The sequence below is a fragment of the Amphiura filiformis genome, chromosome 6 (assembly GCF_039555335.1).
Source record: "Amphiura filiformis chromosome 6, Afil_fr2py, whole genome shotgun sequence".
Lineage (NCBI taxonomy): Eukaryota > Metazoa > Echinodermata > Ophiuroidea > Amphilepidida > Amphiuridae > Amphiura > Amphiura filiformis.
Genome location: NC_092633.1, coordinates 31,500,001 through 31,572,089, shown reverse-complemented (window position 1 = coordinate 31,572,089; position 72,089 = coordinate 31,500,001). Strand labels below are relative to the sequence as shown.

The following is a 72,089-nucleotide window of genomic DNA, read 5'->3' as shown; positions in this document are numbered from 1 at the left end:
ACTGCATCTTGTACGTGAATGAAAAATTGTATGAATGAAAATGTCAATTGCTAAAAATAGACACTGGCAAGCATGTGATATGCGTGACTTGCGTGACATGTTATGAGATAGAAACATTTTGTAAACATTGAAATTTCCTATAATAACCTTTAAATATTATTTGTCATGAGTTATCATATTATTCTACACACGAGTTTTTTATTTGATATTCCCTTTATGTATACTGTATGTAAATTTATGTAATAAGCATATCCAAAATGATCCTAACTGTGTATATTTTAGGATTTTTTTGTTCAAAACAAAACACTAGTTCATTGGCACGTGCTTGCATAATTTTACGATATCATCACTACCAGAGTGCAAATTTACACAATATAAGCGTTGTAAGAGCATTGTATTCTCCAATTACAATCCAACTTTGTAGTAACTATGATATAGTCGTGCTACCGCTTCATAAAATATCAGTCCGTCTAATGTAAAATAGACCCAGAAAATAGATTTTGATTTGTAAACATTTTTGCATTTTTAGCGAGAATTTGTATCGTAAAGCTTTCTATTTTTAATTTCACATTTACATTGCAATAATGCACGACCTTTTAGTTTATTAATATTGAGATTTTTTTCGGCGCGTAGTACCGTTATATGATAATAAGATAAAGATTGCATCAGCCCGTTATAGTCCAGACAATTCTATCCGGTTCAAGTATCGTGTCGCGTTTGCGAGCCCATTCCACATGTTCAAGGAAAGGCGCGCTATTTAGAATTCAAAAAGGAGTGGTTATGTAGTTTCCGGGTGTTTTTCCCGGTGTTTTTTTGTTGTTTTTTTTAACAATTTTTTTTTCACATCATTTGAGCAGGAAAGTGCCACTTGTAGCACTTCCCTGATCTGAGTGTAAAAAAATGACCCGCCAAATCGATGGTAAAAACTACTAGCCTAGGCCCTAGCGCCTAGGCCTATTAGGCCTATTAAGAACCAGTAGGCCTGTATTGGACACGTTTGTCCTTGGGGTGCACCCCGGGGTGCACAAGCAAATTTCGTAAAGTGCGGTGAGGTTTGAAACAAGAGGAAAAACCGTGTTTCTTGAAAACCCTGGACACGCGCTCTGACAGTTCTTTTCTTTGCTGTCATTTGTCGGCTTTTTCTTTGGTTTTGGATTCTCTTTCTCTTCCTTCACCTTATTGATGGTCCATTCCGGATAACCACACTGTTTGAGGGCTTGTTTGATGTGCAACTCCTCTTTGTGCTGAAATTTGCTTGTGCACCCCAAGGACAAACGTGACCCTTTGCAGAATGCTGAGGCAATCAAGTTATGAGATCCCATGCAGGGGCGTAAATCCATTTTTGAAAGTGGGGGGGGGGACACACTGACAGTGGGGGAAATCAATAAATACATTAAAAACTGGGCGCAAAGCGGCCATCGCGTTGCGCTTGCATGATACAGGGGGGTGTCTGAGGGGGGATGTGCCCCCTCAGAAGTAAGAAACTTTTGCAAAATGAATACCTAATTGAATCGATTTGCCCATTTTGGCACTATTAGTGTGTAAAATTTGACTTTAAAAAAGCCCAAAATTTGTGAAATGACAGTCCACAAAGCCTTTCGTGGAAAAGTTTTCCATAGGCCTATAAATGACATAAATTGGCAAATGTGGAAAGCAGAAGTGAAAATGGCTACTTGTTTAGCCACTACACAGGGGGTGTCTGCGGCCATCGCGTTGCGCTTGCATGTGTCTGAGGGGGGATGTGCCCCCCTCAGAAGTAAGAAACTTTTGCAAAATGAATACCTAATTGAAGCGATTTGGTGGCCTATTTTGGCACTATTAGTGTGTAAAATTTTAGTTTAAAAAAGCCAAATATTTGTGAAATGACGGTCCATGAAGCCTTTTGTGGAAAAGTTTTCCCTATTATTGTAGGCCTATTAAATTACATAAATTGGCAAATGTGGAAAGCAGAACCGAAAATGGCTATTTGTTTACCCACTATGCAGGGGTGTCTGAGGGGGATGTTCCACCCTGAGAAGTTGAAGCCATTTGGTGCATCATATTTACACTATTTAAATCATTGCTTAAACAGAAAAAAGGGTCCGAACTCAATTAGCAAAATGTTACACAGGTCCACTGATATCTTAGGCCTATAAGACCTGCCCCCTGAATCTGCGCCTGCGGGTTTAGAAGCGAACGCGACCACTTGTTTATAGCGCCTATACACAAGGGGTAGGGGTGTCTGAGGGGGATGTTCCCCTTCAGACGTTGGAAAATTTTACAAAATGAATGTCCAATATTGAAGTCATTTTGTCAAAATTTTACTTGAGATTCACAATTACTAAAGCATGCATGGATTGATGTTGAAATCATTTTTTGGTGATAAAATGTGACAGGCCCTGCATATAGGCGGGCCCGCAGGAATTTTCACACGCTTATGGGCCGTGGACCCACCTTCACGCAACGCCTAAAATAACCACAGGCCTATATATAACTGACTGTGCGGTTTTTGTAGGCATGGGCATACTCAATTACATGCAATTTAATCTTTCTCTTCTTTTTTTCTCCCTTTTCTCTTCTCTTTTTCTCCCTTTCTCTTCTCTCTTTTCCTTTTTTTTAGTTTTATTGACCAAAAAGTGGGGGGGGACATTTGATATTGTGTCCCCCCACTTTAAAAAGTGAGGGGGACGTGTCCCCCTGTCCCCCACCCGATTTACGCCCTTGCAAAACTGTCCCAAAACATACGGGTGAAACAGGTCGTTTCAAGTGTCATGAGTGTTCGGCACAAGACTTTCAGAACACAAATCAGAAACTGAGAAAATAAGTGCAAAAAGCTTTACCAGGGCTCAAAGAAAAGTCTCAACATCAGAAATCCACAAATCAGCAATAGCAGAACACGTAGCAGCCGAGAATCACGTAATTGGGTGGGAGGAGGCACAGATCATTGACCAGGAAACAGACAACACGCTGGCTGAAGGAGGCAATCTGGATAAGAAGTAGGGGGCAGAACACCATGAACAAAGACGAGAGGGCTTACAAACTCGATAAGATCTACGATCAACTCATTAAAAAACAGCAACCAGGAAGTTTGGTTACGTCATAATCAAGACCAAACAATGTTGCCGTTTCATCAAACATCTAGAAACACCACAACAGAGTGATCAAGATTCCTGATAGGAATTGAAATATTTCTGAGTATAAAGTACCAGCATAATTGGATCTGAAAAAGAACCTTTTCTACTCAGTGTATTGAACTATGAACGATCCTGATGAATCTGTTTCAAGAACTATACGAACTGCTGTTTCAAAGGTCTCATACCTATCAGAGACGGGTGAGGCGTCATCCATGCTCAAAACCTGGAATCTGTTTGATAGCTCCAGCTGAAATTCCTCCTTTGTATCAGGATCTTGCAACTTCTTCCAGTTGAATTTTGGTCTCTTGCAAGGTTTTTCTTTGCTTGTTCGCAGACTGGCAGCTCACTGACGCTCACAATACGATGATCGGAGTCCACTTCTACTGAGTTGTATGCTCGACAGTTGCAGAGAGAATTTACCCACTTGTTGTTTATTAGAATGTGATCTGCATGGGTTGATCCAGCTGGATGGGTCCAAGTCCAGAGACGGTTCTTGGGTTGGGGGAATCTCATCTGAGCCGGTCTGAGATTGTACTCCTGGCAAGTATTGACTAAACGCTCACCATTGTCATTGGTTGAACATGTTGAATCATATGGTAGCAGTATGGACCAATGACCCAAGGATGGGAAAGATCTTTTTCTATTCTGGCAATAAGGGCTGGGGTATGAACGTTTGGACAGTATTTATTTTGGGACATTAGAGCACATCAGACATATCGAATTGCATTCTGAATACGAAGAATGTCATTCTGATACATTACTCGTTGACTGCCGATAAAACGCCCAATAAAGACTTAGTCACCGGACCGCGCCGGCCAGTTAAAGTACATGCCCTATCACACCACTCCACACCATACATAAATTCTCCCAGTCACATTTCCCAAATATGAAATTAAAAAAAGTCAAATTTTAATTTACTTCTTTTAAAGTTTGGCAGAGGCGGGGTTCGAACTCACGGCGCAACGCTTAGTACTCTATGAGGCTAGCGCCTTAGACCACTCGGCCGCTTGTCTTGTTGTTATTCATTTGAAACTTATTTAAAAATATAATCGCAACTTCAACATAGGCCTACCACGTGACAAGCAAAGACAGAAAACGTATTATATTTTGGAATTTTATCATTAATGTGTATTATAATAGAGCTACCATTATTTATATTGTTGAATTCTCAAGCGCATCATTTCGAATTGGGTTTTATTCTTAAAGCCCGATGCTGACTCCACCTGTACATTTTAATTTCATCGCGGGATGCTGAGATGTTTGAAAAGCATCGCAGCATCGCATACCGCTGCGAAGTGGAGTCAGGATCGGTCTTAATTCGAACCACCAGCATCCATGGTTCGATGTAGAGATTCTTTCCTATTCAGAGGAAATATTGCAATTACACACCTTATTGCCTTTTAACAATAACCAATGACACTAGCACGTAATTCCAGTCAAGCACCAATCTTTAATCCTATTGTTGAAGAGGATAATAAGCTTATGTACTTATGTATAGCATTCGTAAAAAAGCTTAAGTCTTTGTTTGCTTTGGTTAAATCCTGTTCAAGTGGTGGGTTAACCAACAATTAACAATGAGAGGACATAAAGCGCACTTTTAACGTTCATTTAGACTGGATTTTATAAACATTTGCAACAAGTTTCTGCATTTTCAGATGCAGAGAAGTCAAAACAATACAAATATTGGGAAATTTAATCAAAATACGTTGTATTTTCGACTAAAGGCACTTTTTAAAAAGTTTTACATTTTGTTAGGATAATCGTATTTTCGCTGACCCCAAATTTAATTAAAATGTAAAGGTATAAAACAAGTTGTTCCGATTGTTTCCGAAAAATGGGAACAGATTCTATCATAAGACAAACGGAAAATCAACTCTATCCAATTGCCTTCATATGATCCCAAGACCTCCCACATAGGTAAATTTGTCCCTAAATGTTTCAAATATATGACTTTCTACTTCCGATTTTGGTAATAAATCCTTCCCACAAGGCATTATTTTTGGCTATATTATCCCATCTGTCCCATAATGCATTCATATTTCCCGCCCTTTCCTGCTCACAAGGCCGCATTTAGACCATAAGCAATGGTCGCTTGACTGCAGCCTTAGAATTGAAAATGTCATGTCATAGAAATGTTACGTCACCGATGACCATCGTGTTGGGATATAATCCCGAGGATTATGATTTAACAATAGCGGTTGACGTGTATAGAAACGTGTCGGCAATGTGTTTGGAACTTTGATGAAGTGACCGCCAATTATGACCATTTGATATTTAATACCAGCAATGTGGAAAAAAAAAATAATGTAATGCTAAAATAATGTACCCTTTTACGGAAGGAGCAAAGTTTAACAAGTTACAACTCCGCTTCTGCAGTACGAATGTCAGCGGCGAATGTCAGGTTATTATTTCCTAGTCTTGAAAAAAAATTGCAGGCAGAGGTGGGAATCGATCTCGGTACCTCCCGGTTAAAAAGCACTGTGCAAAACCACTAAGCCAACTAAATATCTGTCGTGAGATGCTTGACATTAATCTTTGATATTGCTGAATGGAACGTCGAACACATCACGGAATTAAATCAGTAATTAAAGAAGTAGATTCTTATTTAGCGGCCAAATTGGATAAAAGGGGAAATATTTGTCCCTGCTCTAAAGAAAATATAGGTTAGAAAATTATCAAATACATTTAAATTAAAAATTGAGACTTTATATTTATTTATTTCACAAGGCGGCATTACACAGACAAACACTGTATACGCTAAAAACTCGACCCTAATTACTAGATGATGGCTGGCCCTAACCCCTCCCAATCCGACTACTTAACCCATCCGAACAATTCCTAACCAATTCCGAACATTTGTTCGGAATTGGCTAGGATTTGTTCGGAATTGGCTAGGATTTGTTCGGAATTGGTTAGGATTTGTTCGGAATTGGTTCGGAATTGTTCAGAATTCCCAACCAAATCCGAACGTTTCCAAAGGGGCAAAAACTACGCATGCGTAATATCAACCTCTTCCACAGGCATACACAGCACACATACGGTCTAATACCGCAGTTTGAGTTACGCCGACAAACATTGACGGTTTGCGGTAGAGGCGGATGGTAAGCTGCTCGTGATAAACAAAATGCGGGCCGGAGATTGCATGCGGTTTAGCGAGAGAATTTGGGTCAAAATCACCTTTTTACAGGGTTCCAAGGTGCTTTCAACGTGGAAGTTTTTGAAGATTGTACGATCTTGCATCAGTGTGTAGGATTCGGTGAAGGAGCCCGTGTCACTGGAGCATATTCAGATTAGCCGGGCCGATCGACCGGGCCGATCGGATCATGAAAAAACAAATCCCTATAAAAAGGAAAGGTCCATTTTCAATTTATATATGCCAATAGAGATGTCTTTTTCAATTTCTCAGAAAAAGAGGGGGGACAGGTAGTCAGGTTTACTGTGGTATTAACACACCTTTATATCCATCTCTTGGATAGATATAAAAAGAATAAACCTTTTGGAAAAATTTAAATAAATTTTTTGAAAAGTCCATCTTTTTCAATTTCACAGAAAAAAAAGGGGGGGACAGGAAGTCAGGTTTATTTTGGTATTTACATACATTTATATCCATCTTTTGGAAAGATACAAATAAAATCAACCCTTTGGAAAAATAGAAAAATTCGAATTTAGACAATATGAAGGGTAGGCCTATTGGGATTTCTTTTTCAATTTCTCAGAAAAAGATGGGGGGTAGGCGTGGAGGTTAATTATTGTATTTATATATCTTTGTATTCACCTTTTGGAAAGGTTAAAAGATAAAATTAACCTTTTGAATAAATGAAAAGATCCCTGTGAAAGGGAAGGTCCCTTTTCGATTTCTCGAATTTGGGTAAAAGTATGGGTAGGCCTATCAAATTGTCTTTTTCAATTTCTCAGAAAAAGAGGGAGATAGGCGTAGAGGTTAATTGTGGTATATGAATACCTTTATGTCTACCTTTTGAGAGGTAAAAAATAAAAATAAACCTTTTGGAAAAATAAGAAATTCCTATAAAAGGGAAAGGTCCATTTTCGATATCTCAAATTTGGACAAGATATAGGATATGTAAAGACGGTTCCCTCCAATTTCTTAAAATAAAAACGTTAACAAAGTCTTTATGTCCAGCAAGGCCGCAGTGCCGGCAGGCCTGAGGCCGGAGACTCCCATACGACGACTAAACACTCCAAGTGAGTTGGAGCCTCGCAGGGTAAGAACTTGGCAAAGGTTACAACTCCCAAGAGAGAGGAGAGGTAGACAGGTTGATTGTGGTATTTTCACACCTTAAATCCAGCCTTATGAATAATGAATAAAATCCCTATCAAAGGAGAGGTCTATTTTCGATTTCTCGAATATGGACTGAATACAGAGCATGCTTAAGTGGAGCTGTCTTTTTCAGTTTCAGTGTCTCATAAAAAGAGGGGTTTGCATGGAGAATTATTTTGGTTTTCACTCACCTATAATTCAATCTTTGAAAAACCCTACGGTAATCCATTGTATTACGGTATAATATCACGTGCGCCCTTTGAGAAAATTTGCCAAATTTATCACTTTTTTTGGCTTAAAACTTAATATATAGATATAGGCCTATTTTAGTAAAAAATACACAAATTGCTTGAAAATCATGTGCATTGTGATTTTTGTACGAAAAACATGAAAAAGGGGGCAAAATTTGATTTTCCCTTCTTTTTCTCTCTCTCTCTCTCTCTCTCTCTCTCTCTCTCTCCCCCTTCCCCTTCCCTCTTTCCTTTTCTTTCTTTCCCCCAAGAGGTAGTCCTTTATGCCCCTTTTTTGGCCCCAGTGTTAGAGCATCAGACTGGTAATGTCAATGTCGTTGGTTCGAATCCGCCTGCCAGCAATGGTTATTATGATTTTAATGCTACGCTACAATTTGTTCAAATTTTTTTCATTCATTTATTTATTTATTTATTTATTTATTTATTTATTTATTTATTTATTTAAATAATTTGATATATTTGAAAGGGGTATTTGAGCAATTTGAAATTTTTACCCCGTATAATCCTATGGGGTCATTTTGAACCCACCCTCCCAAATTGCCAAAACCTATGAGTTTAAATCATACATAATGATCAGTACGTCAATCATGAGTGAACACCGGTTGGTCACTGCATTTATTTGGGAATGGGTAGGCACTGCAGCTTGATTCACCATCCACAACATGATAATGTGTGCACATGCTACATTATATACACTTGTAGGCATATGTTGTTGTTGGTGTATAAGTAATGGGCCTTGCAATTGAAATGCCTCAAGCTTTTAATCCGATATGCAGATTATCTATTTGTTTTCATGAATTGGAAGACATTCTTTGATGTGTTACTGAGCTCAATGATCTGAAATTACTGGAGTGTGAGGTCAGAATAGTATTTTATTAACAGAAAGTATAGAGGCCCTGCATGAAATTATCGATTGGCTCCAAACAAAGGATTTGAGCCGGTGTCCTTCACCGTAGTTATGGCGGAGTGCAGTCCATTCAATCAAATGTTGTCATCAACCTATTTGATTGCAATCATGCTTTTGTTGAATGCATTTGAGTAGTCCGCCATATTTACGGGATGATATGTCACATGCAAGGCCTCTATTCTCCAAATTCATTTCCTAATGTATGTGAGAATGATACAATAATGACATGATGAACATAGTCATTGATGCATCAGTTTTAAAATAGACTAGGCGGTTACCATATTTGGCGGTTCTCGCCTGGGCGCGATTACCAGGCTGATGGTGACATGCCCATATGACAGTTTTACTAATTTGACCTCAGATGACCCTGGCGACCCCAAAATGACCTTCCAAAATTTGGCTCTAAATGATAACTGTACCCACCAAGTTTCATGCCCATACGACAGTTTTAGTAATTTGACCTCAGATGACCCCTGGGTGACCTTGGATGACCCCAAAATGATCTAAACTTATAACTCTAAATGTTGACTGTACCCACCAAGTTTCATGCCCATATATGAGTTTTTACTAATTTGACCTCAGATGACCCGTGGTGACCTTGGATGACCCCAAAATTACCTTCAAAAATGTTGTTTTAAATGTTGACTGTGTTACGAGTCGTACTTGACTCAAGGCCAAAATCACCTTTTACCCGAACTCACACGAATGCACAACACAAATACACTGTTTGATTAAGCTAACATAATCTAAGTCTTTAATTGAAAATAGAGTATGCTTGGTACATATAACAACAATTACAATAAAATCACACAATCAGTTTTATTATATCGGTACTTAACCAGCGGTCTTCTTGTTGGTGATTCTAGAGTTCTTGCAGTGTTCTGGACGACTGATGTAATATATCCTTATTCACTTGTTCTGCGAAAATCAGCGAAGTCCATCGTACTCTTGCATTTATAAATCCTTGCACATAAAATCCTCATACGAAAATGATGATGCTTCCTCCAATCTCCTTTGCGCTGCTATCTCCACAATATCTCCTTGCGCTGCTTCCTCCACAAATATATCTCCTTGCGCTGCTTTCTCCAAAAATGGTGTTTCTTTCACCAACCACTCTTTTCCAGGGAACAGGTTTCTCTAACACAGCTCCACTGTTTTTTGACAGATGCGTGGCCTTCACAAACCCAGCAAACTCCAGCAATTTGACAGAAGAACTTTTAATCCTTTGATGAGGAAGAGCACTTTTGTGTGCTCGCTGTCTTCTTCGTTGCTGCATTAAAATTAGCTCAATTATTATTGGCTATATAAACTGGTTAAAATGTACTTCTTTTTTGAAGCACGAAGACCATCACACACATGTGGAGTTTCTCAATCTCCCACGGCATTCTGTAAAGTCCCAACAAAAGCCTCCAGCTTTTTATAGCAGTACTCATGCAAAAAACCCATCATCTATTAATAAACCATTACTTCAATCACATTTTCACAACATTGCTGCAATCTTGGGATTTCCCAAGATTAATTATACACATTCACATTACATCACTTCCTGGGGGTTTTCCTGATGGTGCAACAATGAACTGGGGCTTTCCAAGTTCCAAACATAGATCTGACTTTGTTTACAATAATTTGGGGAATTCCAAAATACAAGGGGTTTCCCATCTCATGAAATACTTTCAGCTTGTAAACAAAGTTAAATAATTAAATTAAATCAAATTACTCAGGGCACATCACACCTCCCCTTAAAAGAAGAAAGTTCGAATGTAATGAAAACTTTCTTAAATGTTTTCTTCTTTTACATCAACTTCAACATATTATCAACTTTGAGTATTTAACTCATCATACACAGTGACTACTTGTCACACATGTTCCCTTTTAAAAGGAATTTTTGTTTTTCAGGTTTTTCTATGCAATTCTGGACAGGGCATCAGCCATTACATTGTCTTTTCCCTTAATATGTTTGATGTCCAGATTGTACTCTTGCAAGGTCAAACTCCACCTCACCAGTCTTTGGTTTTTGTTCTTCATCCTGTTGATGAAGGTGAGGGGATTGTGATCTGTGAAAACAAGCACAGGGTATACTGTGGTACCCAAATACACATCAAAATGTAGCAATGCTAATAGCATTGCTAGACACTCCTTCTCAATTGTGGAGTAATTTCTCTGGTGCTTGTTGAATTTCCTTGAAAAGTAACAAATGGGGTGATCTATTTGATCTTCACCCTCTTGCATCACAACACCTCCACAGCCTATGTCACTGGCATCAACAGTCAACTTGAACTGCTTCTGAAAATCAGGTGCAGTAAGCACTGGTGAACTCATGAGTATTGATTTGACTTTGTGAAAAGCATTTTCACACTGTTCTGACCACATGAATTTTGCATCTTTCTTCAACAAATCAGTCAAAGGACTTGCTATCTCTGAAAAGTTTGGACAGAACTTTCTATAATAGCCAACCATTCCTAGAAATCTCCTGAGTGCCTTCTTGTTTACAGGTGTGGGGTACTGCTCAATTGCTTCAACTTTGGCTTTGATAGGTTTCACCTGACCTTGACCTACAACATATCCTAAGTATGTGACTGTGGCATGGCAAAACTCACTTTTTACCAGATTGACTGTCAACTGTACTTCAGACAGCTTCTCAAACAATTGATGGAGTTGTTCCATGTGTTGTTCCCAAGTTTGACTGTAAACAATCAAATCATCTACATACGCTTCACATCCCTCTATGTCTGCCACAATTTGGTTCACCATTCTCTGAAATGTTGCTGGCGCATTTTTCAAACCGAATGGCATAACTTTGTACTGGTAAAGACCAAATGGTGTACAAAAAGCAGAAATCTCTTTGGCACGGTCTGTGAGTGGAACCTGCCAGTACCCTTTCAAAAGATCAAATTTGCTAACAAATTTTGCATTCCCAATTTTGTCTATGCAATCATCAATTCTTGGAATTGGGTACGAGTCTGTCTTTGAATGAACATTTGCAGCTCTCATGTCTGCGACCAATCGGTATGAACCATCAGGCTTGGGAACAAGAATACATGGTGAACTCCACTCACTACTACTTGGTTCTATGATATCATTGTCTAGCATGTAATTGATCTCATTTTTGAGATGTTCCATTTTCAATGGATTGACTCTGTAAGGATGCTGCTTGATTGGTTTTGTATCACCAACATCTACATCATGAAATGCAGCATTTGTTCTACTTGGCGTATCAGGAAATATATTGTCAAATTTGTGAATCAAATTTGCAATTTGACTTTGTTGATCTTGAGAAAGATGACCTAACTTTGAGTCCAAATTAGTGAGCACATCAGAATTGTTCAATTTTACATTATACTCTTTGTGCTCCAGCTCTTTATCCTTGTCAAATGTGACATCAGAATTGTCATCTTTACTCATGTCTACATTGGCGATTTTGTCTACATCGGCATGTTTGTCTACATTATCAGCATGTTTTACTGTACACACAGGTTTTGGAATGCCACTGTCACTTCTCTTTGAGCATATTTATGTGGCATAACTGCCTGCTCTTGCGTCTACCAGGAGTCTTGATAATATAATCTACTTCACCCACTTTTGACTCTACCTCACATGGGCCATGATATCTGGCTTGTAATGGGTGTCCTGGAATTGGAAACAGTACTAGAACTTTGTCACCTGGTTTGAACACTCTCTCTTTGGCATGTTTATCATACCATTGTTTCATTTTGGCCTGACCCTGTTTCAAGTTTTCTTTGGCAATATCAGTTACTCTGTTAAGCCTATGCTTAAAATTGGAGACATAATCCAACAAATTGATATCTGATTTCTCATTGAGCCACTTTTCTTTCAACAACTTTAAGGGTCCGCGTACTGTGTGTCCAAACACTAACTCAAAAGGACTAAATCCCAAAGTTTCCTGAACAGCTTCCCTAGCAGCAAACAACAACAAGTGTACTCCCTCATCCCAGTCCCTCTGAAATTCCAAACAGTATGTCCTGATCATGTTTTTCAATGTTTGGTGGAACCTTTCTAGTGCACCTTGTGATTCTGGATGGTATGCACTTGAGGTATACTGTTCTATACCTAATTGATACATGACCTGCTGAAATACTCCAGAAGTAAAGTTTGATCCTTGATCTGACTGTATGGACTTGGGGAGCCCCACAAATGTGAAGAACTTGGTTAAAGCTTTCACTATTGTCACTGCTTTAATATTTCTCAAGGGTATGGCTTCAGGAAAGCGTGTTGACGCGCACATAATTGTCAGAAGGTATTGATTACCTGACTTGGTCTTTGGTAGGGGGCCTACACAATCAATAATAACCCTACTAAATGGTTCATCAAAGGCTGGAATTGGCTTTAATGGAGCAGGAGGTATTTTCTGATTTGGCTTCCCTACTACTTGGCATATGTGACATGTTTTGCAATATTCAGAAACATCTTTTCTGAGAGTGGGCCACCAGAAATGTCTCAGAATTCTTTCATGTGTTTTCTTAACACCCAAATGCCCTGCCATGGGACTATCATGTGCTATGTTAATTACTTCAGTGTGGTATACTTTTGGTACCACAATTTGGTGCACTACCTTCCACTCTTCATCGGCAGGTGCATCAAGGGGGCGCCATTTTCTTTCTCATTAGCACACCATCTTGTTTGTAAAAACAGACAGAATTTTGTTCTGCTTCTTCTAGGGTCAATGCCCTTTGATTGATCTCTTTGAGTTCTGGGTCATTTAGTTGCTCCAGAATCAGCTTGTCATGACTTAATGGGTCTCTCATGGTTTCCCCACATTGTTTATGCTCAGAGGCTGTGTCATTTTGAGGGGTCTTCTTATCCCCTGGAGAAGGAAGTTGATCTTCTTTCTCATTCAACTTTGACACAAATGTGTCTTCCAAATTGTAGCCTAAGTCATCAATTTGGTTTTCCTCAATTGTTTCTAATGAGGCTCTCTTACTCATTGCCCGTGTCACTGCACATGCAGGAAATATCTCCTCTTCCTCACTATTATCATCCTGTATACAGGGCTTATCTGTGACTATTGGGTCAGGAAAAACCTTCCCCCTGCCAAATCATTTCCTAGCAACATGGACACTCCTTTGACTGGCAATTCATGTCTAACTCCTATGGTTACAGGACCAGAAACTAAGTCAGATGTCAAGTTAATTTTGTGGAGAGGTACATTCAGTATTTCCATCCCAATACCCTGGATCAAAGCATTACCTGCTGAACTGTCCTCATTAAAGGGCAAAGTTCCTTCCAGAATCATAGACCGTGCACAACACGTATCTCGCACAATCTTAATGGGCTTTGGACTACCATTCTCACCAAGTGATACTACACCCTCTAACACAAATGGATCAAATTCTTCACACACCTTGTCTGTCTCACCTCCCTTTTGTGGGAATTCTTGTTTCTTGATTTGACTGACTTTTTTCTTTGACTCAAGTGACACTGCACATCCCACAGTATTACTAGCACTTTGCTGCTGTTTTTGTGCATCTTGTCTGCCTTTTAAGAAATAACACTGGGTCATCGTATGCCCTGGTCTCTTACAATGAGTACAAGTTACTTTGGCTTTAAATTCAGTCCCAAATTTTACTCTGTTACCTGAACTCCCTGGGGTCCCTCTACCACCAGCACTATGCTGTGAATTAGACTGAGGTTTCACTTCTTGTGTACCACCCTGATTTGCTCTAGGTTGGTTATGGCTGAACCTGTTTGAATAACTTCTGTTATGACTAAATCTACTCCCATTCAATTTGTGAGTTAAACCATAGTCGTCCGCCATTGTCGCCGCTTCGTTTAGCGTCTTAATTTTGCTAGCACTTTCATCCAAATGGGTTTTAATGTCAACGTGGACACATTTCTTGAACTCTTCTATAAGAACTAATTGCTTAAGTTGGCCGAAATCATCTTTGACTTCTTTTGACCCAAGCCATCTGTCAAACATTTGTTCTTTTACTCTAGCAAATTCTACATGGGTTTGATCTGCTTGCTTTCTTGAATCTCTGAACTTTTGTCTGTATGCTTCAGGCACCAGTTCATAGGCCTTGAGAACTGCCTGTTTGACTTCTTCATAATTATTACACTTCTCTATTGGTAGAGCTGAGTAAGTTTCCTGGCCTTCCCCACAAAACTACTTTGCAAAAGTAGGGTCCAATGCTCTTTAGGCCATTTCAAATTTGTAGCTACCTTTTCAAAATGTTGCAAGTACTCGTCAACTTCTTTCTCTTTGAATTTAGGCACAAGCTTTACATACTTTGTAACATCAAACCCTGACTTTGACTTTGAGGAGAAACTTGATGAGTATTTGTCACCTAGTTTTGCTAACTTCTCTTGTTCAAACGCAATTTCTTTTTCTTTCAAATGTGCTTCCATTTGTTTTTCCTTTTCTTCCATTTCTAGTTTGTGGTGCTCAAGCGCCATCTTTTCTTGGCGTGCTTTTTCTTCCATATCTAATTTCTTGTTTTCCATGTCTAATCTTTCTTGTCTTTCTTTATTTTCCATATCTAATCTTTCTTGTTTTTCTTTATTTTGCATATCTAGCTTTTGCATGTCCAACTGCAATTGCATTTTCATTTTTTCCATTTCCACCTGGACTTCTAGTTCTTTCAACTTAACTGCATCTCCGATTTCAGTTTTGACCTCTTTTCTCCTGTCCAAAATGGATTCCTCAAAATACTCTTCATCAACCAAAACTTCAATCAAGGCATTTTTGATTATTTGTTTTCTGAGTCGTACTTGACTCAAGGCCAAAATCACCTTTTACCCGAACTCACACGAATGCACAACACAAATACACTGTTTGATTAAGCTAACATAATCTAAGTCTTTAATTGAAAATAGAGTATGCTTGGTACATATAACAACAATTACAATAAAATCACACAATCAGTTTTATTATATCGGTACTTAACCAGCGGTCTTCTTGTTGGTGATTCTAGAGTTCTTGCAGTGTTCTGGACGACTGATGTAATATATCCTTATTCACTTGTTCTGCGAAAATCAGCGAAGTCCATCGTACTCTTGCATTTATAAATCCTTGCACATAAAATCCTCATACGAAAATGATGATGCTTCCTCCAATCTCCTTTGCGCTGCTATCTCCACAATATCTCCTTGCGCTGCTTCCTCCACAAATATATCTCCTTGCGCTGCTTTCTCCAAAAATGGTGTTTCTTTCACCAACCACTCTTTTTCCAGGGAACAGGTTTCTCTAACACAGCTCCACTGTTTTTTGACAGATGCGTGGCCTTCACAAACCCAGCAAACTCCAGCAATTTGACAGAAGAACTTTTAATCCTTTGATGAGGAAGAGCACTTTTGTGTGCTCGCTGTCTTCTTCGTTGCTGCATTAAAATTAGCTCAATTATTGGCTATATAAACTGGTTAAAATGTACTTCTTTTTTTTTAAGCACGAAGACCATCACACACATGTGGAGTTTCTCAATCTCCCACGGCATTCTGTAAAGTCCCAACAAAAGCCTCCAGCTTTTTATAGCAGTACTCATGCAAAAAACCCATCATCTATTAATAAACCATTACTTCAATCACATTTTCACAACATTGCTGCAATCTTGGGATTTCCCAAGATTAATTATACACATTCACATTACATCACTTCCTGGGGGGTTTTCCTGATGGTGCAACAATGAACTGGGGCTTTCCAAGTTCCAAACATAGATCTGACTTTGTTTACAATAATTTGGGGGAATTCCAAAATACAAGGGGGTTTCCCATCTCATGAAATACTTTCAGCTTGGAAACAAAGTTAAATAATTAAATTAAATCAAATTACTCAGGGCACATCACAACTGTACCTACCAAGTTTCATGCCCATACGACACTTTTTAGTAATTTGACCTCAGATGACCCCTGGGAGCGGACCCCGGTGTCAGATGACTTAACGAACATGAACATCTTCTTGCCAGGACAGAACTACACCCACCCACCGAGTTTGAGTCCCGTAGGACCTAGTTTCATGCCCATATGGCAGTGTTTGGTCATTTGACCTCAACTGCCCCCTAGGAGAACGAACATAAACATCTTCTTGACAGGACAGAACTACACCCACCCACCGAGTTTGAGCCCCGTACGACCTAGTTTCATGCCCATATGACAGTTTTTAGTCATTTTACCTCAAATGACCCCTTGGAGGGGGCCCCGGGGTCGGATGACTTAACGAACATAAACTTCTTCTTGCCAGGACAGAACTACACCCACCCACCGAGTTTGAGCCCCGTACGACCTACGACGGCCTCACATTAGCAGTCACAGACAAAACCTAAATCTACAGAATATATCCATTACTCGTCTCGAAAGAGCTCAAAATAAATAACTTAGAAAATTTTCTTGATGTCCTTTAACATGTTTCCATAGTTAACCATCGTTAGCCATGGATATCTATGCTGTAGAACTGACCGGTGACTAAGTCCGATTTATTGGGACGTTTATCGACCATCAACGAGTAATGTCAAATAATTTTGATTTTTTGAAATTCGCAATTTAATACACATTTTATGGCAAATCATTAAAAATTGATATTTTTGATATTTAACAGTAGGCCTACTTGAAGTAAACTTTATAAATCTGATGATTTATACTTAAAGTGTATGTAGGTGGGATGAAAAGCCGACGATCAATTAGACTATGCCATAGTCGATTTTTGATAAATAAAATTGTTATTAATCATGATGAACGCATTCAGTTGAACTCGAAATTATACTGATATTTAGTAGGCCTACATCAAAATACTAGTATAAAATGGTTATGAAAAAGTTTAGGCTATATAATTATATTTGTGACAGTAAAAGTAAAGTATAGGCCCTACGTAGGCTTATATTATTGAATGCAACATATCATAATGGCATAATTATAATGACACTTCAATACTGATTACTGAACAATTCTAATTTTAGAACCTGCCAGTTTATTATCCGAAAACCGACTATGGACTTTCACTTTTAAGCAGAACTTTACCCCGGGACTCACACACTGTCAATCATACTTGTTTATCAATAAAATCTAACCACAAGACTAAGCATGGTGGTACAATACGCGCTAGATGCATACGTTCATCCACCAGCACAAAAGCGCCGCATTCCCTAGATAGTTGTGTACCATGTATAGTTATAATGGTACCAGTACGCGTCGGGAAGATTTAAACAATAACGAGATCTGGGCGACCAATCACAAGCCAGATTCATTTTTAAAGATGCATTACATCATCACCAATTTTAGTTAGGCCAGAAATTGGCCTAACTCTCAAGGCAAAGTCAGTAGTCCACTTGGGAAGCTAACAAACAGAGGGCGTACGGTGACTGAAAAGATCAGTTGTGAAAATCTATCAATTGTGCACTCATTAATTAAATCAGAGTTTTAAGCTTAAATGTAATAGCCAGAGTAGTGCACAATTGGCAAGTGGACTACGGAGAAGTCTAACGATCAATTGAAAATTTTGACCTTTCGTATTGAAGATATGGATTTTTTCCCCAAAACACCAAAACAAATTAGGTCTTTTTGGGAAAAAAATCCATATCTTCAATATGAAAGGTCAAAATTTTCAATTGACCGTCGGCTTTTCCTCCCTGCTACATACACTTTAAGAATATATCATTAGATTTATATAATTTACTTCGAGGACTGTTATATATCAAAAATTTGAAAAATATCAATTTTTTATAATTTGTCATAAAATTTGTATTATATGTGACCGTACAGCACGAATGAGCCGTAAATGTCCTCAATTGTATTCTGAGTTACAGTGTAAAATGGGCATGAAGGTCGTATTCATAGGTACCTCAATTTGGTGCTACGTGTACCTCATTTAATGAGATACACGTAGCACCAAATTGAAATACCTATGAATATGACCTTCATGCCCATTTTACACTGTAACTCAGAATACAATTGAGGACATTTACGGCTCATTCGTGCTGGACGGTCACATATTGTGATTTAAAAAAAATGAAAATTATTTGATATCAGAAAGACATGTTTCGTATTCAGAATGCAATTCGATAGGTCTGAGGTGCTCTCATGTCCCACAAAAAAAACTGTCGAAACGCAATAAACGCTCATTTTGGATCCCTTAAGGGAGTGTTCAGAAATACTTTGGTGGGGGGGCTGGTAAAAGGAGGGGGCCAAAAAGTTTTGGACATTAAAAGAGGGGGACCAAAAAGTTTTAGGTGGTAGGAAAGGGGGGCTAAAAGTTTTCCTCTTCAAAACCCAAAATTGAGACCCTCTAGATCACTTTTAACATGAGCAAGTTTGGGTTTTCAGTGCTTTTGTTTGAAAAAATTATGACACATAGTGTACACATAATGATATCTATTCATTAATAGAACATTAAAGATGATCAGCAACATCTGGGTTGGTCTAAGAAATACTGGCACTTTTATCATAGAATTTTATCTCTTCAAAGTAGGCTACAATTATGATTATGTACAATCTGATCAAAATACAACTAAATCAAGAAAATATTGCAAATAAATTGGATTTCTTTGCACGTAAACTGCAACTGCACACTTCAGTTTTTAGTTTGTACACATAGGCCCATGGGTAGATTTGCCATAGGGCAGAGTGGGCACAGGCCCAGGTACCACGGTGTTTGGGGGCCAAAACTGATACCTGTGTACATTTGCGTGATCAAATTAATCTCATATTTGACCATTTTAGCTTTTTGCATAAATTAGTTCCAATTTTAACAATATTTGACCATTCAAGCTTCAATAAGGCCAAATTTTTTGCGCGGTTCGCGCACATTTGTAATGTCATAATAGTCATGGATCCAATGCTGATGTGCCTATGAACCTCCAAATAAATCCTCTATTTCATTTATCCCTGTAAAATCAGATAAACACCCTGATTTGGGACAAAAAAGTATAAAATGAAAATTTCCTTGTGCTTGTATTTCACGCGCAATTGTTCCACCAGGAATGTTTCAAACATTTGCCTCCCTTAATGACATGTGACCCAGATACAACACCACTGGAAACAACACTATTAGGCCTAAGTATGTTTGTTATACGAAAATGGGGGGGGGGGGTCAAAAAGTTTTGTCTGTCAAAGAGGGGGTCAAAAAGTTTAGCAGGTCCATCGAGGGGGAGGTCAAAAAGTTTTCGAGCGAAAAATTTGAGGTAGACCAGCCCCCCCCTACCAAAGTATTAATGAACACTCCCTAAAATCGCCGAGGATGAGATGGATGTTGTGCGTTTTCAGATTAGGTGGTCAGATAGAGATGAATAGAATTCCTCCTTGTCAGAAGATGTTGAGCATTCAGTGGGTGCATACAACAGTGATGCTAAGCTGAGGGTTATAACGGAATGTTACAAATAGTATCCTCTCGGAAACAGCTTCAACACTCTTAAGACATCTGTGAATGTGCTTGGACATGACCAGACGGCGGTTTGGATGCTAAGAGAGGGAGAGCTATACCAGTCATCGACCAACCACACTCACTGCTACCCAGCAAACACAAAACGTTTTAAAAACGTTTTAATTAAGTTATATTTTGGCTTTTGGTTTAGGTAAAAACGTTTTAATAACATTAAAATGTCGGGTTATATAAAGGTCATGATAATGTTTTAAAACGTTTTGTTAGAAAACACACTACAACAATATTTTTAAATGTTTTCAAAAAATGTTATTGTAAACTATTTTGCAAACATTTTTGCCAAATATTGTGTAAATACTTAAATAACATTATGTTAAAATATTTGAACCCAGCAAACACAGAAATGTTCTTTAAATGTTTTTTTCAAAACCTTTTCATAACATTTAAATGTCGGGTTATATAAAGGTCATGAAAACGTTTTTAAAACGTTATTGAAAATATCTTGGGCAAACATTTTTCGCAAAATATTTTTTCAACCCCAAAGTAACATTCTGTTTAGAATGTTTTGTATCAAGTTTTCAAGAATGTATTAAAACGTTTTTATACCCTTTATATAACCCGACATTTAAACGTTTTCTGTAAAACATTTTTGTTTGCTGAGCAGTAGATTATCAAAAATGTTTTTAAGTTCATGAAAACGTTTTATACTCTTAATATACCCTTTATATAACCCGACATTTGAACGTGTTCTGACAACCTTTTATAACCTTTTGCGAATGATGTCGTACAGACAGACTGCCCAGAGTGCTGTTGCACCCTGCTTATAAGCCAATGAAACCACGTGACTGAAGGAGGCCCTCTCTCGTCGATATCCATTTCCGCCACAGTATTTTGGCTTCATGGGCTTTCGCTATCTTCTGAAGATAGCATTGCGGGTCCAATAAAACAATACAGTAAATATTTCACACATTTAGAAGAACGCGTCAACTATTCATGGGCTGTGCTGATGCAGGTATTGACATTGCCGGAATTCAAGAACATCGTCTCATTACACTAAGCCCAACTGATGAACTTTGGTCAGGAACTGGGTTTTATTATTCAGTTCTGCTATCAAGCAAAGGCATGATTCCACTCCGATCTTGGATCAGCCCGAAGCCCAATAAAGGTGTTGAGCCTAATATTTTCATATGTGTGAGTCTGAGAGTGTTTCATTTGCCAGTGTCAGGTACGATCTGGTTCGTACACCCACAACATCCTAAGCCTTACTTTGCCAATCGCTACCATATAAGCTCATATATACCGAAGTCCGGTTCCGCTACATTTGGTGGCAGCGGTGGGATTTTTGTGACAGTGGACTACTATCAACATCTCAGGGATTGTAGGACGAGCAGGGAGAATGGCGTCCAACTTCGACGATGAACAAGATTGGATGGAGGATTTCCATAGCCAGGTGCAAGAGGAGGAAATCGAACGACTCCGGGAGCGTGATAAGCAGTTGGAGTTAGAAGCAAAGGAAGCAGCGAAAAAGGAGTTTGGATTTACAAGAGGAGATCAACTTAGTCTGAGAGTGAATAGTAAAGACGAGAGGCAGATATTAATGATGAAATTACCCGGAGAAATTAAACGCTACGGACAAAATTAACTGAGAAACAAAAAGCAAGTGATTTAAGCCAACCAATGATTGAGCCACCGCCAGAGTTTTGAACAAAAACAGTGTCTTCTGCTGACAGAAATCCCCAGTAGCAGTACGGGGAGACGGTAAATGTCTCTGGAGGGAAGAGGCATGTTGCAGCTCGTGGCTCAGATGAGGCTGACCACGTGGAGTACGCAAGAGCATAGAGATCTCCGGGAGAAGAGCAGGAGCAACGCCAATTTCAGGAGATGCAAACGATTCTCCTGATCAATATGTCAGACAAGCGCAACCAAGGACAGTTGGACAAATCGAGTCACAAAAGGCATGAAAGGACACAAAAAGATGCGTCGTGTAGCCCGATGGTAGATGTGAGCGTTATGATGCAATCAAGAATTGTTCCTGAATTTGAAACTCCACCGGGCATGCCGGGGTACGGAAGAGCAACGGCATCCGACCCAGATGTGTTTATCCGGGAGCCGATGCAGATCAACAAATTTATGAAAGAAGAGCAGCTGACGCCAAGTTATGAAACTCCGGCGGTTCCATATGCATCGGCAAGTGTTAATTATGGACAAAGATCCCAAGTCGGAGACCATCAGGACGCGGAGGTTAGAACAAATGAAGTTGGAGTTGGAAAAAAATTTGAAACAAGAAAGTAGTGAGCTCCGTCAAATGCTAACGGGTCAGGTACCATCCGACAGTCATAAGAAATATAAGAAACGGGCTCCGACATCACATCAAGTAGTCAGCTCAGAGGTCCGAAGGAAGGATGGAGGTGATATGACCCCGGGTAATGTCAGCATAGAACGACATAAAGGCAACATCAGAAGAGTCAAAGAAGAAATGTCGGATACAGAATCTGTCGACTCCGAAGAATAGGAGCCACATCACAACAGCGGACCATGGAGGTTAAGGCGAGAAGACTGTATAAAAGGAATGGATGAATTCCGGAGCCGAATGGAGCGGCCTAAGCAGAAACAAATTACGCCTGAAGCATTCAAAGGAAACGTGCCTCTACAGGAATACCGTGGTCAATTAGCTAAAAGGCACAGCAATTATTTATGTATTTATGAGCCTTCGTGGTCGCGCCAGAGGTGTAATTCGACAGCAGGATGAGTGAAGAACAATATTACTTATCAGGAGTTGGTTCAGCGCTTAGAAACCATGTTCTCCGGCCAAGCAGAACTATACTTGGCACAGCTTCGTGGTTTGCAAAGAACAGCAACAAGAAAGTCTGCAAGAGATTTTGCACAAGCTGTTAGAAAACTAAAACTGTTAGGTTTGACAGGGTTGGATTGAACACTCTGACGGGTATGTAATCAGGTTTTGTTGTATCCATGTCTACAAACCACTCTCGCCACCACAGCTCCGGCTTCTTTTAGTTTACTGCTCCCCGGTTCTAGGATTCCGAGTCCTTCAATTCCCGGAGTCTTATTAATTTTTCCAGGTATGAGCATATCATGCCCCGGAGGAATTGTTATATTCTGACGGAGGGTGATCTTGGCACAAAATGTGCGTGTACTCGATGTCTTAACGTTGCATTGCACAACCTTGTCTCCGAATCTCAACTGCTCCTTATATGGATCTATGGTGCATTTTGACATAAATACATGAAATCCATACCCAACATAGCGTCGTTTGTTATTTCGGCCACTACTACTGGCGTGAACATAGAAGCGGGTCCAATATGGACGTTCAATGATGCCCATCCCATAGACTTTAGCGGACTTCCATCTGCTTGTTCTGCTGCATCTTTCATGGGAAAAAGAGCAGGCCTTGAGTCAACTGGAATACTATACATCTGGACGGAAATAATAGTGTCTGTAGTCCCCGTGTCCACCAAGTATTCTACTGAGCAGTTGGCTATGTGTCCTTCTACAACTAAAGAGCGACCACGTTCTACATTTTCAGATGTTGGGTTTTTGCTGATTTGTAGTCGCATTTCTGTTTACTGTTGGTTTTCCGGAGCCCACGCTACTGATTTCGACCCTTCTGGGGCTCCTAGATTGGGCCGAAAATCGTTTCCCGGATGATTCCATCCTCCTCTCGAGCTGCGTAACGTTTGAGGACAGCTTGTCTTATAATGATCCAATGCTCCACACCTGTAGCAACCTCTTCCTCTGCCTGGGTCTTGTCTACCACTTCCTCGTCGCCTTCCGCTCCCTCTGCCGTAGTTAGGAGCTTGTGGGGCTTCTGCTGTTTGTTCTTTCTCAGCAGACTCCGACTGCTTGCTCGACTCCAATTTTGACGCCTCCTCTGCCACGGTCTTCAACAACCCAATGACTTCCCTCAACTGATCCTTCAATACTCTATCAGTTGGCTCTACACTTTTCACAAACTTTGTAGGTTGTTTTTGCTTTTCGGTCGTTGATTACTGAATGAGGTAACTGTTAAAGACTCTTAACCGATTCCCCGGATACCCGCGGATTGAAGAAACGTTGGAATCATTATCCGTAGCACAATGGTTTTCAACACTAGACCTCGCCTCCGGATATTGGCAAGTGGAGTTGGATCAAGAAGCTAAGGAAAATCAGCCTTTGTAGTGCGGGGAGGACTATACCAATGGACAGTTATGCCCTTCGGGTTATGTAATGTTCCATCGACTTTTGAAAGGCTCATGGAAAATATAATGGCAGGACTTCAATGGGAAAGTCTTCTGATCTATATACTTAGACGATGTGATAGCGTTCGGCAAGACCATAGAAGAAGAGTTGAACAAATTGATGAGAGTGTTCCAAAAACTCAGACCAGCAAATCTGAAACTAAAGCCTAACAAATGTGTCTTATTCCAGAAGAGCGTGCTGTACCTTGGACACGTCGTGTCAAGAGATGGTATTGCTACAGATCCGGAGAAGATCCGAGTTATCCAGGAATGGGAAACTCCAAAATGCCTCAAAGATGTACGTGCCTTCCTCGGCTTAGCATCTTATTACAGAAGGTATGTGAAGAGCTTCTGTGCTATTGCCAGACCACTAAACCGCTTGACATAGAGGAACATCGCATTCAATTGGACAAAAAGTTGCGAAGAGGCTTACCTTGCATTGAAGCAATGTTTAACACTACATACTCCGGCCAATTCACTCTTGACACGGACGCTAGTGCATGCGGGATAGGAGCTCTCCCAAGAACAGAACGGTCAGGAAAAAGTTATTGCTTATGCCAGCAGAACGCTTACGAGAGCTCAAAGGAATTATACTGCGTCAAAGGAATTATACTGGTCACACGAAGAGAGCTACTGGCAGTAGTCTTCTTTGTTCGGTACTTCAGACCGTACTTATATGGCAGACACTTTACGATCCGCACTGACCACGGCTTATCAACTTTCGAAGTCCGGAGGGACAAGTGGCTAAGTGGCTACAGATACTTGAAGAATACGACTATGAAATCGTACATCGCGCCGGGAAGAGCCACCAAAACGCCGATTCTCTATCCAGAAAACCTTGCTCTCAATGTAATAGGAGCGACTCCGAGAGCAAAACCACTACTCCAATAGAGGAGGAGCCGGAGCCAAAGAGAGACATTATAATGTCGAATAAATCTTGCCAATTTCCCCCGGAGCAAAATAGCGCTCCGAACTCCGGAGAAGGACAAGAGGACAACCATCACCCGCAGCAATACAGTGATCATGACTCGACTAACATAAGCAAACCAATGGGAGCCATTTCGGAGCAAGTCCGAGAATAGTACCAAAGAAACAGACATCCAGTAAAGCTGCTCCGACGACGAATATAAGTGAACAAACACTGACAAACGGATCAATTAAGTGCTACCGAGCGATCTGTTTTAGCCAGATGTAATGACTCAGACCAATTAGCAAGCTCAGCAATTCTAAGCATGGAACAGCATCCGTTTGTAAAAAACAGCTCCGGAACAGTAGAATTAACAGACAGCCGGGTAAACCAAACAAGAAAAGTAAGAGCCATATGTCCGGCACCAAAATGGACGAATGAAGAAATGAAAAATGCGCAGATCAATGATTCCGATTTGTCATGGCTTTGGACGGCCAAGGAATTAAACAAGAAACCGGAGGATACAGTCTGTATCCTCCGGTTTCTTATCATACAGTAGTATCACCATTGTCAAAAGCTGCTAAGGTCTATTATCTAGAATGGGACCGAATAGAGCTGAAAGAAGGTCAATTGTATCGACGATGGGAGTCTAATGATGGTTAAGTCATTAAGTGGCAGTTAATTATGCCAGAGAAGTACAAAGAGACTGTGCTTGAAGAATTGCACAACTACAAAACAGCGCGCATTTGGGAGTAAATAAAACCAAACCATCAGGAACAAGCTGAACGAAAGATTCTACTGGTTTGGAGTTAGCAGTGACATTCGTTCTTGGCTCCGAAAATGTGATATTTGTGCCAAACGGAAATCACCTTCTACAAGAAGAAAAGCCAAGCTACAACAAGACATAGCAGGACATCCGGGACAGAGAATAGCCATGGATATCCTTGGTCCACTTCCCATAACTCCGACAGGTAATCGTTACATTCTTGTTGTCGGAGACTACTTTTCCAAGTGGGTGGACGCATATCCTATACCGGATCAAGAAGCAGTCACCTGTGCCAATAAGTTAACACATGGGGTGGATATGTCGGCACGGATGTCCGAGAATTCTTCCCACTACCATACTTTCCGAACATCACGCATATAGCTGTTTTCGCGTTCCGAGAAAATGTAAATGACCAACCGCGAGTGGGTTCACTGAAGATGATGCATGTTGCAACGGGCTTATAATGATTGGACAATTACGCCGTATAAATGCTATCTTGAGTAGATAACAAAGAAGTAAACATGAAATATTAAAAAGATACCAAATGACCTTTCTAACTCGTCTCATGCTAAACCTATGACTTTTTCAATTATTATTATTACTTATTTTTATTGATTTTTCTATTACTTTCCAAATGATATCATAGATAACAAAATATTTTCAACCTTTTTCAATTTTTTTTTTGTATTTTATAAATAAATAATATCGAAAAAAAAACCGAAAAAAAACCCCCGAAAACAAAAACATTAAAATAAACTTTCCTAACACTCGTTCTTCTAAATGTGTGTAATATTTTCTCTATTGTTTTATTGGGTCCGCAAATGCTATCTTCAGAAGATATTGAAAAACCATGATGCGCTAGCTGGAGTAATGGCGCGTATATGCAAATTTAGCAGGAGATTGATGTTTATATATGTTCATGACGTCATTTTTTATCAAATCATTTGTACCGAAAAATATGATGACCATGATGAAGAACATTAAAGACTTTCCTATATAGCGTGCTGTTAAATATGTGAATTGCCGTATTTTATTAGGCCCGCAATGCTATCTTCAGTAGATAGCGAAAAAGCATGAAACGCCAACGTATGCACTTTCCTAACACGCGTATCCACTAACTGCATCCAGCTTTGACTTGCGATGGTCTTTGTGTGTAAATATTAAATAACGAAGGCAACAAAGATTGCAAGTCTTACTTCTGCAAAACGTTTATTTTATCACTGCCAAGCCTTCAACAAATAATGAAGGCTTGGCTTTCACTATAATTATCATTCATCGTAATCTTATTATTATGGCGTGGTTTATACATAGCCCTATAAATAATGCTCACCATCAGTTGATCATCGACGGCAAAAGTGCCATTTTTAAATGAAACTTGAATATGAACTTTCCTCTAGGTTTCTTCATAAGTTTTCAGTTCTTAAGTTATGTATTACAGAAGATATCGTCGTTTGCATTACATACTGTCATATCTCAAAAGGCTGCCTTATGTTACTTTTTTATTATTGTGATGAGATATAGGCCTACACTGTAAAATTAACTCCATATCAATTTTCAGATATATTATCACGATGTTACAATTTCATGTCCATTAAAAGAGCTTAAAAGAAAGAAGCATGTTGAATTATAAAATAATAATTCAAAATACAACAATGATTATAAAATTACGACATTATGTGATGCAGACGACGATATTTACGGAACAATTCTGGCAACTTTGCAGCACACATTTAAGGCCCTGTATCCATAGGCTGTTCCCTTGTGGCTTGTGCCCTTGTTCCGTGTTTACTTTTTCCCATGTGACCTGCCACACAGACAACGAACCGTAGCGGCCACTAAGCAAAACAAAGGTTCGTTGTCTGTGTGGCAGGTCACATGGGAAAAAGTAAACACGGAACAAGGGCACAAGCCACAAGGGCACAACCTATGGATACGAGGCCTTAGGGTATACCAGAAAATAAGTGCACACTGCACACACACCCCTATAGAGGAGTAAATTTTCAATAAAAGATATGTCTGAATTTCCAGGTTTGTTTCCTGAAAACGACCGGAATTCCAGCTGTCAATGTTACCGGGAAAAAGCTTGGAAATGACATAAAATGTATAAAAAATCATGGAATTGTCCATCCAAAATGAGGCCCTCAAATTTAAGATTTTCGATTGTGAGCTATATTTAGCTGTATGAAGACAGTTTGAAAGTGTGTATTTCCAGCAATCATAACTTGTCAAAAGGTCCTGAAATCCGAATGGGGTGTGTATCTATTTTCTGGAATATCATACAGCACATAATCACCACGAATCGTAAATGTATTGGAAAGTGGTACAAAAAACTTAATAAATCTAAGCAAACAACCAAACCCCTCAAGAATCTAGGCCAGATGATCTTATAAATATCTAGATCATTTCAACATGTTCAGGGCTTCACTTCATTTGGAAGAAGAGCTAGAGGCGTGGCGGTCTTGTCGATGCATACCTGCATGGGGTAAACCTCGAATCTAGCGGTAGGCTTATACCATAATTTTGATTCAGTTCAGAGGCGTATAGCAAAGAAAAGAATCTGATTGCAGAACAATTTTCCCGCATTTCGTCATGAAATTTTCACATCGACTGTAGTGTGAAGCTTCCCCCTTCTTTTAAGCTTGAGCTATTCAACTTCAAATGACAAGTGTATAATTTTTTTAACAAAACAAGTCACAATTGACGGTTTTGCACTCGAAAGTGCCATTTTGCGGCATACAGTCAAATGAGCACGAACATTGCAGACCGATTCCCGTTCTTCAAGCATTAAATAATGCCCACTTTGTTCATTTTACAAAAGACAACATTTTTGTTATTTCGGAATCACCCTAAACATGCTAAACACGAATATTCAAAGAAATAGTGAACTTTCGAACACCGATCTTTATTCGCCGGCGAAGTAAAGTGGTTACATAACTCCCTTGTAACTGGATCACGCACCATTTGGAATTGGTAGTATAAGCAGGCCTACATGCCATATACTTTGTGTTGCGATCATTTCGATCATGGTGCAGAACTCAAAAGCGTGATCCAGTTGACATAGTGATAATCGGATTACACGTAACACTTCGCTGGCGAATAGTTACATGTAGTAAGGGATTAAATCAAAACTCGACCGGCGGTTGACAGCCGGTTCCGCCCTTTGTGTCCGGTTTCCAGTGTTTAGAACAATAGACACCGGACCGGCGGTCAGCCGCTGGTTCAGTTTTGATTCCATCCCTTAGCCCAGACAGTCAGCAAGCTTTCAGTGAATAGGTTACGATTTCCTACGACCGATGCTTATTACGGTACATCTGGCCGTTTACGCCAGGCAAAATAACAGAAAAACTATAGGCGATTTTGAATTTTTAAATTCAAAATAGCTCTACTGACGTAAGCGTAAGAATAATCATTGTCGTATAAGAAGCCCGGGGGGGGGCACTCAACACAAATGACCATACGGGTATGCTCCCCCGGAAAGACCCCCTTTTGGGTTTCGCAGCTCCGAAAGACCCCCTATATTTGACCAAAATAACGCTCCGAAAGACCCTTGATTTTGATAATTTCAGCTATAAAAGACCCCAAAATTGCTCATTCCTCATATTTCTTATTTTTTCAGGCGATTTTCAACCCAAAAGCCAAGAAAGACCCTTGATTTTGACTTTTCGCAGCTCCAAAAGACCCCATTTTACTTGTTCACAGCCCGGTTCGCAGCTCCGAAAGACCCCTTTACCGGTACGCCGTCAGCTCCCAAAGACCCACCACCTCAAAATTCCGGGGAGCATACCCACCAAAAATTTTTGATGTGCCCCCCGGGATAAGAAGTTGCTACTTCTTATGTCCCTATACATCAACTGCCACTAACATATTCCAGTAGGCATTTTCATTTCAGTTTGGAAACAGAAGAAATCCAGAGAATGTAGTATATCTGTAGTTACTGCTGAACACTTCCCTTCCTTCATATACCTGTAACCAGACTAGATCATTTGGTGCCAGATCAAGAATGACACTGTTACTGGTAGAATCCTCGCTATCCATTGGTCCATAATCGACGACTGCTACCACGTGCTCACCTGTAAGAAGAGCAGAAGAAAATTCTAAAATTAACTCTCACTATATGGATCACAGTGGCCTCGTCCCAATGGCATAGTTCAATAACCTCAATTAAACAATGAATCTTGTGCAAAATTTAACCTCCAGTTGCATAGTATGAGTTTTAGTCAAAGGTCATCCAATGAATGTGCAAATGTATGTATATTGGAGCTAAAGAACTGTGCACTGATAGATGAGCATGTTATGGATCCTAGTGTCTATCGTAAAAACTTTGTGAATGGTAAAAAGTCATTTTAAAACTATAAAACCTTTAATATTTCGGTGCTATATAATGTATAGCAAAATATATCATTTTAGATTTGGTTTCGTATAGCAGAACTAATGTGTTCTTCAAAGTGAACTTGAATTTCATGCTTTCATAATCTATCAGCTTATAATATGCATATTGAATAAGCTTAGAAAACTTCGAAAGAAACCAACCAAGCGACCAACCAAACAAACAAATGAAAAACACGCTTCTCAATTGGAAAGCACACAAGACCTCATGTTTTCACTCATTGCACGATAAACTCGAATCAGTTTCCGAGTTCGTCCCAACAACCATGGCAACACTTAAATACCGTAAAAACTCGATAGTTAGCATATTATGTGCTTACTATCGAGCGATTTTGAAAACATGAAAATGTACCAAAGTCCGGCCAGGGAGTCCGGCGTTTACCAACTGAGCCAATAGGGTTGCACACATTTGCAGGTTTACTTATTCGTATATAACTATGTGTGTCGATGATTTGCTCAAAACCCTTTACACTTTGGTGGATGGGGCTCTTCATGTTTGCATGTTTTAAAAGCGCTCGATAGTAAGCACATATGCTAACTATCGAGTTTTTACGATAACTATGCCGATTGCGAGTTTGAGTTATGAGGCGGAGAAGATGCACTAAAGCATAATTACCCGAGTCAGCCGGTGTGATTGTGCGAGTAGGCCTATATTATTATAATGATGCATGGTCAAAAATGATTATGATTTAGTGTCTAATGCCTTCCAATATCACGTACCGTTCTTTATGAGCTGCACCAATGGAAAGTTTTGATTTGATGACTTGGCGATGTGGAAAATGAAGTAGTATGTACCTATACGATAGAGGAAAAAGAAAAATGTATAACGATGACCATTATTCGAAATTCTCTTCTTCTTTTTTTCGTCAACATTAAATAACGACTTATAATGTTAGAAAAATAATTATCAAACACGAATCACATGTTTTATTTAAAACAAACGCATATAACAATTGACCGTAAAAAAACCTAATAAGAGCAATCACGCGATATTCAAAATTCCCGCGCCGAAATTTTCTAGGGCAATGACGTCATGGTTATATGTGCCAAATTGTCGCCAGCCACTGGGACGTCATTGCACCAGACAATTTCGTCGCCCGGGAATTTTAAATATCACGTGTTGAGACATGGCTGTTTTATTCTTATAAGGCATAATGTTGTGATTGCCGGAGACTTACTTTAAAATGTCTTACAGCAAGTCTTCAAAAATGTTTTTGAATGTTATTAAAACATTTTATACCTTTTACATAATTATTAGAGTCACGCGGTAGCCGTGACCAGCAAGTTTTAAAAAAAAAGACTGTTAAAGAAGACTAAAAAGATGCTCCCGCGAGACTATATTTACACCAAACATTAAAACACTTGACTTCTATTGTTCTATGATATTTTTCGCTGGGTACAAAGTGTATCTAAAACCATGTTTAATGTTATTTAGAGTCCCAAATGTAATATCTTGACAACTCATTAATTCAAAAAGGACACCAATCCTACAGTCAACCATTGTTTAATAATAAACAAACACTTTTGCTTCATTTCACCCGGTATTTCATAGCGAAAATTAGTGGAAAATAATGCTGATCCAGAATTTTTGGACAAGGCTACAGCACTAGCGGGCAATCACCTACACACTACTTTTTCAGATTTACTTCCAATTATACCCTAGCAATTTCTGAGATACCCGGCATAACAATTCTGAGCCCCATTCGCCAAAAAAAAAATCATGTTTTTCACAATTCTTTTGTTCTTTCCGGACGATGCACCCATTCATATAATAAATAATGTACTTCGACACAGCAATTTATATCAGAGTCCCGTAGCTCAATGGTTTCGGCGTTCGACTCCGGATCCAGGGATCCGAGTTCGAAACCCGATGACCAACTGGTTTTTTATTTTTAAATATTGTATTAAACAATAATTTTATTGTCATTAATCAAGGATAACACAATTTTAATCATCCAGTGCTATTGTGATATTATTTTTTTTATTAATGCAATATGTTTGATTCTCAGGTTTATTATTTATTATATTAAGGGCCTATTTAAAAAAAAAAAAACCTATAGTGCACCCGCTAGCAGAACAAATAATAAAAGAAATCTCTTTATTACTTTCTTTATTTATTTAAATCTGAACAACACAACAATCTGAATAACACAAGAAACTAGATCAGGTTACCAATATTTTCTCATTTAAATAAAGTTCTGTCCTACCACGGGGCGATTCGCATGATAATAGGACAATAAAAATACATGTAATATGTATGAATGGTTGTTGAATCGATCTAGAGACCTGTCCCTCTGTCATCTTCAGCTATCGTAGAACTGTATTCCTACAAAAAATGACTGTCATTTCAATTGTTATACCGTTCCGGTTGGTTTGTTGCATACACTCTATAGGTGTGAAAAATTGTTCCAGTAATATGGAAGGCCAGCAGGGACAAAAACGTAAGGCCATTAAAGTCATACGTAAAGACAAATTAGCTATTTAATTAACCCTCGATAGAGAGCAGGGCTTGAAGAATGGGGAAATTAAAATCACAAACCGCGAAAGACTGCCAACAACCGCCGCTCAATAGGGATGTCAAACATGGTTACAAAGAACCACAAACCGCGAATTTTGGATATCCACTTAAATTGCCCCGCGGGGCTACAAAGAAGTATGGTTATCCAACAAGCGTAAGCGATAAATTACCCCCCACCCCTAGAGACTGCAGGGCTTGAAGAATGACCGCCAACAACAGCCGCTCAATAGGGATGTCAAACTATATTGCCCCGCCCCTACAAAGAACCACAAACCGCGAAATATGGATATCCAACCAGTTTAAAAGACAAATTAGCCACCGATAGAGGCCAGGGCCTGAACAAGTAGAGAAATTAAAACCACAAACCGCGAAAGAACGCCAAAAACCGCCGCTCACTAGGGATATCCAACTAGATTGGCCCGCATGGCCAAAGAACCACAAATCGCGAAATTTGGATATCCAACAAATTAAAACCACAAACTGCGAAAGACAACCAACAACCGCCGCTCAATAGAGACATCCAGCTATATTGCCCCGCAGGGCTTCAAAAACCACACACTGTGAAGTATAGTTATCCAACAAGCTTAAACTATCAATTAACCCCCGATAAAGGGTAAGGCATAAAGAATGAGGGTAATCAAAACCACAAACCGCGAAAGACCGCCAACAACCGCCGCTTAATAGGGAAATCCAACTAGATCTATAGGGGAGAGCGGGGAGTGTTCGCCCTAGGGGCAGGTTCGCCCACCCCTTGTTTCTCAGCACTACGGCTATCGGGGGATTTGGTGATGGCAAAATTAGGTGACATAGGTTATTATAAACTTCTCATATTAGCTACGCGACATATAGGGACGTGTTCATCGAACTGCAGCCAAAACAAAAAAATTACACCAAAACGTAATTTTTTCTTGAATTAATAATGTTGTATTAGGCCTATCATTGATACATAAATACAGATGGTTTTAATGGTAATCTGTATTTGGAACATGTGGGATTTGTTAAAGATTTAATGCAGTTATAAGCTCCTTATTCGATTTGTATTTTGCATACCCTGAAGAAAATACAAAAATGTGCACAAGGGGCACGTTCGCCCTTTTGAGGATGGGGCATGTTCGCCCTATATCTTCCCCGGGCGGACTTACCCCAAACTGCAGGGCGGACCTGCCCCATCAGCGTATTATGCAAAATATTGATAATTATACCATTAAATAAGGTAAAACTACTGAAAAGCATGTGTTTTTTTAAGTTATGTGGTATCAGTATTACTCATACCACCGTTTATGTCCTAATCCATAATCCCCCTGAAGTTGTAAACATGATACGTTTAAGCTCACTTTGGGCCCCTACATTTTACCCTGACCCGACCCCTGCAACAAATTTAGTGATTCCCCAGAAGAGAATGAATGCCCTGTATACTCTTGCTAAATGTTTGCATTGAATATGTTATTGTTACGCAATGTTTAAACCTTTTTTTGTGATTAGGGTGAACTTACCCCACCATATGGGCGAACCTGCCCCAATATGGTGCAAGTTCGCCACTTTGCAAAACTTTTTGTTTGCTCTATCCTGTTGCTATTGTAAGGCCTATTAGTTCTGGGATTGTGGTCGTGTATAGCTAAGACACATGGCTTTCACATGGGCTAATCAGGTCATCCCTAACCTTAAAATTGACGTTGCTAGACTGGTCAGAAAAAAATAGGGCGAACACTCCCCGCTCTCCCCTAAATCTAAATAACTATCAACTGCGAAATTTGGATATCCAACTATATTACCCCGCAGGGCTACAAAGAACCACACACCGCGAAGTATAGTTATCCAACAAGCTTAAACTATAAATTAACCCCCGATTGAGGGTAGGGCATGAAGAAGGAGGGAAATTAAAACTACAAACCGCGAAAGACCGCCAACACCCGCCGCTTAATAGGAAATCCAACTAGATTTACAAAGAATTATCAACCGCGAAATTTGGATATCCAACTAGATTGCCCCGCATAGCTACAAAGAACCACACACCGCGAAGTATAGTTATCCAATGAGCTTAAACTATAAATTAACCCCGATAGAGGGTAGGTCATGAAGAATGAGGGAAATTAAAACTACAAACCGCGAAAGACCGCCAACAACCGCCGCTTAATAGGGAAATCCAACTAGAAATTTGGATATCCATCTAAAGGGCTACAAAAACCACAATCATTAAAACATAATTATCTTGCTAAGTCGTGGCACTTAGACGCTTCCGTAGTATAAGCCTTGCTACATAGTTTCAATTTGAAGTAAATCGGACTGACTCTGTGTCTCGCTGGCATTGTCAACATTGGGTATGTGTTGTTCATATTTACATTTTCTTAGTTGCCTTGAATAATTAAAGTATATTAAAATGTATGTATCCCTATTAACATTATAGTCACGCGGTAGCAGTGACCAGCAAGTTTTCAAAATAAACGGCTTATTATTACTAATTATTTACTGTCATAAATCAAGGATAACATAATTTCAAACATCTATTTTTCGTTTTATTCGTTTTATGGAGTACTTCGTAACCCGATGACTTTCCAAGCTTAGAGCTGCTTGGCTACATTCATAAAAAGAAAGAAAATCCACCAAAAAACGTTGACAACGTAAAGAAAGCAGCAAGTTTAAAAAGCCCCCACCTCGGCTCACTTTTTGAAACTTGGTCCCATTTTGAATATCAACAGCAAATTGGTGTTTTTAACGTTTAAACAATAGCATCATTGCCATTAACATGCCTACTTGTTATTCGTTTAATTCAATCATTGGTCATGAACTTAATAATTATTATAAAACAAAACATATATAGGATATTGGCCAAGAACAACATAATAACCTTTCTGATCGTTCCAGAATGCTAACAACTTAATATCGCATCGGCACATTAAAGAAACATAACACTTCTGGAAATGTTTTAAGTTGATAATTATGACAAAGATTAAATCAGTATCTTTTACAAATGGGACCAAGTTTCAAAAAGTGAGCCGAGGTGGGGGCTTTTTAAACTTGCTGCTTTCTTTACGTTGTCAACGTTTTTTTGGTGGATACTCTTTTACATTTAAACGTTAAGTGCTGTAAACGCTTTGCTGGGCATGCTGGGAAGAAGGCAATTTGCTCGCGCTCACGTTTCAGCCGTTGGCGGACAAGGAGAAAAGATTACTTTCAAGGGGCGAAAAATTTGACGAAAATGGTCAAAATGGGTTAAAAAGTACAAAAAAGGCCAAAAGATCAAATATCAGGACGGCAAGCATCAGCATACCACATGCATAACAGGGGACAAGTGTGACCAAGACTTTTCACACGGAGGGGGTGCTCCATTGTACGTCACTGCCTCTGGTTACGCCTGGATCGTTTTTCGCAACGGTAAAACGTAGCCATGGTAGCCTACTCCAAAGGAATTTGGACGCATTGCTATATACCAAAAGTCCAAATTATACACATCATGGAAGATTTTATACAACTTTTCCCGAAATTTGTGGTAAAAAGTTGAACATTTGACAAAATTATCCATAGGCATACATGATATACAGCCTGTCTCCAAAAAAATTGTGCAAGTGAAAAGCGCCCTCTCTGGCAATTAGAAAATACCGTTGTGAAATTATGCTTACATCAACGTCAAGGGTGTAGTATTAGCTCTCAAATGCCGTTTGTTCTGTTCAATTTGCTTATTTTAATCTAGAGATATGTTTAGTTAAAGACGAAAGGGTAAAATCACAATTGTGCCACTTTTACTAGGGAAGAGGGCTTTACAAGTAACAGTGATAGCATCAAGTTTTTCAAGAGTTCCTTCGTGAAATCAAAAGAATGCATCAATTACACAATACAAACCTTTTGACTGTTTTTACTGTTTTATCATGATGCAGAAATGATGATTACCTTTTTCCACTTAAAAGAGACAAATAAATATTTCACATTCTGCTGTAAAAATGGATTTCACATTCTGCTGTTCTGCATGTGCATGTCAATGGTGGTAAATACTGTTCTCTTAAGGGGGTACTACACACCTGCCCAATTTTGTGCTTATTTTTGCACTTTTCTCAAAAATTATAGCGCATTGGGGACAAGTAAGATATGTATATTATTGGGGCAAGGATTACAACTACTGCACTGGAAATTTTATTTCAGCACAGACAACAGTTGCGGAGTTACAGTAAAAAATGAGGGAAAACCAATATTTGATCAATAAATCAATAACTACTTGCTTTGAGTTGCTGAATTTTCAGTACAGTAGTTGTAGTCCTTGCCCTATAATATACATATCTTACCTGTCACCAATGTGCTATAATTTTTGAGAAAAATGCAAATATAGGCACAAAATTGGCCAGGGGTGTAGTACCCCCTTAAAAGACAAACAAATATTGCGCACTTATACATGTTTATAGGTTAATGAACGCGTATTATTACTTGTTGGGAGAGATATTAGACAAAATAATGCACGCGTGCTGATAATGATGCGTCTAATGCATGCGCCCGGAAAGGGGAGTGCATTAGACACATCAACATCAGCTATCATTGATTTACATGTACAGCTCTCTTCCCTAGTAAAAGTGGCACAATTGTGATTTTACCCTTTCGTTGTTAAATAAACATATCTCAAAATTGGAACAAGCAAATTGAACAGAACAAACGGTATTTGAGAGCTAAGACTGCGCGGCGCCCGGGACGTTGATGTAAGCATTTTGTCACAACGGTATTTTCTAATTGCCAAAGAGGGCGCTTTTCACTTGCACAATTTTTTTGAGACAGGCTGTAAAATGCAAATGGCCGAAATGTGGCCCATAATGTTTGCGGCACGTCCCGTATACTGTTTATAGTATCTATATCACAAATAATCTACTCCAAGGGAGCGGAGAGATTCTTTTAAGTTTCATATTATTTCTTCTTCAATGATTATGTTCAACTTACCACTGACAGAACAATTAAAAATTCCCGTGTCTGGATGGAAATTTCTGCCGACATTATTAAAAACGTGGTCCCATTTCATGATAACTGGTCCGGGGTCGGCGAGTAAGCCTGTAGATCTTGCCACTGAAAATGAAACTTTGTTTCTTTTTTTCTGCCTCAGGATTCGTAGTTGGACACGCACAGTCTCCTTTGTCTCCTTTCAGACCTGAATCTCCTAAATCTCCTTTGGAACCTGTAAGCGATAGCAATTACGTTTCATGAAGGTCTGTAAACACGGTCTTTAAAATGTTATTCTTCGGAAAATTGCGAGCACGACCATGGTATAAAGAGAAAGGAGATTTCCTATAGGCCTAAGACATCCTATAAACGCATTATTATTGGGCAGGAAATCTTATTTAAGAGTGATCATTTATGACATGATCTGCTCCATGGAGACCAAACTTTAGAACAAAACCTTTGGTGTTTTTAGTATATACGGTATGCCTCCTTTGGCCTATGGACCAGATCGTGTCACATAGTAGTTATCATCTTCATACGTAAGTCAACATCCTGAACCTGCAGTCACAATATTTGTGATTCTGTAAAAGTATCATCTATATTATACTGGTAGTCTGTGCCTCGGTCTGTCTGGGTGTCTGTCTGTGACTCTGTAAGTCTCTCTGTCCGCCTATTTTCTCGGAGACTTGGGGTCTCACGTTTCTCAAACTTGGGTGGGTGCATCTTGACCCCAGACAGAACAAGTTTGTATTGGTTAGTAGGTAAAAGTCACCTGAGGTCATCCAGGGGTCATTCTGAGGTCAAATTAGCACTGTCGAATGGGCATGAAATTTGGCGGGTACAGTCAACATTGAGAGCCAAATTTTTGGAAGGTCATTTCGGGGACATCAGAGGTCACCCAGGGGTCATCTGAGCAAATTACTAAGAATTGTCGTACGGGCATGAAATTAGGTGGGTATAGGCCTATAGTCAACATTTAGAGTGAAATTTGTGGAAGATCATTTTGGGGTCATCTAAGGTCAAATTACTAAAAACTGTCGTATGGGCATGAAACTTGCTGGGTACCGGGTACAGTCAACATTTAGAGCCAAATTTTGAAGATCATTTTGGGGTCATCTGAGGTCATCCAGGGGTCAGCTGAGGTCAAATTAGTAAAACTGTTATGGCATGAAACTTGAAGGGTACAGTCAACAATAAGAGCCAAATTTTGGGAAGGACATGGGTCACCAGGGGTCATCTGAGGTCAAATTAGTAAAAACTGTCGCATGGGCATGAAACTTGGTGTGGGCAGTCACCATCAGCCAGGTAATCGCGCTCAGCCGAGAACCGCCAAATACGGGTAACTGCTAATGTATATCAATCAAAACACAATGGTCAGTATGCATACCTGAAGGGCCGGGCGGTCCCATTGGTCCACTAGCCCCAGGAGGGCCCGTCAAACCGATTTTTCCAGGGGAGCCATTGTCTCCCTTCACACCACTATCACCTCTGTATCCAGGATTTCCTCGCGGGCCCTCGGGCCCCTCGTAACCCGGCATTCCTATTAAAATAAATACAAATACAAAAATTGATTAAATAGATATGGGGCAGGTTTTCATTTTAAGAGCGTCATAAGCTGTCAATGTTTCAATATTAAATTAAACGATCATAAGTTACACCAACATCAGCGACCCAATGACGGCGCCAGGGAGCATGGGGGAATTTCCCCAGTCAGAACTCTTGCCCCCCCCCCTGTAAAAACCCAAAATTACGAACATTTCCACTTTATGCGGCAATTTTGCGCATTTAATTTGTTGATTCCCCCATGCGGCAATTTTGCGCATAATTTGTTGATTTTGCACCCCATATATACAAATATATTCCTGGCGCCACAGAAACCCATATAACGGTCAGTGAACTTCCAATATAAATTAGTACTAGCAGTAGGCCTTGGTATGGTTGTTGTAACCAGTATCAGAGACAAGAATCTATCACAGACTATCAGACTATCTATCATATATCAGACTATTCCGGAAAACAATAGCGTGGTCAACGAAAGGTCCTTTTTCCTGCATGCTTATTTTGCAGGGCTAGCTGCAATCATAATTTATGAAATGAGAATCTCTTCATCTGCGTGAGATCCCCGGTGAGATCACGGTCTATGATGAGAAAAATATGGCCTAATGACAAAGGTTGGGGTGGGGGTGATGATTATACATTAATTATCCGACAGGGCAAAAAGTAGAGAATATCCCCACCCCATCCGTGATCTAATGAGAAACATTAAAAGGTAAAATTTTCTGGCCAAATTGTCATTTGGAACGGCCAGGGTCAAACTTACCAAAAACAAAAAAGGAATTGACACTTAATTTGAGGGAGGGCGAACTCTCCCCCACCCCATCCTAAATGCCAAACTAAATCGCAACAGCCTATACTACCTGTGCTTTAAAACGCTCCTTATTTTTTAAGTATTCCTTACCGTGAGCACCCGGGATTCCGGCCTCCCCTTCGATCCCTTTTGACCTCTTTCTCCAGGATAGCCGGGCATCCCGTTGACCCCGTTGCTTCCGTGGTTTCCGTGCATTCCAATAGAGCCCTGAAGACCCGGGATCCCCTGGGGCCCTTGAGGGCCAGCTGAGCCCGGCAGTCCGATCAAAATGGGGGCTGGTTGTCCACTGAAACACGTCTGATGTCCTGAAGGATCGGGTTCTGATACTGGAACTTCTGGGGCAGATTCTTGGTGAGTGGCTTCTGGAATTGGTTCTTCTTGAGGAGGGTCTTTTGGAACATACTCAGGCGCTTCTGTAGTCCAATGAGGTATCTCGTCTGGAGGCTGTTGGAAGGTTTCCTCTTGTCCTTTATCTACTTGTTCATTGTTGTTGCTTGGAATAAGTAGATCTTGAGATGTATCCACATCAGCTGCAACAATAAGGATCGATGCCAAAACCAACAAGATACAAGCATACATCTTGAAAAAAGGTCACGATGAAACGTCACGTCCTGATAAGTATAAAAGAAAACATATAACTTGGAATTCACGGTGCTGTGATGATAATTCTTCCCGTTTTCAGCATTTTCTGATTATAGACGTTTTCATATGCGAAATATTTATAATTCGTTAGTGACAAAAGGATCTACATCATTTTATAAACGAACGTATGGTTATGGTTTGAAAAAATTAATAGGCTGGCTAGCTCTGGCTATCAATTTGATGCATGGAGTCCCAGACCGGTTCAATACCATATACCCGGTGGTGGCGACTTGTTAGAACGTTGGCTAAGTGCAAAAAGTCTGTTAATTGGCAACATCTGTAGATTAAGTGCACTTTCATCACGTTCAGTTCATTTAAAAAATGAAGTGTTATTTGTTGCAGTATAATGTATGAGCTGTAAAAATGACCAAAATACATTATTTCACACCCCTGAATTCGGAACATGTTAGTGATACACAGCAATAATAATTTTGATGATTTCTCTTTCCTGTGATAAGTAGGCCTAGATGTAAAATCAAAAGTAGCCCCCCCCCCAAACTCCGAGTATTAAATTGAACAGTATTTTAAGGCCTTAATTAGGCACCTGCAAACATGATAATGACGTATGAGAAACAAATTGCACACTGGCATGATGAAAACTGTTACTAATCATACTAATTGGCATATTCATCTGTTTCAACTTTTCAGTGTTTTAGAACTTCAGTTAAAACTGTTTGAAGAATGTTAATGTCGACATCTAAAACTGCCCGGGAAAACTGAAACCTAATCATGCTAATTGAACTTTTACTTTAATTATGACGTTGTAAGCTGTTGTGGAGTGTCAGTTTATGCGTAATTGATATTGTCTAGACAATATGCCTACTATCCATGGGCCTACTACTTGCACCGTAAAAACTCGATACTTGCCATATGTGCTGATTATCGAGCGCTAAATTTGAAAACATAAAATTGTACCAAAGTCCGGCGCTTTACCAACTGAGCTAATGGGATTGAGACACACATTTTGCAGGTTTACTTTAGGTTCATATAACTCTGTGTATCGATGATTATTTTGCTCAAAACCCTTTTGTGGATGGGGCTTTTCGTGTTTGCATGTTTTAAACAGCGCTCGATAATAAGCACATTATAATGCTAACTATCGAGTTTTTACGATATATTACTTATATTAGGCCTACGGATATATGTGATAATTCGCCAGCGAAGTGTTACGTGTAATCCGATCATCACCATGCCAACTGGATCACGTTTTTGAGTTCTACACCACGATCGAAATGATCGCAACACAAAGTCTATTGCATGTACTATCAATTCCAAAAGGTGCGTGATCCAGTTACCAGGGAGTTACGTAATCACTTCGAGGGACATCACATGAGAGCACACCATGCACCAGATACAGCAAATTGCATTCTGAATACGGGGAATGTCCTTCTGATATTAATCAAACAATTTAGATTTTTTTAAATTCGCGATATAGGCCTAATACAAATTGTATGCCAAATTATTAAAACTTAGGCCTAATAAATCTAATAGCCTAAAGTGTATGTAGCTGGGAGGGAAAAGTCGCCCATCATCTAAACATTTTGACCATTTGTATTTGAATTATTACCCCGACTTGTTCACCCGTGTTGAAAAAAAGGTGAATATAGGCCTAGTGTTTGAATTTCAAACGAACCAGATCATCAATCATATAGGCCTAGATAGATAGTTCATATTAAAACGTCTTTCCGGATCTTTTTGAACATAAAGAATAAAAAATAATCGCTTACCTCACAAAAATGTTTTCAACACACAGTAGACATGGTAGAATGGATGACAACTGTTAAATTCTACACATGGAGAATGACAAACCAGGCTCCAAACTAACGTCAATTTCTAGTCTCAGACCAAACCGGTGTAATACCACATCCGTTTGATTGAATGGAAATTGTAGGCCTATCATTGCATCTCACTCTTCCGTCTGTTTGAATGGAACAATCATTACGTTTCACGGTTTAATATGAAAGTCATTTCCCGAGTGTTGGTGAGTGGTGAGTCATATGAGTGTCTGATATTTTGGGAAAACAAACGAACAAACAAACAAACAAACAAACAAACAAATAAATAAATAAATAAATAAATAAATAAATAAATAAATAAATAAATAAATAAATAAATAAATAAATAAATAAATAAATAAATAAATAAATAAATAAATAAATAAATAAATAAATAAATAAATAAATAAATAAATAAATAAATAAAAGCCTTGTCAATGGATGTGTATGTGGTGGGGAAGCGGCTGGTATGAGGTAGGCTATGTGCATGGTCCGATTTCTTCACATACATTGCAAAAAACAGCAGAACAGCAACACTTAACCACTTGAACAAGATAGTGTTAAAAATTGTATAGGCCTAGTGCTGATTCTGCCCACCCATGGCAGGGGGACCCAACAGTTACCTTTGTGTAGGCCTTTTCATGCTTTTGCTGGGCTACCACTTCTTATTTTGCTGGCCTTTTTCATCACTCTTGGATTGGTAGTGCGCAGCATTTGCTCTTTCTTTTTAACAGAGGTATTGGTTGGGTCCTGTTGTCATGGTGGGGTGGTATTATTTAAAATCTCATACATATTCTGATCTTTGTATGTATCTTGGTTACAGTAATTAAGATGGGGTCTGGTGGACCATGACTGTATGTTTTTTTTTCCTTTCCACCAGGCCCAAGTACAGGTGAATAAAATGGAAAAAAAAAAAAAAAAAAAAAGATAGTGTTAAAAAGCATATTTCAACACTATTTTGTGTTAAAAAACATAAACATCTTCATATTTTTACGTGTTTTAGTGTTTATTAATTAACACCCCTGTACCTTCACTGTACAAAATATGCTTTTTAACACTATTTTGTGTTAATAATAATCTCCATAATTTTCACGCGTTTTACATGTAGTGTTTATAAATTAACACCACTATACCTTCACTGTACAAACCTACACGCTGATTCTAAATATGGTCACGAAAATGTACAATTCTGAAATATATGCATTTTAAAGAAACTTTTAAAAGTCATTGTCTGCAGCCGACACCGTTAGCCTGAACCTGAAGGTGACCTGATATATTTGGAAAATGGAATTCTTTAAAATTGACTATAACATAAAATGTCGTCCCTTTCAAGCACTCATGCAAAACAACACGTATAAATGTTTCTTGTAAATGGGACTAATTCCTATGGAATTATGATATTTAGATAGAGCGTGATAATCATGATAATATAGTCTACAGTGATTTTATTCATATTTATTCATATAAAGTGATATTGAATGAGATATCCTATTTTTCTCATTAACTTATTGAAATTATTTCTTTGTAAATACGGATTTGGAACGCTAAATTTCATTATGTTAAATGCGAAAAATATGAGCTTTCACCTGATACCAAAATCTGCATTTTGATGGGATGAAGTGGGGGAATGAGGTTGTCAATCAGGTTACCCACCTATTAAGAAGGAAGTCCCACCACAGCAGTTCTTCTGGTGAATTAAACCTGCCTGGTTATCAAATTAATCAGTGACAAGGTTATCTCTGAATTTGACGGGTACTAAATGATGCAATAACATTAAAACATCAATTAGCACCTGTCAAATTCAGAGATAACCTTGTCACTGATTAATTTGATAACCAGGCAGGTTTGGTTCACCTCAGAAGAACTACTCTGGCGGGGCTTCCTCTTTAAGTTCTGAGCTCAAGTTTATGAGCGTAAAGTCGCCAAGGCGCTATAGAAGATACAGTCCATTATTCATGACAAAATTCAATAGAAAACAAAAGACATTGTAGAGGAAATATTGATTTTTGAAGACCAAAGCAAGGAGCCAACTTTATGCTCATTTTGTGAGAGCTGGTCATAGTAAGTTACGGTTTTCTCGTTCTGAACCTTCGATATGAATGAACCCCCAATTTAAATGTTATTAAAACGTTTTGAGTAAACGTTTTAAGACCATTTTTGTGTTTGCTGGGATGTTGTTGCAGATTAATTTATTCCTCCTGGCAAGAGGTCTCTGCAATATTTCCATCAACTTATGCTCGGGCTTAAGCTTAGCAACAAATTTCATGTGTTAAAACACTCGAAGGCAACTAGGGTCAATTCTTTTAGACGGTACAAACACGCATATTACCGACGCAGTGTTCCCTAGTAGGACCTTGGAAGTTCGTGACAAAATCTTAACATTCCGGGCATGAGACATCATAACGGAAAGTTCCGCTCGGTCGGCATTATTTACATTACTTGAGTAACGTGGCACAAGTACCAACACACAGTGCTAACAAACAGCCAATCAAATGCATGGGTGCTTTTAGACTTGTTACAAGTCCAATCAATGCGCGTAGTCTTGCATTATCGCTCACTATGTCGACTCGAGCGTAGACTGTATAGACCGAACTTGCTGTTTTTTTCAGTGAAGTGTTTTATTTCTATCTAATAATAGGGGTGGTGCAATAATTATGAGCTATTATGTGTACCCCTGGGTGGTGAATTCTCAAAATGGTCTGCCCAAAATCGCTTGCCCCCCCTTTTGGCCGTGCCAAAAATTTTTGCCCCCCCCCCCCTTACACATGCAAGATTTTGGGGAACCTGAATTTACAACCTTAAATTGTCTTATCATATATTGCGAGCAGAGCGAGCAGGAAATTTGGCATATGGTCTCAGTTTCAACGTGTTCCATGATTGAAAGTTTCTATAAATGTCACACTCAAGTCACCTTCTGTGAAAAAATAAAGTGAATCTCAACTACCATTATTTTAAATTTTATGAGTCCTTTTGCTGCGATACCTAATTTCATTATTTGTCCACAAGGTACCATGTATTTTGAATGAGAGCACACAATGCACGATAAAGGCACCAGCTTCGAGACTGACTTAAATAAGGTTGATTTTTGCATTATTTTAATTTCATTTTTTCTGTTCAAACAAACTTTCTAACATTACTTCAAGTCATCCATACCTAACTAGACTCCAACTCCAGTTTTTAAAATCCCAATATGTCCAACTTCCTGGATATTTTGTAATTCACTCCACTTCGATTTGCGCGCATTTCATTTCGACATTTGAAAAGCCCGCCTACAAATTTGTATGTTTTTGGTAGAGAATAAACATCTTTAAAGTAAAGGTAAAATGAAAATAACAAATGTTTCTTCTCCTTAAACAAGAGCAAGGGCAATAACACTTTGGGTGCTACATTTTATTTCAATACCAAACTGTGCCAATGGGGTAAAGAAAATGGCAGTTGTTCTAAATCTACCTTACATAGTTGGCTGACATTCAAATTTTAGATGTCTCCTGGACAAACATTAAAATTGGGTATCGCTATGAAATGTCATAAAAACAAAACGGTAAATGCTAATTCCTTGATTTTTTCAAACAAGGTCACTAATATAGTAATGGATATATCATTTATAAAATGTTTTGAAACCCAAGGTTCAACTCGGTTCTTAAATAAAATGGATTCTTTTCTCTATTGCACTTTTTTTAACTCACCCTGTAGCATTGATATTGGGGATTAGTGTCACAGGGTAAAAATGAAAATGCTGTTTTTTGATCAAGTAGTTACTGTAGTATTCAAAGCCAAGAAAGAACACAATTTTTGACACACAGTGTTGGCATGCTATTTTTGAGTAATGACACTACTCAAAAAGAAATTTATATACTTTTACAAACTTGAAATAAACAATATTTATAAATGAGGCATTATATACAGAAAAAGATACTTTGTACAAAATAACAACAGAATATTACGTACATACATACAAGTATACAAATGTTACTAAAAGAAAAGTAAAAGCTACTTAGATGTAAACAGGCCTACTTGCATGACACAATATGGCCTATGACATTAATGGACACTGCACTACAGGCAACACATTTTTCATTCCACTTTTACCCCAAATCTGAAGTTCACACATTATGAGCCACCATGCATTTATTATCCGCAAAAGTTTTGAATGTTCAAATTACATATCGTAAATGCTCTGAAAGCACACCAAAATAAGCACAAGGTCTACTTTTTGGAAACCCACCTGAATAATTGCCAGCAAAATATTACTTGAAACCTCCCTTTTTAATTTATTACATTTACACATTTTTCAAAAAATAGTGTTGATACAGATAAATGCTATAGGATAAACTTTTATAACTTACAGGGGTCAAAATTGCCCTAAAATGCAGTGGCATAGCCAAGAAGGGGGGGGGGGGTTCTAACTGTGTGAAAAGCCCCGCCCCTTGTACATTTTTCATAATTGCTGTAACTTTTTTTTTCAAATTAACTATTAAGGTCCTAGAACCTCAAATAGGATTAGGTCCACAGGTTGTCCAAATTTGCTAAAAAAAAAGAAAAATTACCAAAAAATATTTTTGCAACATCCCTAGGTTAGTGACTTACATGTACCGCAAGATTCAGGGTTACGGTAAAAGTTGGGTTAAGATAAGTTACAATAAGGTTTGGAGGATGGGTTAGGGTTTGTGTAAGGCAGCAAGTATGACCAAAATGGGGAATAGAAGGGGGAAATATCAAAAAAGTAATTACATTTTGTTTTTAAAAATTTTTGTAAAAAAACTCTGAAATTTCGGGCAAATTTACAACAAAAAAACAACCAGAATTTCCGTAAAAATACAGAAAAGTGTATTTAATATACAAAGTTACGTTATCTGTTCCTATTATTAAATGAGATAATACTGTGTATTCTATACTCTTTAATGTATTATTCTTGTGTCTGCATAACCTGCATTACATTGTAATCCATGGTACATATAATTTACTAGAAACGTATATATGCAGACCATACTTTTGTTTAGAAATTGTTTAAAAAAATAGTTTAATATTTTAAATGTAAGTTTCCTTTTCATGACCAAATAACACCAAATGTAAATTGTACTATATACATGTTATACAGCATTTGAATGCATTACATTTGTAAAAAAACTCTGAAATTTCGGGCAAATTTACAACAAAAAAACAACCAGAATTTCCGTAAAAATACAGAAAAGTGTATTTAATATACAAAGTTACGTTATCTGTTCCCATTATTAAATGAGATAATACTGTGTATTCTATACTCTTTAATGTATTATTCTTGTGTCTGCATAACCTGCATTACATTGTAATCCATGGTACATATAATTTACTAGAAACGTATATATGCAGACCATACTTTTGTTTAGAAATTGTTTTAAAAAATAGTTTAATATTTTAAATGTAAGTTTCCTTTTCATGACCAAATAACACCAAATGTAAATTGTACTATATACATGTTATACAGGATTTGAATGCATTACATATAAATATAGACACATAACATAACTACTAAACTTGTAGCTTGCAAATCAGTTGTGAAGATCAATACAAGTGATGAGCCTGCTCTTTTGTTTAAAAAAAAGAAAGTCAAAGATTAAGACATTGATAAGTTTCATACATTTCAGTTTGATGAGTACTTTTGCTGTAGTGCGAGACTGCGAGTCATTTGAATGCAAAGAGTAGTGGGATTTTGGCAATTTTGTAATGTTATTTTATACAACATGTTTTGAAGTTACACTGAACTATATCGAAGTAAGTTTATGATGAAATACTGGACTGGTCCAAATCACAATATGCACTTTATGACGATGGCAGCCAACTTGGATATTACTGGTAAGGAGAAACATATTACAGTATACTTCCTTTTTTTTTGTACCAGTATAGGCCCATTCCATGTCAACTCCAGGGATGTGCACCGCAGCACCTCTTCAATTTTTTTTTTCTTTTTCTGTGTGGTGGTAGATATTGATGAGAAAGTAAAATCCTGAAAATTTGAGCTTCATACTCCATTTCGCTTTTCCCGTGGCATCAATTTGAAATTTAGGGGGTCAGCGTAAAAATGTGTCGCAACGCCGAAAAGACGATGTTTGGAGGTCCATAAATGTATAAAGAGAACCCTTTAAAACTTTGAAAAGTATGTATCCTGGGGTACTTTTTGGTGTAGAATTCAAATCTGCTATCAGAAAACTTGTAACTCCTTTACTTTAAAAGATATAGGGCCCTCAAAATGCAACTTCGTCCAACCAGGACCAATTTTGGGGGGTCAGAACTCCAAAAGTAAAAATAATTTTACTGTCCATTTTTTTGCCAGTCAGAGCCCTTTGGTAGGACATTACTCTTATCCAATATTGAGCATATTAGAATACATTTGGCTGAGATATTACCCATGCAAAACCACTTTTTTTACATTTTGACCCCCCTGAAAACCAATGTCAGACAATTTGCCCCACCATCAACTTCAGGTATGTTGAAGATATGTTCTTGGACAACATTTCTGAGAGATATTGGCTTGGGGTCTTGACGGCTTCAACACATTAGTTAGGTTTGCCTTCTCCATTGAGTTGTACATTAAGGTAGTATGAACGGCTACGGTGTCATGCTCAGATTTGCTTGAAAATGATACAGAATGTGGGGATGGGTGAGAAAAACTCACCTGCCAATTTTTAATTTTTTCCAAAAGAGCGTTTTTGACTTAATGTAATTTTTTGTGATGGGAAAACCCCATAGACTTTGCACACGGCGTGTTTTTGGCATGTTGCCAAGTTCTTCAAATCAGCTTAATTTTTGAAAACAAGTAATTTGTTTAAATGTGATTTTCTCTCCTTTATACCCACTGCATAAATCTGGTTTTTAATTCATTTTATTGCAAAAATGCTACTTAATAAAGGACAGCAATTTTTTTAAAAGATATTGGCCTTAACAAAGGAGATATAAAATGGTAATGTTAGTACTTTTTTAGATTTTCTTGACTATTTCTAGAAACACTAAATTACCTAAATTCTAGAATTTTTTTTGAGCTAACTATAGGTCCAATTTCAACAAACAAGGTGTCATATGAAAGGTAATCAAATTTAGAAAATTCTCTCGCCAGCTTTTTTCAATTAAGTGTTTCTATTTTAAGTTATATAGGTGTTTCTAAATTTCCCTAAAATCAAAATTTTAAAAATTATTTTTCTAAAAAATTAAACACTTTATCCAAAAAAGCTGGCGAGAGAATTTAGATATTAAACTTATACACCATCCCTGAAAGTTTGGAAACCATAGCACATTCCATGTAGTCAAAAAAAATTATAATGTGGAAAAATTTAGGTAATTTTCAAAAAATAAAGAAATACATAAGAAATGGTAAAAATTTTATGAAACTCTAAAAATAGGTATAGTGAAGACTTATCTTTAGTTTGTTCTAAGTTTTTAATTAATACACAATTCCAATTTGCTATTGTGGCAATTTTGTTGCAAGCTTGATTAGCCGTTCATACTACCTTAAATCATTATACATGCAAAATCAAAAATGTGCCTATATAGAAATTAGAAAGCGCCAAATAATTACTCAACCCCCTTTTTATTAGCCAAAAATAACTTAATACCCCCTCCACTTTGGCTTACCAAATTTGACTGCCCCTTGGATTTACCCCAAAAAACCTATTGCACCTCCACTTATTTCATACAATGTACTCATTAACAGCTCAGATAAAAACCTATTTAATTTAAACAAATCTTTGTGGCAAGTCCATGCACAAGCTCACTAGATAATTACACTTGTTTACATAAACTTGTTGTCAGTTGCTATGACAAATTGGATGCTTGCAATTTACTTGACCCATGAATGAAAAAAAAAAAGAAGAAATTTCCACCTTTAGAGCTGATCCATGTTTATGAAAAGTAATTTTATGTGCACAGCCATTAATTGAAAGGATGCAGTTGTCAGCAGTAACATGATTTTATGCATCTTTTATCATAAAGGTAGACCTACAAATGATAGACAGTCAAAACTCCATGGTAATGGGATGAAGTTTCTACTGAAGGATTTATGATTGGATAACATTCTTGGTTGGTACTATCGAGAATGTCACTGCAGACAACTGCATCGTTTTGCTATACAGTACAGCACAAAATCAAACAAAGTACTGTTAGTTCTTTAGTGTGGTGGGGACATAATTGACCAGAAACCCTCAGAGTCCATTTCAAAACTCAAATCGCTACCAAACATTTTGCTGAAACTTTGATTCTGAATATCACTGATTCAGCTCTGGAGTAAGTCCACTTATTCCTAAATCACCCAATGACCCAATTGTCGGTGATAGGTGACTCTTTGGGGTTGAGAGACCATTAGCTGCCATTTGACTGTGCTTGTTTCTTGGGGTAAGACCTGTCCTTGGTGGGGTAACATTCAAATCGTCCTTAAGATTTGTAAATTCATCACCAAATTTGAATGGTGTCAGTCCACGTATAGGAGAGAGCCAATCTGGGCACGGTGCACAAGCTCTAGATGGTGTTGTAAGCTTCCTTTTGCTTTTCCTATTCGGGGTCTTTGTTGGTGTGAAGTTAAAGCTGGGCAACTCATCAAAGATGCTGATATCAGGCACTTCACTCGACGGACGGACATTCTCTGTAAGTTTTGCATTTCGATGTGGGGTTGAGGAAGTCACCCTAGTATTCCACGGGCTACCCCTCTTCTTGATTGGCAGATGTTTACGGTCAAGTGGGGATCCAAAGATATCTTGAGAACCGGAAGCTACCAGACTCTCGTGGAAAGTACCTTCTCCATCTGTACCAATGCCAGAGTCTCTTAGAACAGACTGAGAATTTGAGAAGGTGGCGTTGGGGAAATTTGACTGCAGATTCAGGCTATTGTTGCCACTCATCTCTTGTGATGCAGGCGGTTCTGAAGTGGTCATCTTTGGAGCGATCCTCACATTCTTCCTATGACCAGTTGACTCTTGACGAGGTGCAAACATACTCCTCAGTTGTGCCTCTGGCAAAAGATTGACGGGAATTGGCGACAGGATGGGCTCACCAGTTGCAGTATTTGTGACCATCTGAGTACCCGAATCTGTGCTGATGAAGATTGGGACAGGGACTAAGGCTAGAGGTCGCTGGGCTGGTCTTGGTAGTATGTATTGCTCCTTCCTCTTCTTTTCATCTGCAGAAAACAAGAGAAAAGCATAGAGCATAATTTAAAATACATGGGCTATTTCAGTTGAAATCCACACTACCCCTGTGGAAGGTTTTGGAAATATCTTCCAAAGAGGGAGTATGTTTATCAAAGTAAGTAACTGGTCAGGGTTAATCATTTTGAAACCCATACTCCCACCCCCCTGCATTATGGCTTTACCTATATCTTCCACAACTGGTGTGAGTGTTTCAAATGGAAGCTACCCAATTGTCAATTGTATTCAAAACTCCTACTCCCTCTGCGAAAGACTTTACCTCAATCTTCCACAGGGGACAGGGGTAGTGTGAATTTTAAATGGAATAGCGCATTTGTTAACCGAATGTGATTTAGCACTGTACAACTTGCAAGTACCGAAATCATGCACTCATTAGTGCACTATCTACAACTAAGTTGTCATTTTTATAAATGCAATACACATAGGAATATCTATAGTCACCACAAAACAATGTTTTTTATTCACAATTTCTTTGGAAATGGAATGTCAAATTTCAGGATGCTAATGAGAACAATAGGATCTATCATGATACCAAAATCTCATCAACAATGAGGTATGTCGGGGATGATGCTATCGATCTGGTCACACCGCTATAATAATCATTATACTCAAATAAATTATTCAAGTTTTCAAAACAATTTTCCTTGCCTTTACTATTTATAGAGCTATACTCTGTTGATGATCTCTTGTGTGATGCCTTATGTTTCTGTGACTGATGACGTCTTTTTGTGGCACTTGATGAAAGCTGTTCAGATTTCTTCTTGGCAACAAACATGGTCTTCTCCGGGAGACGTACAACTGTACCTGGTCGCAGTGTCCAGAATGCTGGCTGCCCATGCCCTACAGGTGGCTCACGGATGAAGATCTTGTGCAGTGAGAGGTTGTGACGAATGGAATTCTGTGAAACAAAAACATTTTTGTTACTATGTTTGGAATAAAGATCAGCAAGATAATTTTTAATCTTGAAGAAATCCATGTGTATTTTCATCCTCTTGGAACAAACCAAACTGTTGATGAGGGAGGGGTAAAGAAGTCTGATTACGTTTGTAAAAAACTAGTTCTTCGTTTGTTTCAATATTAGCTGTTTTGGGCTTCTTTTCTTGTTTTACTGAAAATTCAACCTGTCCTTCTCAACATTTTGTCAGATTAGCTGCATCGGAAAAGGCAACCACACACACAACGTTGAACTAAACTGAGCTCAAAAAGAAACTTATAATTTTTCACAAGGTCATATCTTGAAATCCTGTCCATCAAATTGAACCAAAATTACACACAGATTTACTTCAATACTCTACTCTGAACACATGTCAGTAACCAAGCAGTTATCCAACTGACACAACAGCAAAATGCACTGACATGGGACAGCTTCCTGGACCACATTCACAGCCCAGCCCTGTTTCATGAAAAAAGTGTATGAAAAGCAGAAAGCAGCACTGTTTTATCATCTGTGCAAGGATCTTGTGTGCATTCTCACAGATTTTTTGTCCTGGGTGCCAAATGTTGGGCTGTGAAAGTGAAGGAAGTCCAGGAAGCTGTCCCATGACAGTGCACTTTGCTGTTGTGTCAGTTGGACAACTGCTTGGTTACTGACATGTGTTTTGAGTAGAGTATTAAGGTAATCCTGTGTGTAATTTTGGTTCATTTTGATTGACAGTTTTTTAAAATATGACCTTGTGATTCACAAGTTGTAAAAAATTATAAGTTTCTTTTTGAACTCAGTTTATATGCTGACCTTTAGTGGGAGAGTTAACGCGGCTGTGTACTCTAGCCATTGTTTCTTTCTCAAAATTGAGTTTTTATGATATGTTTGTACCTTGTTATGTTTTTCATAAATACAAGGAATGAAAATCCAGATTTGTAAACTCCAACTGCAATATTTTAAGGATTTTATTTCACTATTCCACTCGTGTTTGAAATTGAAAAGGAAAGAAAATCTTTGTTGTACCAGAAAATCCAGATTTGTAAACTCCAACTGCAATATTTTAAGGATTTTATTTCACTATTCCACTCGTGTTTGAAATTGAAAAGGAAAGAAAATCTTTGTTGTACCAGCAAGGTACACGCTGCACAAGAACAACTCATCGCGTTGCGTATCGCGCAATTTGTTTTAAACGCACAAATCGCTGACGATACGCGACGCTTATCTGCATGCGCTTGGCGCGATCTTATGGAAACACCACGGAAGCACTGATTTCACAAAACCTAGTGGTCAAAATGGCTCCGTTTTAGCTGATAAAATGTGGGTTTTTCAAGTTCTTTCCCCGATTTAAATATCAAGTTATGAATGGATTTCGCTCAAACTTCTCAAGGGGCTGTGGATTTACCCGATGTTCACGTAATATAAGTTTCAAAACGAAAACTGTCGCATTCTCCTGTGAGATTCGATGAAAGTGCAAAATGTGACCACTTTAAACTTCAACGCCATTATTTCAATGTTCATTTTCTCGGTAAAATGACGATTTAGGTACACGATAACTCAATAAATACAGCATCTATAGGTAAGCAAATATGATCATCGTAAAAAGCATGATCGACTCAAGAAACAGTTTTCTCATTTTTTATATTTTGGTCTATTTCCGATTTTGGGCATCATTTTGTGCAAATAGGCGTTTTGAATTTTAAAAGTTCATTTTGATGCCTTATATGGTCAATATCTCAAAAAATAAGGCCAATATCAAAAAATTAAAAACCGTTTTGGAATGGAGCCTCAAGATTAAGCTAAAAACAAAATAAAATATTTTGGAAAGAGTGTTTTTGTTATGATGTACCTAACAAATATTGCCAAAAACTCACTTTTTGTGATTTTCTTCAAAATTGTTGTTTTACCCCCAAATCTGTATTTATATTAAGATTTATTGATGTCTTGCCTTCATAAAAATGTATACTTTTATATGTTTTATGCTGAATAATTACAAAGTTATTGCACTTTTACTGCATGCATGTCTGAGAGTACACAGCCACCTTAAGCAAAGTAGCAATGTATGTCAACTTTTTAAGTTTCCAACATTGATCTAGTATGCATGACATCATGATGCATGATAACGGATATCGTCGGTGGGCAGGAAAAGCCTCCTATGTGTCATTGGCCCCTGAATATGTTTAAAGCAAACCCTCCCAGGGTTTGATTTAACTTGTGTCGTGGAGCAAAATGCTCCCCATTTTGGAGAACCTGCTACACAAATACCAGCTTGTATAACAATGTTTTACAATGTCATCACCCAAATAACATTTTCGCTGAAAATTGCTATGCAAGTTTTTCAAAGTAAATCGAATCCTGAAACCTACTATGTAACCTGTTGGCAGTTTTGTTTTAAACATGTTCAGGGGCCACAAAGCACATAGGCGGTTTTTCCTGCCCAACGACGATATGAAAATCTGATATACTGTACTATCTAGGCCAAGTTCACACATGACAACTACATGTACCGGTACGCATGCTTTCAATTGACCATTTTGAGTTTCCAGTGCTCAAATTTTTTTTGAATTCTCAAAAGAGTATCTGAACAATCAGCTTGAATACAACAATCTGTGTAACTCACCCTCCATCCCAATTTGGCAGTGCGGAAATAGGGAAAATGTACTTCAATCCAATGATAGATCTCTCGCAATGTCATTCGGCCTGATGCTGCTGTTGAGATGGCAAACTGGATCAAGGTGCTGTATGAGTATGGTGGTCTTTCAAGCCTTGGGTCAGATACCTGCAAAATGAAATGAAATGCAAGACTTGTTGAAGTACTAAAATGTAAGACTGTAAAATATCCAACATTTGAAAAATGTATGTACATGTATCACAGCCAAAAAGGCAGTTATGATATTACAGCAGATCTACGGTAATTTCATTGCTTGAACGCAAAAGCAATAACTGTGAGTGATGCACATACTGGCAGTGTTCCAGGATACTAAGTACAAAATGGTAGGGGATGGCAGTTCACATTTAATCTGACCAACTGCTGAAATGGTTGTCTACCTCTATGATATTGTGTAAATATTTTATTTAATGGATAGAGCTTAATATTCTATACACTCTGATTTTATTGTGTTGAATGTATATTTTAGCAATTGATTTGCCCTCATCGGTGTCTAAATACATTTGAACATAATTAGGGTCTCATTATTGGGCTTTTAACTTTCAGTTCTCCTGAAATAATCTGAAACAGACAAGCCTCGAAATAAGCAGGCACCCAGGAGCCATTTACCCAATGGTCATAACATTTTGGCTCCTGGTCCACACCAAAATCATGTGAACCAGGCTCTACTTTTTTTTCAAATAGAGCCTGGTAGTTAAATCAGTTTTTGTATTTAACGTGTACAATTAAAATTTAAATGACCCTAGCTCTTTATAAATGGCTCTTGGTTCACTAGATAATCACAGGACCAGGAGCTGCTTTTTCCAAATGTGTGGCTCCTGGTCCAGATCTGCTTATTTCGAGGCTTGGAAACAGACGTACAGGTGATGTGTCAACACAGCTGGAGTGGTGCAATAATTATGTGTGCTCCTGGGGGCAGAACAAGTTTGATTTTAATTTTTATTAAAGCTACTATAGTGTACACTTAAATATTACACCTGTAGCCCTTTTTACATAGGAGGGAAAATCACTGACCTTGGATGTTTGTAAAGTTTGTGGATCCAGCTCTGGTGCAGACATTCTACGTAGCCATGTGATGTTAGTCAAACTATCATCGCCAGGTTTTCCTGCAAGTAATTGTTATTATACACGAATTAGGTTAGTTTGTAAATTGTAATCACCCGCTTCCAGGAACTATTTGCAGTGGCGTAGAGCTAGTGGTTGTGGCGTATGGGCCAAGGATACATAATGACGCCCCTCCTCATTCTGGAAACAATTACACACACAGCGAGCCAATTTTGCACAAATACCACCAAAAATGTTATCGCTTAGAGGGGCCGCAGAATCAATGTTGAATTGGTCAATTTGGCACCCCCAAGGTGGTGCCCAGGGCATGTCATGTGCCCACGTCTCCCCCCCCCTGTTGCTACGCCACTGACTATTTGTGTGATTTTATCAACCAACAGGGGAGCCTTCCAACTGAGGGAAGATGTCCACGGTTGGCAGAACTATGCAAGTTATACAGCCCCTATGCCTAAAATGTAAAGTTCCACACTACAAGATTCCTATTGGGGCAGTCTGCATGTACATGTAGGTACACCATCGCCGCTTGACTGGTGTGTGCAGTGTGTGAGATGTCACAAGACAATTCTCCAAACAAAATATATTGATATTAATTAGCGATGTTATATGCCCAGCCCATTACGAGCTGATCAAACTATAGTGTAATCAGGGACCCTATAGGGGTCACACACATTGAATTCATTCTGTCAAGTTTTTGTGAGATGGCCATTTTGTCCCTGCTTGCCTGATTTAAAACTGTATGGTAGTAGGGGTAATGGGTATATGTGTTGAAAGGGAAATAATAACAATAACAATTAATAATAATTAATCATGTACTTACTTTTTGCCAGCAGCTTTTGATGTTTGATTTTTGCTTCTTGCAGTTCAACGTCAAGGATGCCTCCTGTACTATTGGAATCATGTGTTGGTTTGCCATCAAAGAAATCAAAGTCCTGATACTGTGAGGACTCTGAACTCTCCTGTGAGCTGTGACTATTCTGTATAACACTGTTCTGTGATTCCTGTGAATCCCACATAGTTTTTCCATTTCTACCAGATGGCTCAAGCCGTTTCAATGCTGTGTCTGTTTTTCTTTTGTGGGCATCAAAAGTGTTGACATCTAGCAACTTGGGCTTATTATTACTCTTGCGACGTGGATTCCTCAAAATGATTACCTCGTTGATGTGCCTTCTCTTTCTAGGAGGAGATCTAAAGTTGGGCTTTGATGCAATAGAGCGCTTCATCTTTTGGTCAAACACACTACTACCCCTCCCAGGGGCATGGCGTGGATCCCAAGTTGTGTTCCGCAAAATGTTAAGATTCAGCATATCAGAACTCGCAGCATCCTTCTGGATGTCCTCCTAAGAAAGAAAGATACATGACACACTCCCTCATTATTATTGTATAAACTTCATTTTAATATATTCTTGTTCATTGATTAGTTTTAAAAAGTGCCAACCAATTGAAGTAACTAAATAAACCATGGTGAATTTTCAAAACAAATTATTTGTTAAGAGAATGAAATAGACAAACAACCTTGATAATAATAATGCAAGCTGCTTGTCAATATTAGGTCGATCCTTCAATTATTTTGTGTAAGCTAATCCTAACTCTAACCTTAATCCTAATCCTAACCCTAAACTAACCCTAACCCTAATTTCGTGTAAAATTACATGAAGGAAGAACCCAATATTATCAGAATTCAGGCTCACCTTGAAGCTTGACTCATTTTTTAAAAAGCAATTTACTTGAGCCTAGTCACAATGGACCCAATCGGGTGTCTTCACTGAACCGACTGGTGAACAAACAAACCAATATTCATACGTTCTTACCTCAGAGTTCATCTCTGTACTATCCTCATTCAAAATACTTTGTATCGCATCTGATAGTTCAATTCTGTCTGCCATATTTGGACTGATTTACCCTAAACAGGAATGAAAATCTGCATCTGCATTCAAAGGAAATTTTAAAATGTATAATTTGTATATTATTTCATTTTATTAAGTTTGGAAGTTTTGGCAGGGGTGTCTATTCGCCCCCAAAGGGGAGGGTAATTTGGGTTAAATAATTTCACCCCTTTGGGGAAGAATTTTGTGTTTTGAAAAAGAAAAAAAAAATAGAGAGGAAAAAAAAGAAGAAATCAACAGATTCAAGTAAGATTATGGTTTTGTTTTTCAATGGCCATACCATATGCATAAGGCAGCTATTTTGTTATGCATAAAATGTGTGCGGTACTGAACATTTAGGGGAAATACATGTAGGCTGCAGGGTATCACTCCCCTGCTTGGCTCTTTTTATGACAAATTATCATCATCCAATTACGGAAATGCAAAAAAATGTTGGGTTGGTAATTAAATACCGTAATCTAATTAGTGGAACTGCCATGGTCATTAAAATACAACATGTTTGTTTACATTTTAAAAATAGTGGGTCTACTTAGTCGATGAATTCACTTTGATACATGATTGAAATTGTTATGTTTTTACGACTCGATCCGTTTTTAAACACAATATTTTTAAATCAATTTACGACTTGACATGTACAGGAAGAGTGAAACCCTGTGCACGTAAAGTGTCAGAGCTATGAAAAGAGAAGAGGGGCACCATCCCCGGTTCTGATATCTGCAATCAATCCTACTGTAGGTTCCAGGATCGTGCATACATGTAGGTAAACTGTGCACTTTAAGGCCAGGTGCGAGTGTGCGACAATACGTAAAATTGAGTGTGCACATATAGGAAGAAAGTTCAAGGAAGAAAGACTGAAAAATATTACCGGCACAACAGCACTCAACATACTAGACAGCCCTGGCTAAGGGCAATTTTCCACCGAAAATGCCAAAATTGCCCTCAATTTTTAATTAGCCTCTGAAAGGTAACTAAATTTTGATGCTTATTGCTCAAAGTAAATGGGGATTAAGTATTTAACCCCCCAAATCCTGAAACTTGAGTAGCCCAAGAAAGTTAAATTACGGGGGAGATTTTCCCCCAAAATTAAAAAAATGTCACAACATATGCCCATGTGTGATAGAAAATTAATTATCAAGCACAAATCACATGGTTTTATTGGAAACAAACTCAAATTGACCATAAAAACAAATTAATACATACGTCTCTCAACATGCGATATTCAAAATTCCCGGGCGCCAAAATTGCCCAACTGTGCAATGACGTCCTACTAGTAAGTAATACAATGAAGGCTGACAATAATTGAGCACAAGACTGTGTGACAAGTAACCATGACATCATTGCACTAGACAATTTCGGCGTGGGAATTTTGAATATTGCGGGTTGAGACCCAGCTGTGTTATAGTCAATGAGTTTCTTTGAAATAAAACCATGTGATTCGTGCTTGAATAATTTTAAGCTTGATAATTGTTTTTCTATAAACATTTAAGGCAAAATGTTGAGAGTGTTGTGCAGAGTCATCCTTAAAATAACATTTTAACGGTTAAAAAAGTCGGACTGTTTACATTTTTTGGGGTCAAAAAACAATTGTTGCTACCGCAAACATGTTACAAAATAAATTTTGGTAACACTTCAGTCACACAGAATTTTTTAAATACAGTAATATTCATTATGTTTGAAAATTAAATTGATGACGCTCAATCAAAAAAAAAAGTGACAGCCTACATTGTACCCTTCACATGCTTCAACTACAATGTACGGTAACTCCTAAACCTCGCCAGTAGAAAAAATTCATTTGAAATTGAATGAACACAGTTGGTGAACAGGCTAGCTTTACGTGATCGTATCTAGGGCCCATCACACAAAACAATGTTGCTTGGATATTAAAAATAATGAAAACCCTACATTCATGTTCATGTGTTATTTTGTAACTAAACCAAATCACAACAAGCGAGTGAGAGTTGGCCATGGCATGCACTGCATGGTTGGATTCACCTGTTTCGCCAACTACCGGTCATGCCGGTACCTTTTTAACCTTGTTAACGCATAACGCCGATTAGCGTGCACACCCAATAACATTAGTTACTACATAGTCATGATGCATGGATGGCATGGCATGTATGACCGGGCACACTTTCTCAATCAAGCAAACAAGAGCGCACACACATGGGCGTTCATTTTTACGTGGTTTTACATTGTCACACAACTATTGTTATACATGACATGTATAGTATAGTACACTAACAATGTTTATTTTATGAAATTTCTACTATTATTATACTCTAGGAAATTTATTATTTTTTACTTAAAAAATATGTTGTCAATACTTCAAGTTCAAACTACACTCGGGCCCAAGAACACAGCCATGCCCATGACAGCAGGCGAGTCGCAACGGCTAGTATCATCAATCATGATCAATTGATCATGAATATCAATGCAATGATGACATAATGATATAAATAATGAAATAAAATTTTATTTAATAAACCCGGGACAGGGCGAAGTACACTCATGTGATGTCATGCATGTCTTGTCTTGTCTTGTACGATACTACTCAACGCTCCAGTTGAAGCTAATCAAGTTGGAGCCACACGAGTAGGTTGGTGGGCGTGCTTGCGAATGATGGTTTATTGGAGGTAGTGGTTGGTTACTGCTTCTTTGAAGTTGCTTGGGTCTTGAATATCTGTAAGTTGCTCTGGTAGTTGATTCCAATCACGGACTGTTTGTGGCAGGTATGAGTGAAGATAACAGTTTTTGTTGGCACTTATGGCAATGAAGCAATTTTTGTTGGAATGGCGAGAGTGACGACAAACCGGGTGCAGCAGTGTTTGCACCGGGACCGCCAGGAGACCCCCCCTTGCCTTGTGGAAGTTTGTGAGTCTTGCAATTTTCCTACGTTGAGATTATGCCTGCCACTTCCACATACTTGTGCATAATACGGAAGGTCGATTTGTGCCCATAAATGTTTAGGCCTATGTTAAACTGTATGTTATACAAATTGTACAGCTATCATTTCTACCCTATGACGAACCGACATACCTGTAAATCAAATAGCCCACAAAAACTGGTCATCGCTGGTATTTTTCATGAAGAAAACGACACTTTTTACGCGAACATGTCCAAAACACGTCAGCTGACGTACAAGCCTCCCCACGCATGTACATAAACAAGCCGTGTTCATTGTTTAATTGTCACCTGCAGCTGTTCGCAAGAAAACTTTCTGCATAAAATTACCTGGGGTCGTTATCAGGCCTGAGACACACTGGCGCTAGTTTGAGGACAGTCACTATGAGTTACTAATGTCGGCACATGCAGAAAATGTGTGATGGGTCGCCATTTTGTGACTCGTGCAAGCTAACACAAACAAATTATTGGACTTAATAATCTTTTCAAGTTTTAATAAAGCGTGCATCTATCATGATAATATTACATTTTATTATTTTATTATTTGAATTACATAAGCTATGTCAATTTTGTGTCCATGTTAATTTTTATATGGATTTACCTGTGTTGATTTTAAACTGTTGTGAACGTAGAGCTACGCAAACTGGCAGGCGATTACCCACCATGCAATGCGAATACACGGAAACGATCCAGTTTAGGATGCATCGCAGTTCCTTGTGTAAACCAGGCGTAAACCGCCCATCCAACCTGATCGTGTGCACAGGATTTGTGCTGGAGGCTAGTTAATGCGCACAACCAATGCGCAGAAGAAGACCTTGATACTAGGCGTAGCTTACGCTTCACAAGCCTGATTGACAGCTGTGAGTAAGTGAAATTCTGTTCTGTGATTGGTACAAAAATATGGTTCTCGTATAAATGAATATATTATCCATGGCTTCAAAATTAGGAACCGTTTCTTCCACAGAGCCCTATAGGGCTCTATGGTCTCTACTCATCATACACGACCGTCAGAAAGATCTGGCCAGCGGCGACGCTTGCCAATCAGGCTAGCTATTTGTACGGCGTGGCCTCTCATCCTTTTTATTATCTCTGGTCTTGTCACGCTGGTAGATTCGCCCACCTGTGATTACTGACCTGGATCTGACAGAAGATTGTGGAATTTACGATTTTCAGCAGCAGGATTTTATGAAACTGCCAATATTTGCAAGTATTCTGAAGGATCGGTAATAATTAAAATATTTTTCATGGTGTCGGTAGTGCAAGTTGAAGTTAGTGAATTTGTGGTTTTGTATGTTATGTGCAAGAGTGTTTTCAGGAAGCGTAAATAGGCAGGCCGTTATGTTAAGCTCTCCATGTTAAATGTAAGTTCGGCGACGAACTGGACACATCACACGGTAGTGTGATGTGTCCAGCCTGGATATACGTTGAGATAAGGGTTCAATACTCAACTCGGACATCATGTCCGTAACACTAGAAAAACGACCATAGTCGTTCATGATGAATCTGACAGCCCTCCTCTGTACAGATTCCAGCTTGTCTATGAGATTTTGAGTGAATGGATCCCAGACAGAAGCACTATATTCAAGAGATGGCCTAACGAGGGTTTTATAAGCTACCGTATGGTTTTGATTTTCCTACTACATGATTTGAGATTCCTACGGACGAATCCAAGTGTACGATTTGCTTTAGCTGAAATACGACATATATGTGTTCACTCCATTTTAAATCATTTGAGATATCAACACCTAGATAGCAATGGTGTGAAGTTTCCTGAAGCTGAGTATTGTTTAATGTGTAAGTGAACTGGTGAGGAGATCTGGCCTGAGTTATACGCATCACATAACATTTTTTACTGTTAAAGCTCATTTGCCAGTGATCTTGCCACTCTGTTAACTTATTCAGATCCTGTTGAAGGTTTTCTGCATCAAATGAGTTCTTAATGGGACGATACAATACACAATCGTCAGCAAAGAGCAGGATGCTAGATGAGATGTTATCTGGGAGATCGTTTATAAAAATCAAGAACCAGAGAGGGCCTGTCACAGTTCCTTGAGGAACACTGGAGATCACATTAGCCCAATCTGACCACTCACCATTGATCCTGACTCTTTGCTGTCGATTTGTGAGGAATGATTTCACCCATTCATAAATTTTACCTCTAATGCCATAGTTGAATATTTTGGCAAGCAGGCGTTTGTGGGGAACTTTATCAAATGCCTTTTCAAAGTCCATTACTATCAAATGTATCATGACGTATGTCATCATGCATGCATGATGATATGTATCAACCTGAGTTACACTTCCAAGAGGTCTACAGGTAAATTTCTACAAAGTACAAGCATGCAAAATGATACAAGGTACCCATGTACCGCCGGATGTACCGGTAAATTACATGATACATGGATAAGCTTACAAAAATACGTATCCGTGCAGTGCGTGCTGGCGCACCGGCAAAATTTTGACCGTGCCGTGTGACTAGCTATTAAAACAGTAAATTTAACAATGTATTAACCTTCAAATTTAGAATATCATCAAATGAAAACGTCAATAGTAAAAGAGGACCAGCTATTTCGGTATTTCACTTTCACATCAGCTGATGACTGTGACATCGATGTTGCTCAATTTAAATGGCATACTTTAAAGTGCATTGGCCAATCAGAATCCTGGATTTAGTCAACTTCGCCAAAACTCGCGAGACTTCAACCTTTTCCAGAATCAAGAAAGCAACGGAGAATATGATTGGTTCAGATAATATTAATTTTTGTTAACAAACATTGCAACTTACGCTTTATTGTCCAATCAAATTAAGCGTACCAAAAAAGTTTGTACTATCTGAAGTAAAATGGCGGCGTACAGTGGATGCAACGGATGATTGTTTTTTTCATGGAATTCTTATCCTCATGATCCATGTACATGTATTATAGGATACTTTCAGCTTTCGCAGAATTCGCATCGAAGTAGGGAAGTAAGTTTGTACTTCTGCTGGTTATTTTACCATCACCTGGAACTTAAACGGGCTCGTCCTCATAACCTATAATATTTTTTAAGCTTACCCGACCCAAAATTGACTGTACATGTATGTGACAAAAAAATCAAAATCAAAGAATTCTTGATTATGATCAATTAATTAATAATTAGGTATACCAGGGCAGGCAAAACTTAATTAACACATTTGTTAATCAACCAAATTCGCCTAGAACACAAACCACAATACATATTTTCAGAGATGCCAGTTTTCAGGTTTTAACCTGAATTCAGGTTTTTTGTCAATTTGTGAGTTCAAATTACCGCGTTTTTATTTATTTTCAGCCTGTTTTGGGGCTTTTTGGCTACACCCATCGAATGTGTGTCATCGGCCCAGTCATCGGCCAGGCTCGGACACACACACACGGTATAGAGTTCTGCAGCAGCATGTTTTGTTGACATTAAATACTGTTTACTTCATTTGACAGTTAACTAATCCATAAATTTGACAACTCAAATACAAAGGATATCAGTTGGCAATCTTAATGTTATGCAATCAAGTTTACAACACTGTCATTAGTGTCAGTCTTACAATAAATCACTGAGTCACGCAATTCAAGTACCAATATTGATTATCTCAAGTGGCCTGCTGCAATTGACCAGAGATGAACTGTATAATTAATATAAAAAAGCTGCTATCATAATGAGACTAAGATCTACAAACAGCCCCGAAATGCCGTTTTGGGGAATTTTGCCAGCAGAATCTTTTTGATGAAAGTCAATCTTTGACAAGATGTAACTTTGCTACGGAAAGTGCTAAAACAAAAGGGTTTCAGTTTTGTCTTTCTTTACTCAAGGGCTTTAATTTGATACCATAAAATGATGCAGTTTGATGGCAAATTTGAATTCATCTGGCATACCTGTAATTTAATGACCGCACAATTTTGTGCAGTAATTAATAACTCGCAATGTAGTTTTTTGTTGCATGTTGTCAGCGCTAATGTAAAATTTGTCTGGTTGATTTTTTTTGTTGGGTAGGTCATAACAATATTAAACAGCGTTTTTTTGGCATAAAATAACATAAAATGCCGTTTTGATTTGTTTAAAATATCAGATATATACGACAGTAATAATGAATGACAATAACGCAACGCCAAATAAAAAAATAACAGGTATATCATCCAGACTTTTTCAAAAATCGGTGAGGGAGGTCCATCTTATTTGTTATTGTGTTATTTTTTTTTAACATTCATTTCTGTGTAAAATTGCAATTGCAAAGTGTTTGTCAACATTTTACTCGAGAACTCTAGCTTGAAATTTGCACACGATAGTTACACATTTGATGCTAGAGTGCTTTGCTATCATTTTCGGTCGAACAGCGGTGCAAGTTTTTTCACCGGAGGTTATTGATTCTGTTAATGTTGAAATTTGGATGAAAGTTATTTCGATGAGCCAACTATATCTTTCGAGCAAGATTTGCCTATTTTGGACAGTCTAAAATTTTGCTGAAGTGTAATTTTAGCCAACTTTTTTGATGCAATCGCCTGTTATGATCGGCTGTGTTTACTTCTGAACTTCCATTGCTTTACACGGTGGCATGGTTTGGTAATGGTCTCTAGCCTAGAATGTGAAGCTACATGTATCGGTGAGCAAATTCTTGGCTAGACTTCTCGAGCAAGTCAACATATCATGTAGAGGCCCCGTAATATTTTTGTTACCGTACTTCCCCTAGCTTGAAGAAAGTGTTCGAAATGGTAACCAAGAAGTTCTTTACATGTCTTTTCATCAATAATTTTAGAAACAAAGTAAGGATGATTTAAATAGGAAAAATAACAAAAATATTTGAAAATATACAAAAATCGGTGAGGGTGCGAACGATATGCATGTTATTCATTTTACTTGACCTAATGATTCCTAATCATGATATAACTTTGCACTGGTCATCTGTTTTAAGTTCATTGTGAAATTGGAGGGTTTTGTTTTGGGCCTTGTGGTTTTATCAGGTTTACTTCGAAAATTTACTTTTACCATCTACTATTTCCATGCTTTTACTTACAAAATAAAAAGCCAAGTGTACAGTAACCTATGCACATGAGAGCCTTTTGTGCATTTGCCGACATCCATCAATACACATTTTCAGTGATTGCATTTAACTCAAGGGTACCAAAGACTGACCAGACTTTTGGTGCCTATATAAATGACAATATCACGTCTGAATGTTTACAAACTTCTGAATTTTTTTATCAATTTTTAGCATCAAAATGCCGAGGAAAAGGACACGACACAACAGTAGAAAGCGTAGCCTTATGTTCACTGAGAGTCCATTAAATGCCTCCCAGAACTATTGTAGCCCAGTGCTGGGTGCCATTCATCCAGTAACTGCTGATACTGTGCCTATTGATGATGACCTGGATTTGTGTTGGGTAAGAAATTGTTATAAATTTCTAATGTTGATGGCTAGCGGCAGAGGATGTCCATTTAGCTGCTGTATGAACTGCTACCGGTATGATATGTACCTTAACCATAACCAAACCCATGTTTTTTTCCGTATCAGAAGGGAAAGAAGAAACAAAAAAGGAGAGATGATGAACAAAGAAGTTACTTGGTACCCCAGGATTTGAACCTTGGGCCCTTGCGTGCCAATCAGCGATCACCAACTGGTAGCCACAAGGGTTTCACTGGCCCAGCTAAAAGGTTCAAAAGTCTATCCAAACCCATGGTTTTTCCCTATCAGAAGGGAAAGAAGAAACAAAAAAGGAGAGATGATGAACAAAGAAGTCACTTGGTACCCCAGGATTCGAACCTTGGACCCCTCATATGCTGAGCAAGCGATCACCGGCCTGTAGCCACGGGGTTTCGCTGGCCCAGCTAAAAGTGTTAAAAATGATAATACTTACGAATTGTGCTGCGGCGTAAAGTCAGGTGTCAAATCACTGGTGAAAAGTTGAAAAGGGCTGAAAATCCAGGAAGAAACTCATGAAATAACATCTTGTGCGCTCATCTCATTGTTTTATTTTTGGTTTTTTAATTCACAAGATCGTTTACATAGAGGATAATGTCATATAATTTGCATGCTTCAACCACAAATTTGATACGAAAATTTGATACTAGTGAGTGTGCATACCATGTCAGAATGATGGAACAGGTGATGATGGTAGTGAAATAATGGCGGGTAACATGGCATACAACAAATCAAGATTAAAACTTGCCTTATGAAGTTGGCTATTGAATATTTTTGCTAAATGTAGGCATTTGTATATGATCACCAAAATTAAACTAGAATGTATTGTACACTTATTGTGTTGCAGTTAATCACCATATTTTGTTCATGTTCTTTGTCATATTGATAGGTGTCTCCTCAATTTGATCCCAATTGTGAAAATACTCCCCTAAGGAGACGGAGGGGTCAAAGGAGTAGGGCTGCATGTTCAGCAGTGTCTTCATTACCATCATGTCAACCACAGCTCAAAAATAACACTCTAAAGGCACAGAATGTCTCAAGGTACTCTAAGAAGGTGAGCCATCTAGTTTACTCAATTATGTCCACTGACCATTGAAATTCAAACCGACTGACTGTCCACCACAAATAGGATGGAATGTCACCATTTTCACTTTTTTATATATTGACCAGACAAAATCTCCTCAAAATAAGCTTTACAATGATATATTACATACCTATTGCTTGCTTGAAAGGGCAAAATAATCAATAAGTAGGAAATTCTTTGTTATTTTGGTAAATTCATGTTACGCATGCATTATTTTTGAATTAGAGAACAAGGAATCAGTGCTTTATCTATAGAGGGCAGCATATCAATTTTTAACGGTTATCGTCAGCGTTCGAAATTTCGGTTGTCCGTTCGCCCGGGACAACTAAAAAGTCGCGGACAACCAAAAATACTTATTCGGTTGTCCGCCGGACAACCATAAATCTGTAGCCAAAAGTCACCTTTGTAGGCCTATGGACAACCAAAAACTTAGACGGACAACCAGAAATTGTAATCTGGTTGGCGCCTTCTTTTGATTACTTATTTACGCTGTTATCACCTGATCTCCATTAAAAAATTGATATGCTGCCCTCTATTATGTAAAGCACTGATCCCTTGTTTGCCAATTCAACAATAATGCACTTGTTACATGAATTTACCAAAAGCCAAATCCGGATTCGACTCTCTGCTAAATTCATACTGATATGTAACTGCAGGGGTAGCGTTTTAAGGGGTCTCGGGGTCCAGGACTCCTTGATTTGGCAGGTCCCCGTGATTTGGACCCCTTAATTTTGTACGTCTGTGTAGAATTAGATGCCTGGACCCCTTTATTTGCCAATTTGGACCCCTGGACTCAGCAGGTCACCGCTAACCCTGTATGTAAGATGAAATTATACATGTATCATGCATGTTGAGACTATCAGGGGCGCAGCCAGCTTGTTGGCTTATTGGGACGATGTGCACGCACTGTTGGTAACCCACGCTTTAGAAAGGGTGGGTTTGAGAGGTCCACAAAATGCTTAAAAGGGTGGGTTTGAACAATTTCTGGTTAAAATGTGTGCCCAAATATAAAGGGTGGTCACTGATAAAAAGGGTGGGTTTAGAAGTCAACAATTGCAATCTCAAGCTTACTGTAATTTCCGATTGAATGACACTATTAAAATGAAACACAAAAAACATTGAAATCCCATTCTGTAATGTTTGGTCATCTAAAACATTAATATGTAATTCTCTTTGGATGCAGATCTGCACCTCCTGGACCATCATAACCACTTATCTATGCTCAGTGACCACGCTTAGAAAGGGTGGGTTTTGGAGTTTTGGTATAAAGGGTATAAAATAAAAAGGGTGGGTTTGAAATAAAAAGGGTGGGTTTGGCAACTATGGCACACATAGCGCATAAAAAATTTGTATTTTACACTATTTTGGCACATGATCGGGGTGAATGTTGGTGAAAAAGGGCTGCTTGCCCTTTTTCTTTTCCTTTGCCTGAGGGGCACTTTTTTCTTCCATTTTTTGTTGTCAGGGGGCACTACCAATATACATGTAGCTATAAACAGAACAGCTAATTTGGAAAGTGTTTTGAAAAAGCATGGGTTATTATGATTATCTTGAGCTATTATGCTTAAATTTGATCAGTTGCTTGATCATTTGTCCACTAAGAGGAAAAAATGCTTTGTGAAATAAGATGCGAATGGGAAAATGGTGTTGAATAATATACCAGTAATTCTTCTATTCCAATTTCAACACAATGCTTGACATAGTCCTTGCGAGATGTTATGGATCAATCATTTAAAACTTCAAATTATATACATTTTGCTTCCAGAATTCTAAGGCACTTTCAAGAGGATTCACATGTTTAAAATTTGTGGGAGACAAAGAGGTGGGCCAAGACCAGTCATCAGCTGCTGAGAGTGTTTCTAGTGAAAGTGCACAGAACCAGAATACGAATGGACCAAGTACAAGATCAAAGCCTAAACAGTACGGTGGCAAACCCATGAATTGTAGCGTGAATGAATCTTTAAATCCAGATGAATTTGAAGTGACACAGAACAGAACATGTGAGGGAAATAACACCATGGCGCATCAGACGACAAACAGACTAAATAACAACAATGATAAAAAAGGATCTAGTGTCAGGATACGAAGATCTTGTAGACTTCGAAAGCAGGGTTATGATAACGTATCATCGTCACCAAGTTTCCATAAGCAATCTAAGTCACACAGATTACTCCTTGGAACGGACCAAATGCTATATCCGCGTGGACGGATTCTTGCTTGTGACACCCCAGAAGCAGACTATGGGCTAAAAGTCAGTATCAGGCGCAGGAAAGATCTGCTGCCTCCAGCGGCTAGAAATAAATTACTGTGCTCGTAAAATTGTATTAAATAAACTTTATATGCAGGCCTATAGCCAGGATGTTTTGTTGGGGTGTAAAATTTGCAAGAAGGTGGACTTTTTTAATACATGTATGAATTTGAATACATGCAAAATTAGACTTGACCCCTAAAATTTAAATTTTGGGTTCAATTTTTAATTTTTTCCATAAAAAGTGGACTTTTTGTGAATTTGGCACCCCCACTGGCTATGGGCCTGTGTGCAAATACTCAAACAAATATGGAATATGTTAGTGTTCAATTATAGACCTGCTTACTGTTTATATTTAAAATATAATTTATACTACATTATCAGTATTTGATAAAATTATTTTCTCCTTACATCAGTATTTATAATTGAAAGTGATATATAGGCCTACAAGTTTAGTGAAATTGCTACACATGACATGGGCATGTACATTGTAATGTATGTAGCAATTTCACTAACTATCTACATGCAACATTTCTGGTCAATAAATACCAAAAATGTCAAATTTTGGTGCATTTTACAACTGTTCTTTACGTTTGAGAGATTTCCCTAATTGATATAAACGGCTCCAAAAAAATAAGTCCCCCCCCCCCTAAGATTTTTGGTATAATCCAAAAACGGCTTGACAAATTCTCTTGTTTTAAAGTTTGGAACATCCATGGCTGATTAGTTATGCATCAAGTGAGCAGGGTTTTGTTGTTATCTTTTATCATCTTCACTGAGAAATACAGCCATTTATAAAATTTTCGGTAGGGTGGTTCTTATTTTACAAAAGTCTGAAATACCTTGCTCCTAACCCCTAGAATGGTTCAGTTGGATGAAAAACTTATCCTGTAAAATGTTCAGAAATATTGAACAATATTTACTGGTAGCTCAAGAGCCTCCAATATAGTCGTGACTATCCGGAACATTGGTCGTCGGACATTTTGGAGCATTTTTAGGGGGGTATATTTTCAAAATAGGGTGTCTCTTGATACTCAATCTTTGTAATTACATTAACAGTAACTAGTTTAACATATATATAACAAAAAGTGTCTTGTATTTACTTCCATTGTTGTTTTAAGCTCAACCAGATATGGCACTTCGTGCCATGAATACTCCAGATACTGGTCGTCAGCCATTTTTGAGCAATTGTAAATGGTTCTAATTTCAAAATAAATTATCTCTTGATACTCAATCTTTGTAATTGCATTAACAGTAACTAGTTTAACACATATATAACAAAAGATGTTTTGTATTCACTTCAATTATTGTTTTAAACTCAACCAAATATGGTAGTTTGTGCCGTGAGTAGTTCTAAATACCGGTCGTCAGCCATTATGAGCATGCAATTATAGGGGGGTCTATTTTCAAAATAGAGTGTCTTTTGATACTTAATCTTTGTAATTGCTTTAACAGCAACTAGTTTACCATTTATATAACAAAATATGTCTTGTATTCACTTCCATTGTTGTTTTATTCTCAATCAGATATATATGGTAGTTTGTGCGTTGAGTATGCCTAAAGTTGTCAGCCATTTTGGAGCAATTAGGGGTCTATTTTCAAAACAGTGTCTCTTGATACTCAATCTTTGTAGTTGCATTAACAGCAACTAGTTTAACATACATATAAAGATATCTTGTATTCACTTCCATTGTTGTCTTCAACTCAACCAAATATGGTATTATGTGCTGGGAGTACTCCTAAATACCGGGCGTCAGCAATTTTTGAGCAATTTTAGGGCGGTATATTTCCAAAATCGAGCCTAGTCTCTTGATACTCAACCATTGTATTTGCATTAACAGTAACTACTTTAACACACATAACTAACGATGTCATGTATTCACTTCCATTGTTGTTTTATTCTCAACCAGAGAAAGACATTCAGGAATTTTGTATATTTTCTGTAGGCCTTTATTCATTGCACCGCTAACGCCAGCCTGTGCTCCACGTAATGACCTCCAGTTGCTTAAGGACCTGGTCTTATCAAGACAGCCATGCAATTGTCTAGAAGGCCACATCCCCCATCTGCCAAGTTTTAACTTGAGTATCAATATAGACCCTCTTAATTATAATTGCTTGTAAATGGTCGACGACCGGTATTTATGAGTACTCAGTAGGCCTACTCATTGCGCAAACTACCATATTTGGTTGAGTTTAAAACAACAATTGAAGTGAATACAAATCATTCTGTGTTATATCTGTAAAAACTAGTTACTGTTAATGCAATTACAAATATTGAATATCAGGAGATTCTCTATTGTGAAATTAGACCACCTTACAATTGCTCGAAAATGGCTGATGATGACCCT

At 38.3% G+C, this 72,089-nt stretch overlaps 3 protein-coding genes and 1 pseudogene across 3 annotated transcripts in view; 1 reads left to right on the top strand and 3 right to left on the bottom strand.

Annotated features, from left to right (window-relative positions):
• The window catches only part of LOC140155265 (uncharacterized), a 4,643-nt gene extending 4,600 nt beyond the window's left edge, over positions 1-43 (bottom strand). Inside the window, exon 1 of the mRNA XM_072178024.1 lies at positions 1-43. This exon is cut by the window's left edge and continues 3,019 nt beyond it. The gene's annotated coding sequence lies outside the window, so the exon portion shown is untranslated.
• A 26,918-nt stretch (positions 44-26,961) lies between these two features.
• Positions 26,962-42,464, bottom strand: LOC140154084 (complement C1q tumor necrosis factor-related protein 4-like; annotated as a pseudogene).
• A 7,755-nt stretch (positions 42,465-50,219) lies between these two features.
• Positions 50,220-63,555, bottom strand: LOC140155264 (uncharacterized). Its single transcript, XM_072178023.1, is given in 8 exon segments — positions 50,220-50,618; positions 50,620-51,520; positions 52,197-52,446; positions 55,088-55,246; positions 56,150-56,241; positions 57,018-57,537; positions 58,009-58,124; positions 63,497-63,555. Coding segments are annotated over 7 exon segments (2,100 nt in total). The 5' UTR covers positions 58,084-58,124; positions 63,497-63,555; the 3' UTR covers positions 50,220-50,515.
• Positions 63,556-63,804: 249 nt separating this feature from the next.
• LOC140155263 (uncharacterized) lies at positions 63,805-70,367 on the top strand. Its single transcript, XM_072178022.1, has 4 exons — positions 63,805-63,949; positions 66,203-66,371; positions 67,299-67,463; positions 69,259-70,367. The coding sequence occupies exons 2-4, from the start codon at positions 66,210-66,212 to the stop codon at positions 69,808-69,810; spliced, it is 879 nt and encodes a 292-aa protein (XP_072034123.1). The 5' UTR covers positions 63,805-63,949; positions 66,203-66,209; the 3' UTR covers positions 69,811-70,367.
• Positions 70,368-72,089: the final 1,722 nt, after the last annotated feature.

Coding starts and splice junctions, on each gene's coding strand:
- LOC140155263 (XM_072178022.1), top strand. CDS start 66,210: ATGCCGAGGAAAAGGACACGACACAACAGTAGAAAGCGTAGCCTTATG. Junction 66,372..67,298: donor ATGACCTGGATTTGTGTTGG/GTAAGAAATTGT, acceptor TCATATTGATAG/GTGTCTCCTCAATTTGATCC. Junction 67,464..69,258: donor TCTCAAGGTACTCTAAGAAG/GTGAGCCATCTA, acceptor TTTTGCTTCCAG/AATTCTAAGGCACTTTCAAG.